Source organism: Citrus sinensis, chromosome 9, assembly GCF_022201045.2.
Source record: "Citrus sinensis cultivar Valencia sweet orange chromosome 9, DVS_A1.0, whole genome shotgun sequence".
NCBI classification, from domain to species: Eukaryota; Viridiplantae; Streptophyta; class Magnoliopsida; order Sapindales; family Rutaceae; genus Citrus; species Citrus sinensis.
In genome coordinates, this window is record NC_068564.1 from 18,023,248 (window position 1) to 18,078,607 (window position 55,360).

Here is a 55,360-nt window from a genome sequence, read left to right on the forward strand (position 1 = left end):
TCTTAAGATAGAAAAGAAAACATAATAATGTTTTAGGTTGAATAAAAATTATATTATAGAGTTTTCTTTTAATTATAGCTCATTTAAGATAGAAAATTTATTAACAATATTATAACTGATGAAACAAATATTATTAAATAAAAATAAGAAAAAGTATATATATAATATAGATTGGGGTGAGGTGAGGTGGGGTGGGGTGGGGTGGGGTGAGGTGGGGTGGGGTGGGGTGAGGAATACAAAACCAAACCCCACCCCATTAAAAATTTAGTGATTATTTTTCTCTCATTTCTCATCTTGTTCTCAAAAAATTACTTAAAATTCACCTCATTTGGGGTGGACCCTCGTGCAGCCCTAAACCCATAAATGATTTTACCTTCCCTAGTTTAAACTAAAATTATTACTAAGAGTACAGTTAGATCATAGATGTCCATTGTTGACTAAATTTAATTATTATTTTATGATAAAGGCAAGCCAATCAAAAAGAGAAAAAAGAGAAACAGGCCGAAACAACCTACACATGGGCCGGCCTTGTCCAAAGGTGAGCACTGCACTGGCAGCGAGGAGTAGTGATATTTGTCCCGTTAAATTTTCTCATCAATCCTAATAATTATTTTTAATCTAATATTCATTCTGTCCTTTTCTGAAATTACGGAAAAGGAACACAACTTTCATGAAATGACAAATTTCCAGAATTTACAACCACTGCTCTATCATTCACCTCACGCTCTGGACAAATTCATTCATTCCCCACCCCACGAATTTCTTCACCATCAACAGGACTCAAGTAAAGATGTGGTGTTTTATTATTATTATTATTATTATTATTACTGCCGTTTTGGCTTTTTACAAATTTTTTGAAACATTTTCGTAATATCTTCGATAAAAAATTATCATAAGAACGTAGATAATACAAGCTTATATTTGAACAAATTATGAATTTCATATACCTACACGCACGCATACATATATGAAGAATAATGTGGGATTAGATAGTGTGCATAGAGAGAGAAAATTTTTAAATCTTTTAGTGGGATTTATTTATAAAACAAGAATAATGTGGGATTCGATAGGGTACATAGAGAGAGAAAATTATTTTAAATCTTTTAGTGGGATTTATTGATAATTGGGGATTGGTAGGATTCGCCAGTAGTTAGTTACAGGGGATAACTTCTCTAATATAATTTTTGTTTCTCCACTTCTCTGCCGATTTTGTTCGTCCTTCCATAGTTTATTATCACATTGTCTAATAGATTATGCCAATTTGAAACCGACAGAGTGTGCTGAAATATTAATATTAATTATAATTTTCATTTGAAGTTTTGCACATGTTTGCTAATGGAGAGAGAAACAAAGTAAATAAAGAGAGAGAATAATTGCCTTCGGCAAAAGCACCAAAGTAGAAGTAATGTGGGGAACTGGGGATTAGATGGGGTACATTGAGAAAAAATTTATTTTTAAATTTTTAGTGGAATTTATTGATAAGAGAGGACTGGTGAGATAAATTTAGGGGTCAAATCTTCCTACTCACTAGCGAATTGTAGGGGATTACTTCTTCCTTTCTCTTCTAATTTTCATATTTTATTGTCACGAAAATTCTATAATGTCGTAATTAAAATTACGGTATCAATACAATGATAAATATAAATTTTATAAATTATAAATAAGACTAGTAAATAAAAAATAAAAAATAAATTAATATAGGAGTGAGAAATTGGTATTTTAAAATTGCAAACAAAACAAATACTGAGAGAAATAACATAAAACTTATAAATTAACATTAAACTTTAATTTAAAAAAGTAGTTTGCTTATTTAATTTATTTAATTAAAGAAACAATTACTCATTGATTGAAAACAAAAAAATTGTTTTGAAAACAATTAGAATAAGTTTTCTTAAATTGATTTAACCATAAATTATATATTCATTCTAGAACATTTATAATCTTTTTTTTTAATTTTCTATCATAATATTTGTTACTGTACAAGTTAATCAAGAAAAATTATTTTTTTTTATATGGATCAAACCAAAACAAAATAAAAAGACATTCTTATATTACTAGTTATAGATGAAATGTCGATAAAGTTGGATCTAACTCTTAGTTCTAATACATATTTCATATAGTTTCAAACCTTGTTTCTTACTTGTACAAAAAGATCAATTGGGATAGTTGTTGAGGAGATTTAGAGGGATGTAAAATCACAAATCTTACAAACAATTTTGAAAAATATGAAAAAGAAAAAGTTATTCAAAATTTGATTTTGAGAATAAGTTTTATACTAAGTAAAATTTCACATATATTTCACATATATCATCACATATATTACATAAACCCAAAATTATTATTATTCAATTTAGAAATAAAAATAGTAAATATATAAAGCAATCATTATTATAATGAGTTTTTGTTTTACATTTGTAAGTTTTTATTTTTTTCAATAATTCTTATAATATTTACTCGGTTTACATTTTATTTACAAGTCTTCTATTTCATTTACATAATTTATATATTATTTGATACTTAATGTTGATTTACAAGTTGTATATTACATCTATTTATGTTTTGTTTACCAATAGTACATCATTTTACTGCTTCTATGTTAATTTACTTGTTTTATCTTCTATTTACAGATCTTATGTTTTATTTACTTAATTTATATTTTATGATACACTTAATGTTGATTTACAAGTTTCATATTATATTGATAAGTTTTTGTTTTATTTACCTATCACATATCAATTTACTACTCTTATTTTAATTTACTTATTTTACCTTTCACTTACATGTCTTATATTCCTTTTACATCGTTTATGTTTTATTTTACACTTAATGTTGATTTGCAAGTTTTATATTATATTTATAAGTTTTTTTTATCTACCAATAATATATTAATTTACCGCTCTTATATTGATTTACTTGTTTTACTATCTATTTAGCGGTCTTATATTCCATTTGCACAATTTATGTTTTATTTTACACGTAATATTAATTTACAACTATTATGTTACATCTATAAGTTTTTTTTTTTTTACCAATTGTAAATACTTGATTTTTTTCCCATTTGGGTCAATACAAGTGCAATAGATGGAGGTATGTCTGCACACATAGTAATAAACAAAAAATGGTGAAATGGATCCAAGAAAAGGGGTTTCTGACGATCCCACTTCGATGCTTAAGTCAATGATAGGAGAATCTGAGTTGAATTACAAAGTTGGAATACTGATGAACTTACCTCTCTTTGAAGAATAATTGAGTATTTATAATATACCACATCTTTTGGTGAGTGTGTCCTTTTATTTTAGTGAATGTAGGAAGTTATTGACTTGTGGTAGACTTCGTCTTTTGTAGAAAGGAAGTGATGCGTGGTGGCTACAACTCCGTCTTCTTTACTTTAGGAGATCATAGGATGATGGAATAGCTGGCCTAATCCTAGGGGTGATAGGTTCTCATACCCATCTCCGCTCATATTTCCCCTTCAAATACACTTTAAGAAAAGAGTGGAGCATGTTTTTAGGAGTGGGATTACGATGTAATATGATGTTGCATACCAACTATCTCTTCAAAGATTGCTGGAGATGTTTTCTATTATATTTGGTGCACTTTTATCTCCCTGTACTTCAGTAGGATTACGATGTGGTTATTTGTACTCGATCTAATATGATGTTGTACTCAGTGTATTGTATCGTACTCTGTTTTGAAGAAAATTCGGCATGTATGAAAAAAATAAAATAAAATCAAACCAATTATGGTATTTCACAAAGTTGCAGTTCGTGCAGGTCCACAACATGTTAGTGAAATTTTATTTAAGTTGTATTAATTAAGAGGTATATTGTGCGTTCTGTTTTCATTCTTTCAAATTTTTAGCTATTCGAAGGGTTTTTAATTTAATAATCCGCCTTGCTAGTCGGGGTTCCTTTTTTTTTTTAATGGCATATTGTGTGTGGTTATATACTTTCATACAGACAAATTAGATGGATAACTAATTATAAACAACTAATAGCGAGAATAAATAAAAGCTATTGCAATGTTATATAATTATACCCAAAATAAAATAAAATAAAATTATAAAATTGGTATGAAATAATTATAATTTATGTGGATGTTCATCAAAGCATTCTTTTATCTCCTCACAAGCAACTTTTCATCTCTTATAACTCCCATTATCTCCTTAATTTAAGGGTTGTTGTCTCTCATAATTATGATGTATTATTTACTACTTTATGGTTGTATCACTATAAAAGGAGATTTTTACTCATTATTTGTATATACTTGGAAGTGTGAATAACACACAAGAGATTGAATAAAATTCCTCTCTACACACATTTTATCTCTTATTTGCTTTCTTTCTTTCTCTTGATATATGATTGTGCTCTTAATTAATAGATTTTATAACACGTTATCAGCACGAGTCTCTAGCCACAAGAGATCAATTTTCATCCTCTTTAAAATATGGTAATATCTCTTCTTTAATCTTACTCATAAAAGTATGAAGTAACAATCTTGATTTTGCCTAAGATGATATTTACATTCGCATATGTATTTTGATAATCTAGAATAATGCATCAATGAATTCATACTTTTATATCATCATTACTTATATTGTTATTATTTGACATTTCTTATTCTAATATTCAATTGCTATTATATATTTTCCATTCTTGAAATTCAAAAAGTTCATCCTGAAGTGTGAATACTATAATATACAATGAAAGAAAATTAAGAATGCATCCTTGGGGGATTACATTGCATATAATGAAAATTTTGTTTCAAAATAGGTTCCCGAAGAACTATTACAAAATTATGATGTCATTCATCACCATCTTGTTTATGAAGGATTGACTATATAAGTGTATATTTTACATGTCCCTAAAGGACTACACAAATATTACGAGTTCATGTTGTCATGCAAGGCTATATACGAATTTCCTTCTTAATATCTCATAGAAGGAGTTATAAAATGAAGAGATAAACATGACATAACTGTTTCTTTGAAACTATTTTGGAGGAAAAATATGACAATCAAAAGTGTTTGAGTAAATGCATTTATGGTATGAATAATTTCTTGACTTCATTGACTTGTTGCTTTATTTTCAATCATCTAAACTTTTAATGACAAATTTTTGAATACTTATTTTATAATTTCTAAGAACAATTTGATAGAATAAAATATAGGAATGAGTTATAAATAATATATATACGTATTTGATATTTTTAATTGATTTGTATGTTTTATTGAATTCTAGATAAATGATTCTTCTATTATTGTCTTGAATTACTAAAGTTTCATTAATATTTACATGTTTGAAATCATGAATAGTTATAAAATATTTTTGTGGAATAATTTAATCCCTAAAGGATTGTAAAAGGTTATGATTTTCTTTTATGATCTTCTCTTTGAAGGAGCTAAAAATTCATATATAAGCTTGACGATAATTTCAAAGGCTCAATTAATTCTCTCATTTGAAATTATATGGAGAGAATAATATAAAAGGAAACATATTATAGGGCACATGATTTTATAGCACAAATATGCTCTTGCAGTAGCAAATTAAGAGTACTAATATAAATTGATACTATGTTTTCTTTTGTTAAAAATAAAATATGAGCTTTTGATTAAAAGAAAATCATGACTAATTCAAATCCTTGGATTCCTACTCTTTTGAGAGTAGTAATGGATGTCATGATTATCAAATAACTATTCAAAATTATAATGGTCATAGGTCTTATTGTAAGAAATCAACATGTGAATATTGTATCACCAGAAGTGTTCTAAAATTGAATTAATATTGGAGATGGACCAGAAGTTCAATCCAAAATCTTCAATAATTTGACTTAGTAAAGTCTCTATGCAAGCTTAATAATTTTCGTGAAAATTCTCCTATGATTAAGGGGAGTAAAGTGATATACATTTGATAGACAATATAATTTGTTTCGCCTTTATCCAATTTTGATCTTTACATGAGTTAATTTATTTGAACTTGAAGTTCAACAAGATTATTGTGCAATGCACATTATTGATCAATTATTGAATGAATTTATTGACATGTGAAAGTGAAAAATCACAAACAAAATATAATTGTTGGTTGATATGATGTCCTTGAAGGATGAAATGGTGAGACAAATAAATATGTGAATGCCTGAAGCATGTAGTAGATCAATCGGTGCAAATGTTTAATTCTTGGGAAGTTGAAGTTAAATAATTCAGTGCTCTTGAAGAGACTATGTTTGCATGTATAGCAAAATATTTGATCTATATTAAATTATTGAACATATTGCCCTTAGAGGAGCATAATGTACCAACTACAAGATGAGTCTCAAATACCCTTGAAGAGGTAAATTGTGAGAAATAAAGAGAGATTCATATTGCCTTATAAAAAAACACGCGTGAAAATTAAGAAAGAGAGATCTTTAGCTCTTGCAGAGGCATATATGTTAGAAGTTTTGAAAGATCTCATTGGGCATACATATTGCAAAATAAAAAGGTATTTGATCAATAGTATGTTGGTACTTGGTGCAAGAGAAAAATTGAAATTGACAAAAAATTGCTGTCAGTAAAAGCTTAGTTATCATGATAAAATATTCAGGATCCTGAATCACAAAATTATGAAAGAATGTCAATTTATATGATTGGCGAAAATTTGGACATGTAGTCCATATGCCAGAAGATATATAATTAATTAGCAAGACATAAAGAATTTTGGACATATAGTCCATACGCCTGAAGTCGTAAACTTTATTGATAAAATATGAATATGAACTATAGTGTGTCAAAATCAAATTGAAGAATCTATGCATTTATCCCTGAAGGATAACTAAAAGTACTAAATGAAAAAGCTTGCAGTTTATATGTTCTTGATAAAGCTATAATTATAGTTGTGTATATTATAGCAATATAAACTTACAAAAGTACAATCACTTGAGTGAATTTATTATAAGTGGGATATGTCATTATCTACTTTGCTATGTAATTTAAAATTATATTTGCAATCTTTGCACAATGTGTTGATGATTTCATCATGAAAAGACTCTTGAAGAGGTTATGAACTTATTTCTTTTAAGAATACAATTCAAGATTAAAGATCTTGCAATGAAAGAATTCTCTCAATTTATGAATTGAAGTTTATGAAGTAGAATGCTGATATATAGAAATACTAGAAGTATTTCATATTCAAACTATTATACTTTAAAATATGTTGTGTATGTTTTGGTCTCGAAGAACCATATTTTACTCAAAATTGTGCTTATAAAGACATTAGAAAGTTGCATAATTGTAAATTAAATTATGCTTAGCATATACTTGAAAATTTCAAAATAGTGTGAAAAGTATATCACACTCTTTCCATGATATGGATGCAAAACCTTAGTTTTTTTTAAAAAGAAAATCAACAAGATTATGAAGATATATGCATAGCAATATTCTTCAAATTCAAAATGATTGTATCTATAATTTATTACATCTTTTCAAGCTTCGAAAGGATGGTGTTGATCCTGCAGATTATTTCACCAAAATATTGTTAATTATAACAAATTATTGTTGATCTTTGAAGCATCCATGTCATTTTGAGGGGGAGCATATTTATATGGAGGACTACATGCACTGTACTCTTTTTCTTTCACTAGACTTTTGTCTCATTGGGTTTTTCCTAGTAAGGTTTTAATGAGACAGTTTGCACCTCCATAAAATACAAATGAATAATGTACTATTTTTCCTTCGCTTGTTTTTTTTTAGGCATATTCTTTGTAAGATGAACTTTCAAGGGGAGTGTTATGAAATAATAATAATTTATGTGGATGTTCATCAAATCATTCTTTTATCTCCTCACATGCAACTTTTCATCTCTTATAACTCTCATTATCTCCTTAATTTAAGGGTTGTTGTCTCTCATAATTATGATGTGTTGTATCACTATAAAAGGAGATTTTTACTCCTTATTTGTATATACTTGGAAGTGTGAATAACACACAAGAGATTGAATAAAATTCCTCTCTACACACATTATATCTCTTATTTGCTTTCTTTCTTTCTCTTGCTATATGATTGTGCTCTTAATTAATAGATTTTATAACAAAAATTATATTCTTGTGAAGTGGCTGCCCACTCGTTTTAATATTGCAATGTTGGCAAATTTACATGGTATCCAAGAAAGAAAGTAAAAATAAATAAAAGAAAAGGAATCGTTGTCTTTAGTAAAGCAGCAAGAGGCAGAAGAAATGAATGTCCTTCGTGGAGAAGAAAATAGTTTGAAAGAATATTTACCAGCACCATCTTATGATCTTTTCCAGAAAGAAATAGTTTCAATTGACTCTTTCAAAAAATATGGGAGGCAAAGGTACATAGAGAGAATAAAGAAAAGCTACGATGCACTCATAAGTGTTGGAGCATATCAATGTTTATTCATTCTCTTATTTAGATTTCTATCATTTTCCTTCTTTATCATATTCTTCTAAAGTGAAAGTTATACATTAATAAAATATCATGAAAATAATATTTTTTTAATGACTTTATAATTTAGTATCGATATTTATAATAAAAAGTTCACATAAATTTTTTAAATTAGTTCCATAGAGATACAATTTGAACATCTAAACGTAAAGTTAGTTAGATTTACTTTCAAATATTTATGGAAAACAATCAACAAGAGGAAGATAAAATGTGGATTCATTACTAAAGTCTAAAGTTATACTACAAGTAGATTCATTATCAAGGCTAATGGCTTATTTAAATTGACAACGCCAAGTTAGACGAGATCAATATGGCTTCGCAAATTGAGGCGGTGAATGATTTGTTTGAAAATGCCATGAAAGGCCGATGGAATAAAGTTTCGGAGGTCTATGAGAACCCCATAATTCAAGTGGCCAAAATCACAAACTCAAAAGACTCAGCTTTTGCTTGGCTTAACGATAATCTTCACATCAATTGCTGCTATTTTGATCTATTGTGATTTAGATCCAACCTAACGAGATCAACCTCACCCCAAGAACACTTAACTCACTTAACTTGACCCAAAAACCTACCAAGAATCAGTCAATACATTAGGGATCAAGAATAAGAAGCAGATCAAGAACAAAACACACACAAATTAAAGTGGTTCAGCACCAACTTAATAATGCCTACTTCCACTAGAAACAAGCTCCGTGATTTCACTTTATTGATTCCAAGAGTTACAGAGAGCATTAACAATAATGGAGATTACAAGCCTATTCAGAACTCTCTCTCACATTCCCTTATCAATGTCCTCTCTCGATTTCAGTCTGTTACAAAACCCAGAACTCCAACCCTTTTATCAACTGATTCTGGATCTAACTTTCTCAGCGACTTTTCCCGCTAGTGTAACAGAATTATCCACCTTAGTCACGTGCTTGCAACGTGTCTCTAATAAGCAGGCTTGAAACGGCTTCTTACTTAGTCGTTTTAGGAGACTAAGCATTTCCTTCAGCTCACGTGTCAGACATGTGAGCTACTTATAACACATAACGACATTTTGGCTCATGTCGGTTTCATTCCAAACCCTTATCAGATGACATTTCGTGCTAACACAGAATCAACATATAACATGTCGGGAGTGAGTATTCAGTTCACATTTCACAATCTCCACCTTGAACTCAATACGTCAAGTTACTCCACAGTGCTTTCTTTCTCATGATTTGCAGCATCAGTTCCTGCAAATCCCTGCTAAATTCATGCATAGATTGAACTTATCAGAGGGTACTGCCTTGGTTAGCATGTCAGTTGGATTCTCCTCTGTATTTATCTTTAGAAGCTTTACAACTCCTCTGGAAACTTCAAGCCTTAGAAAATAGAGATTCACATCAATATGTTTAGTTTTCTCATGATGTGTCTGGTTTTTGCTGAGGTGAATTGCACTTTGACTATCATAATAAACTTCAATTGAGTCTTGTTCAGCTCCAAGTTCAGTAACCATTCCCTTCAGCCAAATGGCATCCTTGAGAGCTTCTGTAGCTGCTGTGTACTCAGCTTCTGTAGTTGACAAAGCCACTACATTTTGTAATGTAGCTTTCCAGTTGACTGTACATCCCCCCAAGGTGAACAAATATCCTGTCAGTGACCTTCTCTTACCGAGATCCCCAGCAAAGTTTGAGTCTACATAGCCTACCAAGATATTTCCTTCATTTCCAGATCCACCATATAACAGTCTATACTCTGCAGTGCCCTAAGATACCTCATTATCCATTTTACTGCCCTCCAGTGGTCAATCCCTGGGTTTGACATAAACCTACTCACCACACTTAAGGCATGTGAAATGTCTGGTCTGGTTAGCACTATTGCGTACATGAGACTCCCTACAGCATTTGAGTAAGGGACTTTTAACATTTCTTATTGTTCTGCAGTTGTTTGGGGACACATAGCTGTTGATAGCTTGAAGTGACTTGCTAATGGTGTTTGAACAGGTTTGGATTCATTCATACCAAACCTAACCAGCACTTTCTCAATGTAATCCATTTGAGTCAGAAACATTGTTCTAGCCTTCCTATTTCTGATGATTTCTACCCCAAGAATCTTCTTTGCAGGCCCAATATCCTTCATTTCAAATTCACTGCTCAATAATCCCTTTAACTGATCAATCTCTACCCTGCCATGACATGCAATCAACATATCATCAACATAGAGCAGTAGGTAAATTCTCCTTCTCTCACTTATCTCCATGTAATACACACAACAATCATAGATGCATCTGTTGTAGGCATGTTTCACCATGAAACTGTCGAACCTTAGGTACTATTGCCTAGGTGACTGTTTTAAGCCATAGAGAGACTTCTTAAGCAGACAAACATAATCCCTTTTGCCAGGTACTTCATACCCCTCAGGCTGCTCCATTACAATCTCCTCTTGTAATTCTCCATGCAGAAAAATTATTTTAACATCCATCTGTTTAAGATGCATGTCTTGCACAGCCACAAGTGCAAGGATGACTCTTATGGATGCATGCCTCACCACTAGGGAGAATACTTTAGTGAAGTCAATACCTTCCTTTTATGTGAAGCCTCTAGCCACTAATCTAGCCTTGAACCTCCTAGGTTCTGCTCCAGGTATCCCTTCCTTGATTTTATATATCCATTTGCAGCTTACAACCTTCTTATTTTCTGGCTTCTTAATTAACTTCCATGTTTCATTCTTCATAAGGGATTCAACTTCCTCATCCATTGCCCTTTTCCACTCCAGACTATTCTTGCTTGTGATTGCCTCTTGATAAGTCTTTGGTTCATCATCATTGATCTCATGAGCAGTTGATAAAGCATAAGCAATTAAGTCAGCAACTGCATACCTCTTTGGTGGTCTGATTGTTCTCTTTTTTCTGTCCCTTGCTAGTTGGTAAGTGTTACTACCACTCTCAGTTGATTCTGATTCTTCTTTAGCATAAGATCCATCATCACCCTTTCCTGATACTTCTGTTGTGAGTGTTTCAGTCTTCTTACCTTCAGCATGCTCCACTCTAAATTGAATTTTCTCATCTTCAGCTTCTGGCTTCTTTCTTTAATCTCAGAACTCCTTATTTTATTCAACATTTCTGCTTCATTAAAGGTTCATCCCTGCTAATTATGCATTTTGGTGGTTTGAAATCAGTACACCATAACCTATAGCCTTTGACCCCCTCAGGATAGCCCAGAAATCTGCACTTCAAAGCTCTTTCTTTCAACTTCCCCTGCTTCACATGTGCATATGCTTTACAACCGAAAATCCTAAGCTTAGAGTAATCAGCTACCCTTCCTAACCACAGTTCCATTGGTGTCTTACAGCCTATAGCTGTTGATGGACTTCTATTCACCAAATAGCAAGTTGTGTTTAAGGCTTCTGCCCAAAGAGCTTTTGGTAACTTTGAGTGGATCAGCATACATCTCACTTTCTCCATTAATGTTCTGTTCATTCTTTCAGCAAGACCATTTTGCTGAGGAGTGTATGTTACTGTTTTATGCCTCAAAACACCATTCTTTTCACAGTAATCCTCAAACACCTTGTTACAGTATTCCAGCCCATTATCTGTTCTTAATACTTTCTCCTTCAAATTTGTTTGGTTTTCAATCAAAACTTTCCACATTTCGAACCTTTCAAGGACTTCATCTTTAGATTTTAGAGCATAAACCCACACCATTCTAGAAAAATCATCTATAAAGGTTAAGAAAAATTTACAACCACCTAGAGAGGTTACCTGTGCAAGTCCCCACGGGTCTGAGTGTATATAACCTAGCTTTTCTTTGGTAGTGTGAACTGCAGATTCAAACTTTATCCTGAAAGCCTTCCCCAGTATACAGTCTTCACAGAATCCCAAAGAGTTTAGCTGATCTTTCCCAAACACCCCTTTCTTTTCTAGTTCTTTCAACCCCTTCTCACTCATATGTCCTAACCTCAAGTGCTAGAGCTTAAATTTATCCTCATCACTCTCAGTTATACTTGCCTCCCCAATGACTGTTTGTCCATTCATAACATACATGCCATTGTTTTTGTTACCCTTCATTATGACTATTACAGACCCTTTACCACTCTCAACACACCTTTCTCAGCCTTCACAATACATCTCATCTGATCTAACATCCCCACCAAAATTAAATTTCTTTTAAGGTCAAGGACATGTCTAACTTGTGTGATTTCCCTCACCACACCATCAAACATTTTTTAGGCTAACAATTCCTATACCAACTACTTTACATATAGAATTATTCTTATTAATACCATACCACCATCACATGACTCATATGATGTAAAATAGTTTCTATTTGGATACATATGAAAGGTGAAATACTAACTAGGCAGCCCAAGAGAGGGGGTGAATTAGGTTTTTAAAAATTAAGCTAAGCAAACCACACAACAATCTAATCTAATGCCTTAATAAATTCGAAAACAATAAATTCAATGAAAGCACAATAATAAATGAGTAAAGGAAGAGAAAGCAAACTCAAGAATTTTTACGTGGTTCGGCAATCCCCGTCTACATCCACGCCTCCAAGCACACCGGACTTGAGGATTTCACTATTCGAGCCTTTTCAAGGCTTCAAACGTTTACAATTGACTTCAAGGTGTCAATGAACCTTTACAACAAGAGATTATCTCTCCAATCTCTTCACCCCAAGTGTTTCTCACACTTGTACACTCACAATTTGATGAGAAATGAAAATTACAACAATGAAACTCTCTTTAAGAGTGGATATACAAATTGAAGAACAAAGATGATTTAATAAATGATGATTTATGAAATTGAAGCTCAATATATGTTGTGTGCACTTGTTTTTGCTTGCCAAGTTACCAAAAATGAATTGGATTTGAATTTATATAGTTTGAGCTCAAAAACTAGTCGTTATGCACATTTTGGTCATAACCAGCTTACCGTTTATGGAATCCGGTTAGCCATTTTTATGTTACCGTTAAGGCAACAATTTGAATTTCAGAATATCCGGCATGCCGCTTTTCATATCCGATTAGCCGCTTTTGAAATCCGGATTGCCGCTTGCGAAATCTGGATAGCCGTTTATGCTCCAGAAGCTTACTGCCCAAAATCCAGATTGCCGTTTACCATATCTGGTTAGCCGCTTGCTATAGTAACTGCTACAGTGAAATATTTTCTAAATTTACTGTTTGACCCTAAAACTTTATAAAACTATATTATGGCCCAAAACGTTATAAAAGCTTTTAAATAGGTCCAATTTCAGAATTTCTAAATAATGCTTTGTCAATCCCAAAAATTTTTAAAATTATGATTTGGCCCAAATTATATGAAATGTTTAAAATAAGTCCTTTTCCAAAATTTCAGGCAATACTTATTGATTTCAAAATTTTCAAAATTCTTTCAATTAAACCATAAACTTGAAAAAATAACTAATTTCATAAAATCATTTTTCCATTAAATATGAAACCTTTATAATGTAAAAATAATGATTTATTTAAAAAGAATAAAAAATAATTTGGGCTTAAAAGATTAATCATTCTTAATCTTTTTTGTTATTATCAAAATCAACATTATGGAAACATATATGTTAACAAAAGGTGCATCCTGAGTCAAGAACCCACTCACCTTGAATCTTTTCTTTGGAAGCTATGAGTACTTCAGCTGTTTCATAACTGCATTCATCTGTGGCAATTGCTGCATTCCTTACTTTATCCTTTAAATCTTTGATCTTGGACTTCATCTCAGGGCAATCCCTCTTGAAATGCCCTTCCTTGTGACAATGGAAGCATTTAAGCTGCTTCTGTTTTGACTTAGATCTTCCTTGTTTCTTTCCTTTGTCTTCCCTCTTCTCAGGTCTGCCTCTGGCCATTAAACCCTCACCAGACTCACTGTCAGCCTTCTCTTGTTTGTCTTTCAGTTTCTTTATACCAAAAGCTAATTTAACCTCTTCCAAAGAAAGTGTTTGTCTCCCATATAAAAGAGCATCAACAAAATGCTCATATGATTTAGGCAATGAGCTAATTAACAGAAGTGCTTTACTCTCATCACTTAAGCCTTCATCAATAGTCTCCAGAGCATCACAAACCTTGTTGAACTCATCAATATGCTCATCAAGTGATGACTCTTCAACCATCCTTAATGAGAACATTTTCGTTTTGATGTACAGCCTATTTGCAAGAGATTTTGTCATATACAGATTCTCTAATTTTGTCCATAGCCTTGCAACAGTTCTTTCTTTCGCAACCTCCCTTATCACAGAGTCCCTTAGACTGAGAATGATAGTACCCTGGCCTTCTTATCAATCTCAGTAGCTTGTTCAGGAGTTGTAGAAGAAGAGCCCTCCATTCCCTCTTTCTTGGAGGCTGGTTCAATGGCATTTCCCAAACCTTGAGTGATCAGCAAAGCCTCCATCTTGATCTTCCATATATTTAAATCATTCTGCCTAATAAACTTTTCCAGATCAATCTTGGTACCCATTTCTTGAATCTAAAGCCAGAGAGCAGTGGCTCTGATACCAATTTGTTGTGATTTAGACCCAACCTAACGAGATCAACCTCACCCCAAGAACACTTAACTCACTTAACTTGACCCAAGAACCTACCAAGAATCAGTCAATACACTAAGGATCAAGAATAAGAAGTAGATCAAGAACAAAACACACACGAATTAAAGTGGTTCAGCACCAACTTAATGATGCCTACTTCCACTAGAAACAAGCTCTGTGATTTCACTTTATTGATTCCAAGAGTTACAAAGAGCATTAACAATAATGGAGATTACAAGCCTATTCAGAACTCTCTCTCACATTCCCTTATCAATGTCCTCTCTCGATTTCAGTCTGTTACAAAACCCAGAACTCCAACCCTTTTATCAACTGATTTTGGATCTAACTTCCTCAGCGGCTTTTCCCGCTAGTGTAACAAAATTATCCACCTCAGTCACGTGCTTGCAGCGTGTCTCTAATAAGCAGTCTTGAAACGACTTCTTACTTAGTCGTTTTGGGAGACTAAGCATTTCCTTCAGCTCACGTGTCAGACATGTGAGCTACTTATAACACAGAACAACATTTTGGCTCTTTCCAAACCCTTATCAGATGACATTTCGTGCTAACACAGAATCAACATATAACATGTCAGGACTAAATATTCAGTTCACATTTCACATGATCTCATTATGTTCAGGGCGTTCCTTTATTTTAAAAGATGAGATGAGGTCTGCAACATATCCAATTTATGCAGCCACATGCTTGCCAATGACATTTTTTGCTCTTGCTCAGCTTCCTCTTTACTTCGATCTTATATGGGCCATCTTCAAAAAGGTTCATCAGCGTAGCCACAGAGTAATTTCTGATTAGTTAAAAGTTACTGACTTCAATTGGTCATTTGTAGATGTTTGGATTGAAGTGATCTATATCTCGGTATGTCATATATTAATTAATTTCTGGATCTGAAGATTGAATGTAAACGTTTCTATGTCATGGCATGTAAAGCTAGATGATATCAGTCCAATTGCTGGATTAATGTTAGCTGAAACACGTCATGAGGAAAAAACCTTGGACCCATCATGCCACGCTTGGCTCCTTAATGAGTATTTGTCCAAGTGCACATCGATGATACAAGGGAATATTGAAATTCAGTGCAAATCCTTGCTAATATTTTATGAGGCTGCGATGGATAGTTATTGAATAATATATGTATGGAATCAAATTTTAACCTGAGGTGACATTAACATTGAATCTTTAAAAATTTCTTATAATTAATTAGATCAGCATTGAATTTAAATTCCATTGCAATTAACTATGATCATGATAAGAACTAAAATACATCCGTGAGAGTTAAATCTGAAATACTTGACATGTTTGTATTAAAAGAATGAATTTAAATCTAAAATACAATATTAAAGATGTCTAAAAGATCGACCGAGTACCTGAGTACAACACACTAGGCACATGATACACCCATACAACACGACATGACACAGACACGTTTTTTTCATATTTCATGATCCATAAAAACATGCCACCTTTTGAGACAAGCGTGAAAAAAACTATAAAAAGTACGCTTTGAATTTGTGTGACTTAAGTTTAATTGAATTATACTGCAACATTTATGTTATTTAAATCAATAAATTTGAAAGAACAATATTAAATCTAATGATGTCACCTTCCATTTCAATTCAACTAAATTTTTATTATTAAATAACATTAAGTTATTTTAAATTATAAATTAATTTAAGTCATTAATCCAATTTGAATTGGATTTGTACTATTATTGTTTGGTATATTAAACCATCTAATATCCGAAGACCACATTGAGTCTTGACTAATCCAGATTTGATCTGAGTAGGACCACTAGTACGGCAAAGCTCTCTCAACAAATATTTTAACGTAGCTACACTTCTAAACCTCGAATTCAGGAATTTGGTTAAGATATAACTGTCTCATGTTAACTGATCTGCGCGCTTATTGGTGATTTGTGCTATTATTTAGTAGTATGCTATTTGCTAGGCTTCTACTTGAATTTATTTTTACCGTAATTAATAATTAATATTTGGTTCAATGGTTGAAGGCTTGAACTAAAATTATTGCAATTGAAAGTACAGCTCAAAATCTATCGTTGACTAAATTTAATTTTTATTTTATCATAAAGGCAAGCCAATCAAACGAAAAAGAAACAAAGAGAAACGGCTACCCATGGGCCGGGCATGCCCAAAGGTTAGTGCATAGCGCCAGCGAGAGAAGTGGTGATATTTGTAACCCAAATTTTCTTATCAATCTTAATTAGGGGTGGGCAAAATTGGGTTCGGATCGGGTTCAGATCAACCCGATCGGATTTCGGGTTGGTCGGGTTGGATAAAAATTTATCCGAACTCCACCCGAATTTATAACCCGATCCGATCCGATCCGAATTTAATTCGGATCAATCGGATCGGGTTAAAAAGTCGGGTGGAGTTCGGATCGGATCGGATGCGGGTTAATTCGGGTTCGGATTAAATTCGGGTTAATTCGGGTTATAATTAATTAATTTGGCAATTTGGCAATTGGGGATTAAACGTAACTTTAATTGAGTTACTCCATTAATTATCTTTAATTAGAGGGAAGAGAGTGAAAGGGAGGAAAAAGAAATTGTATGACTTTTAATAAAATAACTTATAAATTTAGAAATTATGTACATATGTTAAAATATTATTTGTTAGTGCCTTAGTGGTTTCATATTAGATTATGAAGACCCAAAACATCACGCTAGAATTTCTCCTGTCCAAAAGTTTTTCACAATAAAAAAATGAATTATTTTTTACAAATTTTAATCTTATCCTATGGTCATGTTTGTTCAAAATTCAAAGAAAACCTTAACGACTTGCTATGTGGCACAATAATAAGTCTTAATGTCTTATAGTAAAAGATAAAACCCATTAAATCTAATATTAAAATATAATAAATCACAAAAAAAAAACCCTGTAAAAAAAATCTACTTAATAGTTAGTATTACAAATTGATTCAAATAATTGTTAATTTAATTTTATGAAACTTTTTGAAATCGATATTTCCAATTTTCCACCATAATGTTTATCAGTTTATATATGATCAAGAATTCAAGATGCATATTCCATAAAAGAAAATCAAGAAATTAATGTAATTATTTAATTTATAATATCTAATTATCCATTGGCCAAAATAATATAATATTAATTCATATCCGTATCTTAAATTCTTAATTCTTATTATGCCCACATTATATGTACTTAACCACTTAATATTTACTTATTTGTTAATGGTTATCATGCAATTAATTAAATTGATTAATTATTTGTTGAAGTTGAAACTTAAAACTACTGCAATTAAATTGGTTAATTTTTTGTTGAAGTTGAAACTATTGTACAAATACACATATCATATGACATATATAATTATAATTTATATTGTAACATAATATTTAATTTTAATTTTTAATCTAACATTACTATTCATACAAAAAAATCAATTATTAATTAATAACAGAAAATTAATGCCAGATTATTTTCATTTTATTGATAATTATTTTGACCGTGAAGTTATTTAAATCCATCTAAATACTTTCAGCACCTACTTTTTCAAAATCAATTCTATTACCATAATACCCATTTAGTAATTTATTAAAAAGAATATGATAAAATCATTAAATAAAATATTTTAGTTACTATTTACACAAATCTCTGCCACGAGCCGACATGTTCATCTTTCCCTAACACTAACTTTTGCAACACTAAATGTAATTTATCATCATAGAGAAGCAAAATCCATTTATCAAAAAGAATTTAATCACGAAATTAGAACTCAAACCATAAAAATAAAAAGAAAATGCTTGCTAAAAAGTATTCTCTTTTGCGGGAAAAAAAAATTATTTACTGTGCTTCAAGATTTTTTTCCCTATTTTTCGCCAACCTCTCAACGAGTAAGATTGCAGTTTTTGTGGTTTCTATTATTTATATTTTTGTTCATGATGTTGTAACTGAATAAACACACTACACCACACCACATCTTTAGGCATTCCTTTATTTTGGTGAATGTAGGGAGTTATTAACTTGTAGTAGATTTTTTTTTAATGAGAATGAAGTGACGAGTGGTGGTTACAACTCCATCTCCTCTATTTTAAGAGATCATGGGGTTGTGGCTTAGCTAGCTTAATCTGACCCCTTGGGTGATAAGTTCTCATATCGCTCTCCGCCCTTATTTCCTCTTCAAGTACCTTTTGAGAAGAGAGTGGAGTATGGTTTTAGGATTGGGGGTTCTGCCCCTACTTTTGTGTGCTCGGTGGTTTTATAGTCAACTACTTTGATTGTGTTTCAACAGTTCTTTCTACTGTCAAGTGTTATCTCTATATTTTCGCCCTGTTGGCTCAGTGGTTTTGACCAACTCATAGCCTAGATCCAAAGTTCCTTGTTTCTTCCCTCAAGAGGTCTTTACTGTCCATCTGGTGATCCTTGTTCCCACCTTTGACTGATCCTTATTTACTTAATTTATGTTCTATTTTACACTTAATTATTGAATTATAAGTTTTACATTACATCTGTAAGTTCATGTTTTGTTTACTAATAGCACACTAATTTACTACTCGTATGTTAATTTATTTGTTTTATCTTCCATTTACAAGTTTTAAATTTCATTTACATAATTTATATTTGTTTTATATTTTATGTTGATGTATAAGTTTTATATTAAATTTACTTGTTTTATAATTTATTTACATAATTTATATTTAATTATAATATTAATGCTGTGATTTTAATGATGACATTATAGAATGAACGTTATTGTCACATTATCTAATAGATCATGCCAATTTGATGCCAATTTGAAAGCCACACAATGTTCTTGAAATATTATATTAACAACAATATTTTCGATTTGAAGTTTACCACACATCTCCCAATAGTTAACTATCACCTTTAAGATCTGAGAAACAAAGGAAAAAAAGAGGGAGTAATTGCCTTCGGTAAAAGCACCACAGTAGAAGTAACGAATCACTTCATGTTGAAGACCAGTTGAGGATAACTCAGCAGCAAATTTTGACCTTTCCCATAAAGAAATATCAATGATATAGCGTTAAAAAAACATTGGAGGCATAGACATCTAGAGTGCCAATGTAGAGAAAAGCATAAATGCATTCCTAAGATTACCTTTGTTCTGTGTTACATATTATTTTTTATACATTTTAACTAAATTGTCCTTCAGTTCTTAGGATCAATTGTTAATAGATTTTCTTCATTTAAAAAAAAAAAGGACACCGTAATTTTCAAAATTTACCTTTTTTTTCCTTCATTCATTAGGTCATTTTCTTATTCATTCTTCACAATCTATCATAGTGAAAGAGTTAGGGATGGTAAAATTTTCCATGAGTTTGGGGCCTCATGAGGCTTCACCCCAAATAGGATGAATTTTAAATAATTTTTGCGGAATGAGCTGGGGAATGGGAAAAAAATAATATCAAAATTCTTAATATAGTGAATGGGATTTGGTTTTGTACTCCACACCCCACCCCCACCCCAATACCCATTATATGTAAATATTTTTTCTAATTTTTATTTTATCAATTACAATGTTAGTTAATGAATTTTCTTTTTATTTTTACTTTATATAAATGAACTATAATTAAAAGAAACCCCTACAATATAATTTTAATTCAACCCTGAAATATTGTTATGTTTTCTTTTCTCTCTTAAGATGCTGCCCTCTTCAAACATTTTTCAACTTTAATATCATTTCAAGGTATTATTTTAAACATTTAGAGATTTTTTTAAATAATTTAAATTCTTTATAATATGATAATAATTTTATTTAATTCTTTAATTTTTAATTTATTGAAATCATGTATGTATATTTATTATAAAATAAATAAATGCAGTCACCCAACTAAATTTATTAAAGAATAAGGTGGAATAAAGACGAAATTTTTAATGGAGTAAGGAGTGAGGTAAGATTCTCCACCCCCAGCCCCACGCTATTGCCATCCCTTTTGAAAAAAAAGAAACGTTAACTCAGATGGGATATGATAATTAAGGAATTGTTGGTCATTACCAAAGTCTAAAGGAATGCATTGTACTTTTTCTAGCTGGCCAAACTTATTTAATGTTTGTTTTTCTTTGTCACTCTTACCCAAGTACATGAGATGCCCAATGGTGGGCTGGTGCTATAAACAATGAAGTTAAAAATTTGAGTCTTTAGTAATAAATTCTTTCCACTTTTCACTAAAAGGAATTGTGGAGAAGGAGGAGATCTTTCACTAGTATGGTAGTAGCTAGATCTCTGAACTAGTCTCAGCAGATTTTAATTTTTCTATAAATACATGTATCTAGAGTTGCTGGAGACTTCAGATTGTAACCATAAATATATGTTTTCTCCAAGCAAAATCTATAAATATAGAGTTTCAGTAAATTATCGTCATATGTGAATTTATGACCATTAATAACCGATCATGAAGAGCACAAATCGCTGTATTATAAATCTATGTAAATAAAGTTTTAGTATATGTCAAATTATAATACATTTGTAGATGGTAATCATTTAGAATATATATATATATATATATATATATTTTGTTGTGTTATGAAGTAAATTAGTTGATGAAACGACCAGCTGATGTCGCGTTTTGGAAAGCAGCACTCTTCTTCACTAGAACGACATGAATGAAGGTCGTTTTGGTTTAAGTGATGCACGAGAGATTCACGTGCTCGAATAGTTGCTTTCAAGATCGTTAGAGTTAGTTATTTCACATGCCAATCACGTGGTTTCTGGGTTCATTTCTGATTCGTTAACAAGCTGTTATAAACAACTGATTCTGGTAACAGCATAGAGGGTGTGTGAGAGAGCTATTGTGAGTTGAGAAGATTAACGAGAAAGCTTCTTGAAAGATGTTAGAGAAGCTCATTGTGCAGAAAAGAGGAAGCTGCACAAGCTAAGGAAAACCAGCAAGCTGGTGACGTCAGATGAATGTAAGCAGAATGACAGCTCAGCTGCCACCTCAGCTCAAGTAGTTAACAGTCTGGTGTCATTACTCTGTATATCGAGCTGTGGTTATGCATGTGTAGATTCTGCTGAATCAGTTAGTCATTAGCTTTAGTAATCCTTGAGCTTTGAGTATAAATAAGTTGTAATCATAACATTTCATTTTAAAAAAAATAAATACAAGAAATCTGAAAGTTCTCTGGAATTTTTCTGAGATATTTTCTCAGCAACCAAACAATATTTTCTCTTAATTTCTTTCATGGTATCAGAGCCAATATAGCTAGTTCCAGCAACACAACAACACTTTCAAATTCAACAAATGCAAATCAATCTTCACATATCTCATTCTCATTCAATAATCCAATAAAACTAGATCGGTCTAATTTCCTAATCTGGAGAAAACAAGTTCTTACATCAATCAGAGGAAATCGGCTTGAAGATTTCATATCTGAAAATCAGATCATACCAGAGCAACATATCATTCAAACAACAGCTGATGGATCAGTGCAGAAAGTAGATAATCCAGCATACATAAATTGGAGAGCTCAGGATCAAATACTACTTGGCTGGTTGTTATCATCAGTTAATGAAGGTATTCTCAGTTCTATTCTTAATTGTGACAATTCACGAGATCCTTAGAGATCTATTGAGAAACAATTTGGAGCTCAATCTGAAGCTAAAATAATGCAACTTCGTTATGAATTGAATGTACTTAGAACGGAATCCATGTCTGTTGAAGAATATTGCTTAAAAGTCAAAATATTAGCTGATAAACTTGTCTGTGCTGGTAGTCCTATGTCAGAAAGGGATTTGTTAATGCAAGTTCTAAATGGATTAGGAACTGGTTATCTAGATCTTGCATCTATTATCACAGCTAATAAGATGCCTTATGATGATGCTTATGCCTTACTGTTAACACATGAGGCACGATTAGAACAAAGTCAGACCAATCAGAATATTAAAGTCATGTTCAATGCTAACTATGGAGTGATGAATTCTAATTATTCTCAAGTCAGAGGGAATAATAGAAGACGAGGTTTTGGCTATGGAGGATATCGTGGACAAATTCATAATGGAAACAGAAATGCTGGAAGAGGAATGATGTTTAATACATATCCTAGAGGCTTTAATAACAGTGGTCATAATTTTGGAAGAGGCAACTCTATGCCAATGCAATTTCACAAAGTTTTACCACATCCTAAGCCTCATGGTCAAGGTTTTGTGTCAGTTGGAACTGAATCATATGATAATATTCCTGTTTGTTAGATATGTCATAAGTCAGGGCACACAGCTGATGCTTGTTGGCACAGATACATTGAGAATTATGTGCCACAGTCAAGGCATTTTGGCAGAGGAAGAGGACCTAAGTCAGCTTACATGACTACATTTGAACCACATGCTGAGTTTGCACTATATTTTGATGATTCTTATGCTATGAACTGCTCAAATTATCAATCTTACAATCTGGATCCAGTCACATATTCTTCTATGCCTCATTGTTCATCTGAAATGTCTTCTGCACCTGCAGCGGCTTATCTTGCAAATTTTGAAGGACCTGCTGATGAAGGGTGGTATCTTGATAATGGAGCAACTCATCACTTAACCAACAACATGGCTAATATGCAGGTCAGAGAGGAATTCAATGGTTCTGATTAGCTTATCATTGGAAATGGACAAGGTTTGCCCATAACTCATGTTAAACTTCATTTGCTGAACACAAACACCCACACATAGTACTGAAAGATATTCTTCTTGTCCCTTCAATTACCAAAAATTTATTGAGTATTTCTAAACTCACATCTGATAACCATTTGTCTGTTGAATTTCTTGGAAATATTTGTTATGTGAAGGATGCTCTGAATGGGGAAGTTCTATTGCAAGGTATTGCTGAAAAAGGATTATACAGGCTGTTATTCAAACCATACTCATCCTCTAAATCATCTTTTCTATCTCAGATCAGTTCAAATAAGCCAATGTCAATGCTGTCATGTTTTCATTTTAATTCTGTAACTGATGTTAATAATGCAGATTGTAGCCATTCAAAGTCTTGTTATTCATCTACTGCACTATCTTGTAAAACATCAGTGAATAAAATTACTTTGTTTCATAATAGATTTGGTCATCCCAATCAATATATCCTAAAGCATGTTCTCAAAAATATCAAGTCTGCAAATTTTTCTGATAATCAAATAAAACAAGCACCGCAATACATCTGTGAAGCTTGTCAAATGGGCAAAAGCCATAAGTTTCATTTCCCTTCATCCACAACCAAAACAACCAAGCTTTTAGAACTGATACATACAGATCTCTGGGGTCCCTCACCTGTCTACACTATAGATGGATATCACTATTATATCAGTTTTGTGGATGATTTTAGCAGGTTTACTTGGATCTACCCTCTAAAGCTTAAGTCTGAAGCTCTAAATGTCTTTAAGCTTTTCAAAACATAGGTTGAAAATCAGTTTCAAACCACCATTAAGCAATTACAATCTGATTGGGGGGGTGAGTACAGACCTTTCACTGAGTTCTTAAATAAGTGTGGTATCATTTTTAGACACTCCTGCCCATACACTCATCGTCAAAATGGATTGGTTGAGAGAAAACATAGGCATATTGTTGAAATGAGACTTACACTGCTAGCTCAATCTAAATTACCCTTTAAATTTTGGTGGGAAGCATTTCATACAGCTGTGTACATCATAAATAGATTGCCTTCTGTTGTTCTCAAACTTTTGTCTCCCTATAAGAAACTTTTCAAACACCAACCCAACTATGATATGCTTAAGTGTTTTGGTTGTACATGCTATCCTTACTTGAGGGATTATAACCAACACAAATTTGACTATCATTCTAGCAAATGTGTCTTTCTAGGATATAGTTCATCACACAAAGGATACAAGTGCTTACATCCTTCAGGTCATCTCTATATAGCAAGACATGTCATATTTGATGAACTCACTTTTCCTTACTCTACTGATTCCAGTTTTCATTGTTTCACTGAGTCGTCATCATCACCTCTTTCTTCTACTTCCTTTTCTCCTCAGCAAATACATCATCTTTCCACTTTGCCTGTTGTTCAATCATTTACTGAAAATAGCATTGGTTATTCCTTATCTGCAAACCCTAACAACAGCAACTCAACTCACTCAGAAAATCCTGCACAAACAACAAATGATCAAAATTCACAGCAAGTAAGTTCTCAAACTCATCTACCTGTTAATACACAACATTTCTTATCTGCCTCTGCTTCTGATAATACAACATCATTAACTCCATTTGTTGACTCACCCCAAATACAATCCAACATTCATCCTATGACCACCAGAAGCAAATCTAGCATTTTTAAACCAAAAGTGTATACAGCCATTCTCACTCACAAAGAACCAGATTCAGTGCAAGAAGCTTTGAGTGATTCCAGATGGGTGAAGGCTATGCAAGATGAGTATGATGCCTTAGTTCACAATGATACTTGGTCTCTGGTTCCTAAAGAGACTGATCAACAGATTGTGGATAATAAGTGGGTGTATAGGATTAAATATAACATTGATGGGAGTGTAGCCAAATACAAAGCTAGGCTTGTTGTCAAAGGTTTTCAGCAAATTGCAGGTGTAAACTACTTTGAAACTTTTAGTCCAGTTATTAAACCAGCAACTGTCAGAGTGGTATTAAGCTTAGCAGTGATGAACAAATGGAAGATTAGACAAGTTGATGTCAATAATGCATTTCTCAATGGGGATTTGACAGAAGAAGTTTATATGTCTTAGCCAGCAGGTTTTATTGACAACACAAAGCCTGGTTATATGTGTAAACTGCACAAGTCTCTTTATGGATTTAAACAAGCTCCTCGAGCTTGGTATGATAAACTTAAGAGCTGTTTGCTGCAGTGGGGATTCACTAATACTACTTCAGATACATCTCTGTTTTTGAAAATGAGTCATACTTCCATGATTCTTGTGTTGATATATGTGGATGATATCTTGGTTACAGGTCCTAGCAGTGCTGAATTAGAACATTTTATTGCAACACTAAGCTCAACTTTTGCTTTAAAAGATGTTGGCATTTTATCTTATTTTCTTGGGATAGAAGTCTTATATGATGAAGATTGCATATTTCTGTCTCAGAGGAAATACATCAGAGATTTGTTAACTAAGGTTGATATGATTGATTGTAAGGGCATTAATACTCCTTTAAACACTGGTTTGAAATTACAGAAGTCTGTTCAAGGATAGTTTGGCCATTATCTTGAAGATCCCACATACTATAGAAGCATTGTTGGAAGCATGCAGTATTTGGTTTTGACAAGACCTGAGATTGCTTTTGCAGTTAACAAACTCAGTCAATATGTATCTGCTCCTACACTACAGCATCTCATGGCATGTAAAAGGGTTTTAAGATATCTAAAGGCCACTCAGGACTATGGTTTAAAGTTCATCAAAGAAGGCAATATAGAGCTTACTGGATTTACCGATGCTGATTGGGCATGTGACTTAGATGACAGAAAATCAGTGAGTGCATATTGTATCTACTTGGGTAATAATCTTATATCATGGTCTTCTAAAAAGCAAGGGGTAATAGCTAAGTCAAGTGTCGAGAGTGAGTACAGGGCATTGGCATCAGCTAGTGCATAATTAACTTGGCTGCAGTCCTTGTTTGCTGAAATTGGAGTATGCTGCACAGCTAAACCTATTATTTGGTGTGATAACATTAGTGCAGCTGAATTGGCCAAGAACCCAGTTTACCATTCCAGAACAAAACACATTGAGATTGACATACACTTTATTCGAAACAAGGTTCTTAATAAGGAGCTCAGCATTCAATATATAGCAAGTGCAGATCAAGTTGCAGACATAATGACTAAACCTCTTTCCTTCATACAGTTTAATTACTTGAGGGCCAAACTCAATGTTCACTCTTGTCCTTTGAGTTTGAGGGGGGCTGTTAGAGAAGCTCATTGTGCAGAAAAGAGGAAGCTGCACAAGCTAAGGAAAACCAGCAAGCTAGTGACGTCAGATGAATGTAAGTAGAATGACAGCTCAGCTGCCACCTCAGCTCAAGTAGTTAACAGTCTGGTGTCATTACTCTGTATATCGAGCTGTGGTTATGCATGTGTAGATTCTACTGAATCAGTTAGTCATTAGCTTTAGTAATCCTTGAGCTTTGAGTATAAATAAGTTGTAATCATAACATTTCATTTTAAGAAAAATAAATACAAGAAATCTGAAAGTTCTCTGGAATTTTTCTGAGATATTTTCTCAGCAACCAAACAATATTTTCTCTTAATTTCTTTCAAAAGACTCTGTAATTAGCTTGATAAATTCTCTGTAGTTGTCTTTGAACAATCAATAAATTTGGTTCTGTTTCTCCCGTGGATGTAAGCTAGATTGAAGCTAGCTGAACCACGTTATTTCTCTTGTTCTTATTCTAAGTCCTTATAGTTCTAGTTCTTTATTTTTCTTCTAGTTCTTGGTGCATCTTGATTGTGTGATTTGTGATCTTGGGAACTGTTTCGAGTTGATTGTACAATAATCTGTCACTCAAAAAAAAAAAAAAAAAACACACACACACACACACATATATATATATATATATAATTATTTACAAAAAGAATATATTTATAGATGGTAAAGTTGACTTGCAATTAATTATTGTCATATAAAAAATTGTTGGATGTTTGTACTTTCTTAAATATTATTTTCGTATGCCAACGGCCATTAAAAAGTTATCTCAATTTTAACACATAAATAGATTGCAAGTGCTTTCCATTAATTTTGAAGATTGTTAATGTTCTTAGTACAAAAAATAAACATAAATATGACATAATACCATTAGAGATTAGGCTGGAAAATGTCTTGGTATATCCGAGGTAATTAATGCAATCAATCGGTGGTGAGAATATGACTTGGCAGAGCCTTATTAAAATTTTTGTATGGATAGCAAAGTACTTGAATTTACAACAAAAATACTAGTTTTGAAACCTCTTATTGTTTTCAATATTAAAGAAAAAAAGAAAAACGAAAGTGCAAAATATTCCAAGCCTATACTAGGAATTAAAGGATGACGTGAGTAATATTGACCATGCACTGAAGCTACGGAAAAATTGCATTTAATTAAAGATTCTATATATATGTTGCAAACCAAGTACAGTAAACTTGTGGAAAAAATCAATGGAGGTGAACAGCTTGTCCAAATTTGCCGTGAGAGGCCAATGGGATAACATTGTGCAGGCCTATGAGAACAATCCCATGTCTCGAGAGGCCAAACTAACAAATCTGGAGACACAGCTTTACACATTGCAGCAGCAGCTGGGCAAACCAATATTATATATCAGACTTGGTGGAAACCACGGGAGAAAATACATCAAACGTGTTCTGAGAATACGTTTTGTTCTGAGAATACAAAATGCTAAAGGCAACGCTGCTCTTCATGACTTCATCTGGCTGCAGCTCTTGGGAATGAAGCAATGTGCCACTGCACGGCCTCAAAAGATCGCGAACTCATCTCTGTTCGCAACAATGACAGTGAGACTCCACTCTTTTTGGCAGCCCTTCATGGCAATATGGATGCATTTCTTTGCCTCCGTTCTTTTAACCAAGCAAAAGATAACCGTCAGTGCAGAAAAAATAATGGGGAGACCATTCTTCATTCTGCCATATCTGGAGAATACTTTAGTATGTTACCTTACTTTGTAGTTTGTTTTTTTGATTTTCTTTTGGGAACATTAATAATTAATTTCCAATGTGTTCTTTTTTTCTTTCTCTAATTCTTACAGGTATAGCATTTCAGATAATGCGCGCCTACCCAGATCTTGTAAACTCTGTGAATGAGAATGGACTAACTCGACTTCATATTCTAGCTAGTAAGCCTACTGCATTCAAGAGGGGTAGCCGCCTTGGGCTCTTTGATCGTATCATCCACTACTGTGAGCATATTGATCTGATCAAAATCGCTTATCTCCTATATATACATAACTCTGCTTCAATGAATTAGTGTTTAATCTTCTAAATGGCGGATCAAAATGTCACTATCATTAAAGAAAGTTATGTTAATGTGTTTTATTAGGAGCATTAATAATATTCATATGCTTGACGTACTTGAAAATATTCATATGAGCATTAACCTGTCCAAATTTTACTTATAAGGTATACCTGTCAACGAGCTGAAGGTGGACAAACATGATCATGAAGCTTGCTCAACATATTCCAGGGCCAAGAATGATCACAATCACACAGAAAACTGTGATACACGCATCAAAATTCTTCAAGCTTAGAAAGAATTCAAGCAGGGTGCTAATTAGTGGGTTAATGTTATACATTACACGTTTTATTTATTTATTTTTTTTCAAACTGAAGTTTGTTACTAGTGCAACAGAGCAGCTTCTCAATTAATTTCCTTGTTTATTTATTTATTAATTCTTTAAGCTTTCAATTTTATTTTTTCAGATAAAACAAAGGGTGAGGCAAATGATGAAGAAAGTCCTGAATGTAATAGAAGCATAAGCTTCTCAAAGAATGATGACAAATGTGGTCAGTTTTTTCCACCAAACTATGCTGCATGTTTTCTGTTTTTCTGGCTGCTGATGAAGGCTTTGCCAATTGTTCTTGGACTAGGTTAGTATCCATATCCGTACATTTGCCACATTGCTCAGTTTAATTGTTCATTTTTTTTATATGGAATGATTTGCAGGGAATTGGAGGATAAAGATTATCACAGAGAAAAAAGAGACAGCACACATGGGCTTATCAAGTCATGAATGAACTGGTTCAGCGTACTTCACTGTACAAGTATCAAGACGGTGGTAAAAGTCCTCGAGATTCTACGCCAGATAGAGATGGAGATACTTTCTCAGTTCCAGAAACTCCACCTATCCGGAAAATCAGATATTTCGGAGCAGAAACATGAGCTTGGAATCTGCGATTGCAGTTCATAACAAGGATGGCAATCGAAGAGATCAGAAGGGAACAGGTAACACTCTACTTGTATTAACCTATTAGTATCAAAGAAATTAGGCTTTTGTACAAAACAAAAAATTATATTAATGTACTTGGAGAGAGCCTGTAAAATAGTTTAAGATTACCAGGCATTTAACAAGATCATTAGTCCGAAAATGATCACAGAAACTATATACAAACCAATACTACTTGCTACTATTAAGAATAGTGCTATATATCTCAATTTTTTTTTTACCGCAAATGATATAGCATTTATCAATTGGTTTATAAGATAATACAATTAATTTACTTAAATCTTATAAAAAATTATCAACCACTCAATAAATAATACAATTAATTTACTTGAATCTTATAAAAAAAATATCAACCACTCAATAAACGACACATCATTTGAGATGAAATTAGGATTAAAAAATTTTAAAATATCTATCATTCCTTATATAAAAAAAGGTTAACAAATTTCTTGAAACTTATCCAGCTGCAGTCCAAGGATTAAAATTTATGGAGAAAAAGGATCAACAATCAGGGAGAAATGAGACAGCAATATTGATTGCAGCAAAGATGGGGGTGGCAGAGATGGTGAAGAAAATTTTAGATACATTTCCAGTGGCCATGCAAGACATGGATTCAGAGAAGAAGAATTTAGTCCTCTTGGCTGTTGAGAACAGGCAAACCAGCATCTACAAGCTCCTGTTGGATTGGAAAATATTGCGATAAAGCATTTTTCGACATGTAGACATCAAAGGAAACAATGCATTGCATCTTGCAGCGAAATTTGGAGAGTATGGACCTTGGCGTATTCCAGGAGGTGCATTGCAAATGCAATGGGAAATCAATTGCTACAAGGTATATAGGTTCGATTGTTGATTCTAATTCATCACAGTTGCAGGCTTTTGTTCTACTCTTGTCCGTCATTGTTATATTTTAAGGACAGTGCAGTTTGTCAATGAATCAATGCCGCGATATTTCTTTCTTGGATGCAACAAAGGAGGCAAAACACCAAAGGAAATCTTCACAAAAGCACACAAAGAACTCGTCAAAAATGGCCAGGAATGGCTGCCAAGACTCAAGAATCTCCGAATCATGCTTAGTTGTGGTAGCACTCATAGTGCATTCGCAACTTCAGTTACTGTGCCAGGTGGCCTCAACCGACAAAGTTGTAAACCAATCCTGGAAATGAGCCTGCTTTCAAAATCTTTGCCATTTCATCATTTGTTGCTCTGTGCTTCTCTGTTACAGCCTTTTCATTTTTCCTCTCAATTCTCACTTCTAGATACCGAGAAAAAGATTTCCCCATGGCCTTGCCAAGAAAATTTCCCCTTGGTTTAACGTCTGCTATTTACATCAATTGCTGCTGTAATGATCTCGTTCTGTTCAGGGCATTTCTTTGTTTTAAGAGATGAGATGAGATCAACAGTGTATCCATTGTATGCAGCAACGTGCTTCCCAATGAATTTTTTTTCCCTTGCACACATTCCTCTTTACTTGGATCTTATTTAGGCCATCTTCAAAAGGGTTCCAAAGCGTAGGGAAAGTGTGATTCCTCAGTTAATGCCTATGTTTGCTTTTTTCCTTGTTTGGATTTGAAGCACTCATTTTTGGTGAAATGTTTTGATTTAATTCTGTTTCTGTTTTGTCAATGCAAGTACCAAGTTTGTGTGACGGCACACTAAAATAAATTCAATTTATAATAGAAAAAGCTATTACTAATAGAGATTCTTACAGTAAGGGAATTCTTTATTTTAATAAAGTAAGGGATAAACTAAATGATGAAAAAGACACTAATTTCAATACAAAATAAAATATATTATATTTTGAGTATGTTTTTTTTCTTATTTTATTAAAGTAAAACTTTTCTTATTCTAAAAGGGTCACTCTATGATGCTGTTATAAAAATTACAACATCAATAATGGTATAAATATTTATCATTAGATTTAATCAACAGTTAATAAAATTAAAAGTTAGTTAGGATAATATTTTAATTCCAATTATTAAAAATTTAAATTTACTAATTATCAAAATTGTTATAGATGTTTTGTAAAGATTAAATAATAAAAAGAAATAAATATAGTCTACTAATACTTTTATAATTTCTTTTAAAACATATGTATTTTAATATTAACACAACTCAATCTTAGTTTATATTTTTATTCTTATCTCATTTTCAAAAAACAACTAGGTTAATAAATATAACAACAGTTAATTCAACTTAATCTTCACCAATGAGTAATTCAAAAAAAAAAAGAGACAATGAATAAAACTAAGAATTCAAAATTATATTGTCCCAATTATAAATGAAAAAATGGGTCTGTATTAACGTGTGTTGTTATTGAATTCCGTATTTATTATTTACACATCTAAATTAATTTATATATTTGCATGTTTAATTTTTAATTTTGTTGGTGATTAGAAAAATTTATGGAATTATAAAAAATAAAATTATATTCATGAAGTTGAGTATTTTTTATTAATTATTAAGTAATTAGTTATTTATTCACTAAATTAAATTAATGGTGAAAATTAAAACATTTTAAGTCCAATGGTCTATAATGACTCATTAATACTGTAAAAATTTATATAATGTTATAGAGAAATCCAAATAATAAAACAAAGATGTTTTCTAAGACAAATATATGAACTTTTAAAATAAGAGTGGCCACTTCTTTTCAAAGAAGAAGGCTTTAGAATATTTTAATATAGGCAGGGATATTTTCACCCTATTATTTATGTGAACCCATGCACCATACTTTTAAAAAATATTTACAATAACTTCACATTATTTTTAATAAGTATGAATCAAGGAAAAAATTTATATAATTAATCAATTAAATCCTTCTTATAATTTTTTCTTACTTAGGTTTCTTTAACGATGTTTGACTATTAGAGTTACCTTAACATAAATTTTACTTGATTATTTTATGCTTGTGACATATTCCTAATAAATATATGTTATTTTACTTGATAGTTATGTATTTAATTTTGTGACCTGTAAACTAACTCTTTTAAATAAAATCTAATAATTTTCATAACCTTAGTTGTAAATGAAATTAATTTGACAATTTAATAATTTATATGAGTATTGTAGCATAAAAATATTATGTCTTAAGTTAAAGATTTATAGACATCATTTAGAAATAATGAATTTTGTGTAAATAAAAAATGGTGAAGTTACAATAAAATTTTAGTACTTTTTACCTCATAAGAGTAAAATTGTTAATTTACATTTAGGCTAAAGCAATAGTAGTCAACTATAATAAAAAAATCTAAGTCACAAAAAAGGATCAGGCTACGGTACCACAGTGGTACCGTGCCACATCCTTTGTCTTTTGTGACTCCAATGTTGTAAATTTTCTTATAATCCCCTTTTACTCATTTTTATTTAAATTTTAATTCACAAATATTAAGTTAATATCTATTGCATCCACATGAACATTTTAGTTAGCGCCTTATACTATTTATTATTTACAAATTCTTATTATATATTGCACTTATATCACAATACCCCCTCTGTGAACTAAAATGCCCATGCCGAACCCACAAACCCGACCCGGATGCTATTTCCATTTCCGGCCACTTCACCGGCCAAGGTTGGTACCGATCGGAAGATCGTGCGATGCCGGTCATGTCCATGCCAATCTTGTTGTCGAAAAGCGTTCGGAAAGCTGCCGATTGAAGCATTGAAAAGCCGCGGAACCGCCGCTCCAATTTGCCGCGATTTCTCCGGTTTCCGGTGACGTTATCACTTGAGTTTTGCTCCCCATGATTCCCTCTGTATTTTCCGACCAATCACAGCCACTGGGGGAGCCGATTTGCCGTTGATCAGTTATTGAAGGATTCACGACTTTGGGAGCTCGATCCGGCACCATCACCACGCGTGAGAGGTCACCACCACCACCGTTGGACTCAGCTCGACCAAAAGTGTCTAACTCGAGTTTCCCGTCGCCGTCAGTTGAAATCCGGTCACCATTGGTCGACATGGGTATTTCGGTAATGTTCACATGGATGCAGTTGAAATTAATTTAATATTTGTAAAGTAAAGTTTAAACAAAAAAGAGTGAAAGGGGTTATATGACAATTTACCACAAAAGACAAAAGGAAGTGGCACGGTGCCACTGTGGTACTGCAGGTTGATCCCACAAAAAATGAATTATGATATATTTAATTAATTGATTCTGTAAAATTCTTCTTTATCTAAAAATTTTTAAAATAATGTGAATTTTTTACAATTATTTTTTTAAAATGGGGTGGGTTTACAAAAATTTCGAATGAAAATAACACCGCCATTTTATTATAGGGAAAAGCCACCATCACCCCATGCATAGCCCTTGGTATCTGGAATGTACGCGGACATCTCTTCCGTTAGATTGGATGGGTTAAAAGATATTTTGGTAATTTTGCTTTGTGCTGTTGACTTATGATTTAGACTTGTCAATTAGTGTGACGCGTTGGATTTACTATTACCGATCAGCACCACTTGTCAAAAATTAAGTGGACAACAAAAAAAATAATCAAACAAAGCACACTCCTTTGGCTTTTGGATTTGCACTGAGATCACAAGATTCACTTTTAACTTTCCTCTTCTACCCACTTTAACAAAAACACAAAAACTTAACTATGCCTTTTGGTTTTGTATACGTAGCAAACTAAGTGAATGTGTGGTACCACATTTTCACCTGACCTAACACGAAACAATCTAAATACGACACGAACTCTATAGGCACCTCATAAAAAAGGGCTCTTGCCCACAAGATAAAACATTCTATTCCCAAACAAAAAAGAAAAGATTAGAGATCTTCTTTTCCCTTAAACTTTTTTAAGATGTTATTGACAAGATTCTCGATTTCTAATTTAAGCATCAAAGGGTCTTCCTGGTATCAACCTTGGCACCCCTACTGTATTTGTTTTCTTATCTTGTAGATTGAAACTATTGCAAAATCAAATGCGATGGCAACATGGATTGCTTTTCAAACATGGATGGCTTGAAATTCAAATTCGATGGCACAAATATTTTAACAAGTCGAAGCCATGCATGCATGATGATTTCGGTACCGATTTTAAAGACTTTGGCTGCCAATTCTTTGAAGACTTTTAATTGCATTAAATAATGAAGCTCCAGTATAAATAGAAAAGAAAATCTCATTTTTTGTGCATCCAAAAATTGTGAGATCTAAGATCATTGCAAATAAGCTCTTCAAGAGTGTAGAAAGAGATTTTCCTTAGGTGCTAAGGGGATCCATTTTGGTGTATTAGGTGCTAGGTTTTCAGAGTAGTTCTTAAATTTTGTAAATTGTCATTTGTTAATAAAATTATCTTCTAGTCTTTACCTGTGAACATAGGTTTTAAGTCGAACCACATAAATTATTATGCCTTATTTTCTTTGTATCACCACATTTATATATTTTCAGAAGTCGCAGTTACCATAATACTGGTAATTGTTCAACCCGTGCTTTCGCAACAAGTGGTATTATAGCATATGGTTCGTGCTTGGGGTATACGGCACTGTTCACGAATACAGTGGAGTCAACAATTCAAACTTGGGAGTATAAAGAGCCTACAGTGTAGTTGTGTGGATAAATGCATGTACAGAAAAATTTTGTCAATAAGACGATAAAAGTCTAAGGAGTTTGGATTTTAAATTGAGCCGTTGTGACCCTTTATTCTCTTGGAAACTTTTCTGGTGCATTATCTACACAAGTAGACGCGTAAACATTTTTGTTAGAGTTAAATAATTAAAAAAAAAAAGATGGGAGAGGCGTCATTGTCACTTTCCTCAACAAGGACTACTATGTCAAATGCGAAATTTAAAGTAAAGAAATTTTTCGGTACTAATAATTTTAGTATGTGGCAATGTGAGGTGTTGAATGTCTTATGTCAGTAAGAGTTGGACCTTGCCCTTGAAGAAAAGCTTGGAAAGATAGATGACAAGGAGTGGATAAATATCAATAAATAGGCATGTGGTACTATTCGTCTGTGTCTGGCTAAAGATAAAAAATACTTTGTCATGCGGGGGACTTTAGTGAAGAAATTCTAAAAGACGCTAAAGAAAAGTACATGAAGAAAAGTCTTGAAAATAAGTTTTGTATGAAGAAAAAAACTCTATTGATTCACGTATGCACCTAGCATGTCAATGAATGACCATGCGAACTTATTCAACAAGATATGGGCGGATTTGCTAAATTTGGATGAGAAATTTGAAGATGAATATGATTATCTCACCACCACTTTACTTTATGGGAAAGACAGTGTCATATATGCAGTGTATTGTATAACTCTGGAGAAAGAAAAACAAAAGGATCACAAAGATACAATTGCAGAAGTATTTTCTGTAAGAGGTCGTTCACAAAGTCGTAAACCTGAAAAAAAAAAAAGAGCATGTCTAAAGAGAGGCCTACTAAAGATGAATGTGCTTTATGTCGCAGGAAAAGGTATTGGAAAAAAAATTGTCCTAAATTACAAAAGGACAAGGTTATTTCTGGTGCATGTATAGCAAAGTATGATGAGGAGTCAAACTTTAGTTTAGTTGGCATAACGTTAATATGTCACTCATATAAGTGGATTTTAGATTTGAGTTATACTTATCTTATATGTTCTAACAAGGGCTGGTTTTCTACCTTCAAGGAGCTAAATAGTGGAGTTATTTTTATGGGCAGCGATAATGAGTGTAAAACCATGAGAATAGGTTCAATCTAATTGAAAAGTTATGACGGCTCAATGCAACTCTTGACAAATGTTCGTTACGTACCAAGTTTGAAAAAAAAATCTCATCTCATTACGAATCTTAGAATCCAAAGGACTTACAATCACTCTGAGAGATGGATTCTTAAAGGTAGTAACTAGTGCATTAACAATGATGAAAGGCACAAGAAAAAATAACTTGTACTATTTCTAAGGGAATACAGTTATTGGATCAGCATTAACCGTTTCTGGAAAAGATGCAAATTCTTGCAGACTTTGTTGAACCAAGGCTTATTAAAATGTACAAATTCTTGCAAATTAGAATTTTGTGAACATTGTGTTCTAGGCAAGCAGACAAAGGTAAAGTTTGGTTCACCAATTCACAATACAAAAAGGATTCTGCACTATGTTCACAATGATATATGAGAACCTACCAAAACAGTTTCTTTGAGAGGTATGCACTATTTTGTTACTTTTCTTTATGATTATTCAAGAAAAGTGTGGGTGTATTTGATGAAGAACAAAAATAAGTTTAGGTACATCTAAAATGGAAGAAGATGAGCGAGACTCAGACTGGTCAAAGGTCAAAAGATTTCATTCAGACAATAGTGGTGAGTACGAGAATTATTTGTTTATACAATATGTCGAGATGAGGGCATTGCACGACACTTCATTGTTCAAGATACACCACAGCAAAATGGGGTGGTAGAACACATGAATCAAATTATATTGGAGAAAGGTCGATGTATGTTGTCCAATACAGGATTGGGCAAGGAGTTTTGCGCTGAGGCAGTTACATATGTGTGCCATTTGATCAACCGTTTGCCATCAGCTGCAATTGATTATGATTCTTTACATGTTCTTGGTTCAACTGTTTATTATCATGTAAAAAATCTAAGTTAGACCTAAGAGAAGAAAATAGTGTTCATAGGTATAACTAGTAGAGTAAAAGGATATCGTCTCGAGTGTCCCATTACAAAGAAGATTATTTGCAGTAGTGATATAACTTTTGATAATTCAGCCATGTTGAAACGAAAAGATTCACAAAAGGATGACAAAACTAGTGGTATTTCGCAGCAAGTGAATTTTGAAAAGGTTAAAGATGATATATCTGGTGTTGAGGAGATGGATAGTAATTCTCTATCGACCGAGGATGAAGAAGAGGTTTTGACCCAGGAACCTTCACCACAATAAGATTTAATTGCATATAGCAGGCTATAAAAAAATATTCATAGACCTACACGCTTTATTGATATGAAAGGTTGTGCACTTCCAGTTGTAGATGATGATGTTCCTTCTACTTACAGAGAAGCAATAAGTAACATTGAAAGTGTACAATGGAAACTAGTAATAGATGAAGAAATATAGCCTCTTTATAAAATGGAACTTGGGAGTTAGTTACACTGCCTAAGGAAAAGAAGGCAATACGGTGCAAATGGATATATGCAAAAAACAAAGGATTTCCTAATAAGAATGAAATTCAATACAATGCTAGATTGATAACGAAGGGTTACGCTCAGAAGGAAGGAATAGACTACAATGAGATATTTTCTCCAGCTATGAAACATTTGTCTATTCGAATTTTGCTAACTAGTTGCATGATTTTCTCTTGAATTAGTTCAACTTGATGTGAAAACCACATTGTTATATGATGATTTGGAAAAGGAAATCTACATGACTCAGCTAGATGGATTAAAAGTTGCTTGAAAAGAAAATTAGGTTTACAAGTTGACAAAGTCGCTTCATGGATTGAAACAATCTCCAAGGCAGTGGTACAAGCGATTTGATCAGTTCATGAAAAAGTGCACAAGAAATAAATTTATATCATTATGTATATTTTTCCAAGCTACAAGAGGGATGCTTCACATATTTGATCTTGTATGTTGATGATATGTTAATAGCATCTAAGAGCAAAGATGAGATTGAGAAGTTGAAGATGCGACTCAATCAAGAGTTTGAGATGAAAGATCTAGGTGAAGTTAAAAAGATTATTCGCATAGAGATATGCAGAGATAAATCGCGTGGCATAGTCGGCTTATCTTATAAACAATATTTAAAGAAAGTACTACAATAATTTGGCATAATGAGCAGAAAAAACTGTGATTACCCTATTGGCTTCTCATTTCAAGCTTTCTATACAATTATCTCTTTCGACAAATGCAGAATGAGAATGCATGTTGCAAGTTCCTTATTCAAATGCAGTTGGTAGCTTGATGCATGCAATAGTGTGTACAAGGTCTGACATTTCACAAGCAGTTAGTATAGTGAGCAGGTATATGCATAATCCTAGTAAAGGACATTAGCAAGCTGTAAAATGGATTTGACAGTACATTCAAAAAACCGCAGATGTTGGTTTACTATTTAAGCAGGATAATACACTTGGTCAAAGTGTGATTGGATACTTTGATTCTGATTATGCTGGTGATTTGGACAAATGACGGTCAACCACCGGCTATGTATTTACTTTTGCCGGAGGGCCAATCAGTTGGAAGTCCACACTATAGTCTATAGTTGCACTGTCAACCACAAAAGCTGAGTACATGGCAATTAAAAAGGCTATTAAAGAGGCTATTCGGTTACAAGACTTACTTAAAAACTTGAGATTGGTCCAAGAACATGTTAACATGTATTACGATAGTCAAAATGCTATTTACTTAGTAAAGAACTAAGTTTATCGTGCACATACAAAGCATATCGATGAATGATTTCACTTTGTGTGGAAATTATTGATGAGGGAAAGATTCTTCTTTAGAAAATTAAGACTGCAGAAAATCCTACAAATATGTTGACTAAGGTGGTGATAGCGATCAAGTTTGAGCATTGTCTAAATTTGATCAATATCCTACAAGTTTAAAATTATTAAGAAACTAAAGATTGGAGGATAATTTAATATATGGAGAGTTTTGTAATCATTTTAGATTTGGACAAATCTTTGCCAATGTGGAGAATTGTTGTAAAGTTAAATTCGATGGCAACATGGATTGCTTTTCAAACATGGATGGCTTGAAATTCAAATTATGTGGCATAAATATTTTGACAAGTTGAAGCCATGCATGCGTGAAGATTTCAATGCCGATTTTTTAAGGACTTTGGTTGCCAATTCTTTGAAGACTTTTAAGTGCATTAAATAGTGAAGCTCCACTATAAATAGAGAAAAAAATCTTATTTGTTGTGCATCCAAAAATTGTGAGATCTAAAAGCATTGCAAGTGAGTTTTTCAAGAGTATCCATTTGGGTGTATTGGGTATTGGGTTTTGAGAGTAGTTGCCAAATTTTGTAAATTTTCATTTGTTAGTAAAATTATCTTCTAGCTTTTTGCCCGTGGATGTAGGTTTTAAGCCCAACCCGTAAATTATTTTATCATATTTTCTTTGTATCACCACATTTGCATTTCTCTAGAAGTCACAATCACCATAATATTGGTAATTGCTCAACCCGCTCTTCCACAACAGAAACATCTAAATACCAAAGTCACGCGGCGCTGCGATGATGAGTTTTCACAATCTGAACCTTTTAAATCTTGACCACATTGTTAAGCGAAATTTTGGTATCAATAGTTGGGGCCGCCTCTAGAGATCTTAGAACAAGTCATTTTACTATGACTCTTGAAATTCTCCCAGACAACCACTTAAAGGACTCAACGGCATTATTTTCCTTCATAATCCTGAAGACGTTGAGACAATCTGCCCTAGAGACAAGATGCATCGAGACCAAGCCAATCAAAATGAGCCAATTCCTCAACCTAAGGATACTTGTCACTAGCATGAATAGTTCGAGTGTGACCTTATTGATAAATGTCAAGGTCAAGAAGCTCTCTCTGGGATCATTTGGATTCTTTATTTTCAATAAAGAAGAGTTAGATGCTCTTTGTCGGATCATCATTAGTGCTAGTTTGTGTTAAGTTTATTGCTATGTTCTTTTTCATGCTCTTTTTGCGTTGGATATGTTTCTTTAAATCAACTTTTGGGCAATTGTGTATGGACAATTGCTTTTCAAATAGCTTTATTTGATTGGCCACCTAAGTTCAAATTTAGAGGAGGTAGGGGCTAAAAAAATTGATTTAGATAATTGGACTTTCCCCACCCCTTACCCTTTTTGTTGTTTTGGGGGAGGGTGGGGAAACATAAACCTCTAGGCTAGGGTGTGAGCTTTGAGCAAACTTGGATAGAGTTTTGTCAATTAGTAATTCATCAATTTCTTGGGATTAGATAAGATTAGATAACCTTTAGAGTTTGTAATAAATCTAGCAAAAATGATATTCACCCCACCGTTAAACACCACTTGAACTCTATCTAGACCAAGTTCTTACTTTTTTTTATAAAAAAAAAAATATTTTTTTTTATATGGGTGGAAAGAGCGGTTTAGCAATGGGGTGAGTATAATTAATCTAAATTAAATTTAAAAAACCCGAGAAAATATGGTAGCGGCAATGAAAGAAAAAATTAAAGTAGGTGTTTTAATATTATTAGACGAAATTTTCTATTTATATTGTTTTTTAGAAAGTAAATGGATGAGCAAACTCTAAATCTATTTTTTCACTTTTTGCCTCCCATAATTTTAATTCAGATGTTAATTAAATAAAATTGATTGATAATTTTAATTCAGATGTTAATTAAATAAAATTGATTGAAAACCTGACTATGTTATTAAATGTAAGAATCTCATTAAGTGCCCACCTTACTTCATTACGAGAACAATAATCTGCATCTTTCATGATACGGTCTAAAACAATGTCATAATTTATACGATCTCATTTAAATCTTTCTTTAAAGGCTAGTCTTTGAAAAAGAAAAGAAATATTAAATATTGTCTATGCATAGGGCTAAGTTGCCTATAGAAGAAATGAATCTCTTCACGTTGAAGAAATTAAATTATTATTGAAAGTGGAACGACACTACTGATTAATTAAGTGGCAATATTTGACTCTTTTCCATAAATAAATATTTTAAATTGCTTTAAAAGAAGACAAAAGGTTATATAGAGTGAATTTTTTAAGCAGAGAAGCAACAAAGCAATCGCCATGTTTTTAAAATGAAACTAGTCGCACGTTATGAAGAAAACAAATGTGCTAATAATATAAAATAATTAAAAGAAAGAAATTCGATGTCGTTACTAAAGTCTAAAGAAATGCTTGTGCTCCACTGCAAGTAGATTCATTTCCATTCCAAGGCCGACTAGAGAAAAATTTCAGAGTCTCATTGATTCCGAATATTTTTATTCTTTCGATTAAATATTGTACACCTGTAATGGCAACAATATACTGAAAACATGTGCATAATGAATGTATTGCACTGAGATACCTAAGGAACCCCAGATTGCAAAGTAGTGCCGTGCCGTTTGTCCAACTTTTTTGTGCCAAGCCAAGAATAATTGCATGCTCAGATTGATGACAAAGCTTTTTAAGTAAATTATTTATGAAAATGATGGTGAACTGATTTGACATTGCAGCGAAAGCAAACAAGAGGCCAGGAGATCGATTTTTCCTTTCCCCAGCCTTGAGGAGAAATTTTTTTGCTTGGAATTTTGCATGGATTTGCTTCGGATTTGGTTGGGGTGCGTAACTGTGTAGGGGATTACTATGTTCATTGTTTGACCCCTTCTAATTAATATTTTTATGCTATAACCCTCTCAAGTTTGATGGATTATATTATGGTCCCCCCATTTAAGCTTTTTTTTTTCTTTTTTTTTCATTTAAGTATTTAATTAAAAATCACGTTTCTGTGTGGATACTAGTACTATTGTCCAATATTTTATAAAAGACGGTATTTAATACTTTATGTAATGGGAAAAATGACAATAACATCTCTGTAATTTAATAAAATAATCACGAAGATGTACTTATTTTTAGAAATGATCACAGAGAGCCTTTCTGCAACATTCAAATCTTCTTTTTAAACAAACATTAGAAGTTTTGTCTTGACAATTTCTAGGAACAAAATGAGTTTGTGAGTATCAAAAAATTGTGTGACTATTTTTAAAATAAAGAACTCTCCGAAAGAAGAATGACCATTTTAACAAATCATGTGGTGTCAAATGTTCTTTTCTTTTTCTTTATGCAATCTCGAAAAAAGTAGGAACAAAAAACTAAAAAGGAAAAATAAAACCGATACAAAAACACATGATCTCCCAAGTTATAAAACTAGGAGAACGTGGATCACTGTTTTAGTTCTGTGGAACTAAAAAATTGAAGTGTTACTTTAAAAGGTTGTGCTGTCAGAAATGATATGATGCAAACCAAATCTTTGCTTGGCTGCTTGGTTAACAATATTATAATCCGTTTGCAGAAATCGATGCAGATGGAGATGGACAACTTGTTTGAATCTGCTATGAGAGGCCACTGGGATCACATTGTACAGGCTTATGAGAGTAATCCCATGTCTCAAGAGTCCAAAATCACAAAATCAGAAGATACAGCTCTGCATGTTGCTGCAGCATCAGGGCATAGCGACGTCGTATGCAGACTGGTGGAAACCATGGGAGAAAATGCATCAAACATTCTGAAAATACAAAATAATAGAGGCAACACTGCTCTTCATCTTGCTGCAGCACTTGGGAACGTAGAAATGTGCCGTTGCATGGCATCAAAAGACCCCAAACTTGTCGCTGCTAGAAACAAAGATAGCGAGACTCCTCTGTTCTTGGCAGCTCTTCATGGCAAGAAGGCTGCATTTCTTTGCCTCCACTTTCTCAGCCATGATAAAGACAGTTCTTTGGGCAGAAAAAGTAATGGGGACACTATTCTTCACGCTGCCATATCCGGAGATTACTTTAGTATGTAACCCATTTTCCATTATGCTATTGTTTTTTAAATTCTGGAAAAATTTTAAATGTTGATGATCTGTTAGTTTTACAGGCTTGGCATTTCATATTATACGCTGTTACCCTGATCTTGTAAACTGTGTGAATGAGAATGCACTATCTCCTCTGCATATCCTAGCCGGCAAGCCTAATGCATTCAGGAGCAGTAGCTGTCTTGGGCTGTTTGATCTTATGCTCTATGACTGTAAGGATGACACATTCATCATTTTAGCAGCTTTCAGGATGCAAGCACTATTCATTATTTTTGTCCTTAAAACTGTTTTATTTTACTTGCAAGGTGTGTCGGTTGATGAGTTGAGGGAAGAAAAATACGACTACTCAAAGAATTACGGAGCCGATAGCACTGCTAAATTTCCAGAAAACTATAGAACATGCATCAACTTCTTTAGATTCTTATGGACTTCTCTCCGAATACTTAGCGGATTACTCAGTATGTTAATTTGACAGATCTTACAATTTTTCTATCTAGCACTAGTACTATATTTTCTTAGTTTCATCATTTTGTTTTTTTTTTTGGCTCTTGTACACTATCTTTTCACTAGCTAAACCAAAGGATGAACTAGATGAAGAAGATCCTCAACAGAATGTCATTTCTCGAGGTAATTAAGCATCATTATGACGTTATCTTACATCATAGTATCTAATATTAATCAAGATGAGCTACATAATAATGATGTTATGATATAAAACATCAGAGAAGGAAGATAAAGAAGATCATTTCTGTCCTCCAAATTGCACCACATTTGTTCTGTTTTCCAAGCTGATGATGAAGGCCTTGCTAATTGTTCTGGGCATAGGTATGTATTCATTCATTTGTCTGCTTGCATAGGTTCGAAGGTTTTACGAGCTCATTTAAGACTTTCTTGTTTACATTCGTTGAGGTTCGTCCATATCTTAGAATCAAACAATTTTTACATGTTATGGCACTTAGGAATTTGGAGGATAAGCAGGATCAAAGAAAAGAAAGTGAGACACAAATGGGCTTATCTGGTGATGAAGGAACTAGTTCAATGTGCTTCTTTGTACAAGTATGACGATAATGGACAGAATCCTGAGAATTCTCGACTTGACAATAAACATGGAGAGCCTTTCTTAGTTCCAGGAGCCCGACCAGTTCCTGAAAATACAGAGACATCTCAGAAGAATATTGTGCTTTCAACTCCTGAGAAGAAAAACACTCAACAATCGAGAAGAAAAGAGACACCATTATTGATTGCAACAAAGACTGGAGTGTTGGAAATCGTGGAGAAAATTTTAGATGCATTTCCAGTGGCCATCCAAGACGAGGATGCTAATGGGAAAAATGTCGTCCTCTTGGCAGTTGAGCACAGGCAAACTCATATCTATGAACTCTTGTTGAAGAAAAAAATGATAATGGAGAATGCCTTCCGGAAACTGGATAACCAAGGGAACAGTGCATTGCACTATGCTGCTATGTTTGAAAACCATCGGCCTTCTTCACTAATTCCAGGAGCTGCACTGCAAATGCAATGGGAAATCAAGTGGTATAAGGTATGTTCAATTTGAGAAAAGCTCCAACAAACCTGCAGTTAGCATAATGTCGTTAAAATTCTCTGTTATTTTCTCCATACTGAATTGAATTTTTCCACCTACGCCATGCAGTACGTTAAGGAATCTATGCCACAAAATTTCTTTGTTCGATATAACAAGAATGGCCAAACTCCAAAGGAGCTCTTCACAGAAACACACAAAAGACTTGTTAAAGAGGGTAGTAAATGGCTCATCAAAACCTCTGAGGCTTGCTCTGTTGTTGCAGCACTCATAGCAACTGTTGCATTTGCAGCTTCAGCAACTGTACCAGGTGGTCTCAATGAAGATAATGGCAAACCAATTTTATTAGAAGAGATCGCATTTCGCATCTTTGCCATCTCTTCACTAATTTCTTTGTGCTTCTCAGTTACAGCCTTGATTGTTTGCCTAGCGATTCTCACCTCTCGATACCAAGAAAAAGATTTCGCCATGGCCTTGCCCAGAAAGCTTCTTATCGGCTTAACATCCCTACACGTATCTGTTGTTTCTGTATGGATCTCATTCTGTGCAGGGCATTACCTTGTTATTCGAGACATGTTGAGGTCAATGGCACTTCCAATGTATGCAGCAACATGCTTGCCCATGGCCTATTTCGCTCTCATACAACTTCCTCTATATGTTGATCTTATGTTGGCCATATTCAAAAAGGTTCCACAGCCTAGCTACAAGGTGTTTTCTCTCTAGCTCATCACCGATACACTAAGTAACGGTTGGTTTCTATTCTAAATTTGAATGTTCTAATTGCTTCCAGTTTATAGTTTGAGTAGAGATTTTACGCTGTCAACATGAAATTCAGTGGGATTCTAATAAAAGTTAATGAAATTTAGTGCAAGGGGGACACAAGTTAAAATGTGTTGTGAAACAGAAACGGTAACAAATTATATATGTGAACAAAAATGCAATCCCAGTCATGAAATGAAGCAGCTCCGATGATTGAAAAAATGGAAGAAAACTATACAGATACACCAAGCTACAGACAACAAAACTGAATGTTAATTTTCTCTTATTCCTTTGTTGAAATAAATTTCATACTTCAAAGTGAATGCATATTTCATAATTCCAACTATATTTCAATCCCTGAAAAGTTATTTCCGAGATTCTTGTAGAAAATGACAAAAATCAATGACGACACAACACAAGTAACCAAGAAGACAATAACATAGTCCATATTTATTACAGCTATAATCCAATATGTTAACCCAGAAGTACAGGAAGCCAGAAACAGAAAATAAAACAGTAGAGAATCAGTACTTGTGTGGGAATAACAGAGAAATTTTATCAACAAAAATTTGATTCCCAAGCAGTACCGATAAGGCTAACACATAGTCAAAAATCAGATTTCTACAACTCTTTACTTTCTCTTTTTTATCAAGAAGACAGACTTCTACACCTGTTAAAAGGAATTTAGCATACCTCCATTCCCTTCTCCAGGACAGATGCAGCTAGAAGCTTCCATAGAAGTCCACGATAAAGATATTAATTGCAAGCTTTCAGAGGCTTTGATCATGAGGCTTCAAAACTAAAGGGATCTGGTTGTCGATTTAGCCCTCTGTACAGTTAAGGTACATGCAAAACTCTAGCAGAAAAACGGTTTGACTGACCAAGCATCCAACTGAAAGGAACTTTAATTAAGGATTCTTTCACTAAAGATTCCTTAATGCACACTGAGCCACAGTTAGCTCCAGTTGAATAACCAAAATCAAATTGCGTTGTTCAAGAGGTTTTTTGTGTTACTAAAGAAATACTTCTTGATCGCCTTTTCTTTGAAACAGCCTGACAATATTAAGCTCTCACAATCAGTGAAAAAAGGACTTGCATGTTATAAGCAGGAGCACTGCTCCAAAAATAGTGAATACAATTAAAAAATAACCAATAAATTCTGTGAGGAGATCATATTTACGGCTCAGCAAACAAAACGTCAGATCGAATACAGGATCAGAAATAGGTTTCTTTTTTTCCCCGCCTTTTTTTCGCTTTATTTTACCCTTACAGTATCATTTGCTGACCATGGAACCAAATAAACCCATCACTCCCCCAACACAATATCAGACAAGAGTGACATTCCAAAATCTTTTGAATTGCAGGCCAAAATACATATTTACATACAACGAGGTTCCATTAATTCTTCACTTAAAAGGATTATTTAAATTTTAACTATCAATTGCATTCAATCCAATGGTAGATATAGTTGATGTGTTGACAACATTAAAAGCTATATTTTTTTAAGATCCACTCCATTGGTTTAATAAAATTAATGAATAAAAATTTAACTTTTTAAAAAAAAAACTTATGTTTACACATTACCAACTGTAGGGATTTATTGAAAGCTTATTATGCACGTATCCACTGTATGTGTATGACATTAAGTAATAGTACACAAGTAATTTCCACTAACGGAAGAATTTGATCATCAGGAAAACAAAAAAGTGATAATATCAGAAAATAATCAACTGGAGCTTAGTGAATGGAAGCTTTAACACAGACCTTGGTTGACAAAGGTGGCAAAGAGGCCTGCCGTGCTGCCTTTCCAGGTTCAGTTAATTGCCGAATCTCTCGAAGTTGGCTCGCTATGTCCTCCAAAAGCTGCAACTGGATCTTTTCCCTTCCCTTATGCCCTTTAGAGAAGTTGAGCTTCTCTCTTCCCTCTTGCACAATCTTAAGCCTTTCTCTAAGACAACCAACTTCATTGTCAATTTTCAACCTTTCATAATCAAAAGCCGACATAGAATTTCGCCGCAAATCAGTTAGCAAAGTTTTTCCTTGTGAGAAACTCCTTTGTCTACTAACTAAGTCTGAAATGCTTCTTTTCATGTCCACCTCCGTGTCTGACCTATCTATAACTGGACTGTCACATCTGGTAGGAATGTCCAAAGTAAGATTCTTTGATAGGTCTCCGTGATTGTTTCCACTATCTTCATTACATGTAGTAAGTTCATCACCAATGACATGAACATCATAAACACAGAGATCTCTTACAGGAACTGAGCTTTGTGAACCTTTTCCATGCTTCTCCACTTTATCATTGCTATATTTGACAATTATCTTCGTTTCGTCGCAAGCCTCCATAGCTTTTTTGAGTTCATCAGCTGGCTCCTGCTTTTCCGCTTCCAGCGTGATGATTTTCTCATGGACATTACGTACCTGAGTAGTTGAACAGTTTAACTGTGAACTTTCTGCTGGTATTTGCTCCTCCCTTGTTTGTTGTATTGGATTCTTTTCCATAGACTCCATGCCCTTCTCTTGTAAACTTGGATGTCTATGGATGTATCCTGGTTTTGAAGAGTCAACTTCATCTAATTCTGGGTTTAGTAATCCTTTTCCTGAAGTAACAGAATAGTTCTGTGACCCAATAGAAGTGACCTCATAATCCGGAAAATCGTTTTCACTTTTAACCTTTTGCTTCTCAACAACGGATTTGCTAATCTTCTGCAGCATCATCAGGGGATCCTCACAGGAATATGATGAAGAAGTTGCAGTTTGCTCCTGTGTAGTTGCTGTATCATCTGTCTCAGCATCAAAAAACATTTGCCTTAATGTTTCAACTTCCCTCTCCAGAAAATGTTTTTCCCTCTCTCTCCTTATTATGATCTCTTTGAGAATGTTCATTTCTTCAGCATCATATGCAGATTTTTCTTCTATCATCCTCTGGTATTGCCTAGCTTCCATTTCTATTGACGCCTTCTCCTCTTGTAACCGAAGAATCATTGCCATTGCCTCATCTGCAGCTGTTGCAGCAGCACTTCTTTCTTTCTCAAGTTCAAGATACAGAGCTGAACGAGCAGCATGTTCTTCTCCTAGTGCTTCTTCCAAACTTCTGATTGTACTTATATCATTTCCATCTAAACCTAGCTCCCCTGGCAGATCACAATTTAACACTTCAACAGATGATGCGTCCTTCTCAACAGTATTATTTTTGTCCACAGGTTCATTAGATTCAGAAGTCATAGTTACATCTTCTTTCGAAGCTCCTCTGCTATCTGAAAACAGCATAACCACCCACAACAAAGCAGCATCAGCACACGAAGAAACAATCAATTAAAATGCAAGCATGTAATGTATGCACAAAACCATTATGAAGCCATGCGAGGCTTATGACTGAAGAAAAAATGTCAAAACTTAAACGTTACCACCTCAAAGTGAAACATTCCTAAACACAAATTTCTGCCTGATTCAAAGGGTGCAACCATTCACTTATCAAAAGGTTTACCGAAGTTGATCTATTTACTAAGCATACCTCTTGCACTTCCCAAAAAAAAAAAATTGAGATTCTGAAAGTAATTGAAGGCTCATATCAAGCATGCTATTCTTCAACTCTGACATAGAAGATGTAGTAAAGCCTCAGCCAATAAGAGTTATATCACAAGAGATATTTGGGAATCATTCAGTCCAGTCGCATTGAGATACAGGATAGTAAGCCAAAAAAACTTCTTGCACTCTTTTATTTGCATATAAGGTTATTTATGCCCAGCGCAAACTCATCTCTACCACAGGAGGTTAATAGTTTCTTCAAAATAAGATGAGCTTGTGGTTCACTCTAGAACAATAAAAGTTCTATTCTTTTGTATCAAATCGATCATAACCGCTACCTACATTCCATATAATTGTGCACCACAAATAGGAACTAATAAAGAGACCCGCGATCCCGTAGAAAGACATCACGATCCCTTGTGTGAGAAAAATTATCTTCTGAGCCCACAACAAACATTTATATTCAATTATTCTCTCTTAATTTTGAATGAAAGGTAATTATTCTCACTACAAATGACACCACAGACACAGTGATGCATTATCAACCACGGCTACAATATCATGCAAAAAGAAAAATTATCAGAACTAAAGATAAAATACATTCATCAGCAATAAACACATACTGAAAACTCATCTTTTGGATCACATTATTTGCACTTACCTTCAATGGTTTCACTTCCTCGATGAACAGGAACAGAGCTGCCTTCACTAATTTCAGTTCCTATTTTACTGAAACTGCTAGGGGATGACAAAACAGATTGCCAATCTGATACTAACTGATCAAACGATGAAAATGACAGAGACTTTTCATTACGAAAAACACTTTTTCGATGTCGCCTGATACCATATCTTGGCCTGTGGCTCTTAACCACCTTCCCTTTAAAGTCAAACCTTCCTTCTTTCATCGAAGAATCTCTTCCAATTCTTTCTCGTGAAGACGAAGCACATGATGTTTCACCCTCTGAAGCAACATGGCCCTTATCAAACTCTCTCTCTTTCGATTGAGGATTCATGTTACTGGCCAATATTGAATCGAAAGGGAACTTAGTCTTAGCTAAAAATTGAATATTAGATATTTTCTCTGTGGGGCAATCAACAAGAAAACCTTGCCAGCAGTTGCCATAACTAATCTTATTGGGTTTACCAAAATGTCCATTGCACGGACAAGGCAAAGACAATCCGAACAAACCAAGAAACTTCGACGCAAAATAGGCAAGTGCTGATCCACATAAGAGGAAATAAGCTATAGCAAGATTGAGGAATGCACCCACTAGCTCACTAAATGTCCATACATCGATCGCTTGACACATCATTGTCTTTCCCATTTTAACAATCTTCCACTTAATCTTTACGCATATTGATCAAACCAATTATGAAATAATCGACCAAAATCCTCTTCTGGTAGCCAAGAAAACTGTGAGAAAATGAAAGGAAACATATTAAGTTACTATTTCACTCTATTCAGTTTGGTTGCTAAGAATATACAACAAAAATAACTCATAACATCAAAATTTAAGACTCGCCCATTAACTTACAGATGACATTACATATATAGGTAAATCAAAAATAAAAATTAAAAAAATAAAGAATTTACCGAGCTGTGAATGAGTCGACTCAATCAAAGCTGTCTCGATCTATGCTGTTAACGTTTGTTTGAATTAAAAACCGTGATGTAAATATCTGGGCAGTTATGTGTAGATGTTGGAGTTGATATTCCAAAGAGAACACAGATGCTGAAGAGTTTCTTAATTTGGATTTGATTCGATTTTGATTGTACTTGTTCGGTTAAAGTTTAAACTAGGGTTATTTTCACTCAGCCCTCATATGTTTTGACATTTGCCACCGCGAATCTAAATGTTTCAACAATTTTCATCCCACACCTATTTCCGTTAATTTGACCATTATTTTTTACGGAACTGTTTGAAATTTAAATAAATATCAGAAATGCCGCTTATTTTAAATTGGAGAAGAATTAAATGATATAAAATGTTAATTTAATAATTAATATTTATATTAAAAATTATTAATTAAAGGCAATTACATAATAATTTCATCAATTAACTTATCAAATAAATTTAATTTATCAGCATCAAATAATATTTAAAGCATGAACTTTTAAATTTATCCTTTGACCGTTAGAATAAATGGTCAAATTAACGGATTTACGTGCGGAGTGAAAATTATTGAAACATTTAGGAGTGCAGTAAAAAATATTGAAACATATGAGGACACGGTGGAATTAACCCTTTAAACTACTTCGGTTACATTTCCCGAGGGGAGATGTGGTGTCGTTTCATTCTCATTTATGATTTATTCACTGCACCATTCACCGTTAGATTTGAAAAATTAAAAAAATAAATTAAAATTTTACTTTACAGCCATTTAAATATCAAAATTTTACATTTCAATTATTCCTTTAAAAAAATATTACGATTCTCTCCTGATATGAGTTCTACTGAATTTTTAAAATTTTTTTGTCATGTGTCTTTTAATATTAGTATATGAATAAAATTTAATTTCTTTTATTTTTTTATTTATTAACAATCAATCAACAATTAAGTTATTTAATCAAAAGAAGATTTTTTAAAAAAAAAAAAAAACAGCGAGCCTTTAGAACCTACACCACTAGAGAATTGTCATACAATAACAACACCTATTCTTGCTTAGCCAATATCACCTGATTAAAACATCCTAAATCTCTAAAACCAAGTCCACTTAATTTTTTCGAGCGACTCAAACAATTCTACTGTAACAAGTGAATATTTCGTTGCTGACTCGTCGTTCCCCACCAAAATTTTGTAAATTTTCTCTGAAGTTCATTACAAAACCCCACTGGTAATCGGAAGACCCCCATTGTATAGGAAGGAATTGCTTGGGCAACCACTTTAATTAGCAGTTCTTTGCCCCCTTTAGAAAAACATTTTGTAGACCACTCACTCAACTTCTTCATTACACGATATTGAAACTCTTGAAAATACCTTTTTTTCTTCCATCCCACCGTTGCTGGCAACCCTAAGTATCTCTCATAAGCAGGTACAACAGTAAAATAAAAAATCTCAGTCACCGCTCGACGAACAGCAGCACATACATTTGGACAAAATAACATTGAGGATTTTACAAAATCAAAACACTACCCAAATGCAGCGGAATAGACATTAAAAATGTCTAGGAATATATAGCAGTAACTGGTTGTTGCATCCGAGTACTTTTAGGCATATCTCGCCGCCAACTTTACCTACTAATTCTTTAGTTGCATATTTGATTTTGGATGGAAATTACTAGAATGTCCCTAAGCTACGACAACATTTTTTAGACATGGATGTTCAATAGATCTTGAAGATTAAGCTATTGTATCAGCCTTGTGAGGATAGGGTGTTATGGCATTATGATAGGCAAGGAGAGTATTCTGTGAAGTCAGGCTATAATTTGGCTATGCAGAGTCAAGATTCAGAGTGTGTTGTGTCATCTGGGGAAGAGTCCTGTGTATGGCAAGCTGTTTGGAAGTTAAATGTTTCTCCCAAGATGAGAATTTTTCTTTGGCCAGCTCTTTTAAATATTTTGCCTACAATGGACAAATCAAAGTTAAAACGAGTTGTACATGTTTCAAGTTATCATGTTTGTGAATATGTGGAGGAATTAGTCATGCATGCTTTGGTAGAGTGTGATTGGGCCCAAAGAGGTGTGGAAATTAACTAAGCTTTTGGGAGTTAAGTGTGCACGAAATTAATTGTGATTTGTGGGGGCTATTTAAATATGCAAGTTATGTGCTTATAAATGAGGAATTGTCTTTATTTGTGCCGACTTTGTGGGGTATTTGGGAAGTGTTTGTACGAGAATGTTAAAATGGTGTCGTCACATGTTGTTGAACAAATTGAAGGCATGTTCCAATCCTTTGTTTTGTGTGAAATATATTAGTGGAGATTCTAAATAGTCTAATAAGGTTTTAGCTATTGGGAAGTGGGAGGTGCCTTCAGTGGGTTGGTATAAATTAACTGTGGATGTAGCTGTTGATAAGGTGAATGGTACGGTGGGTTATGGTGCTGTAATGCGTAATAGTGATGGTCATGTTATGGTTGTGGGGGCTTATCAGGGTATTTTTTCTGATGATGTGGATATTATAGAGGCTGAAGCATTTCGCTTTGGTGTATGACTCGCTAGTGAGATTCGGATTCGTTGGTGGTGGAGTCGGATTCATTGCCGGTTACTCAGTTTGTCAATAGCAAATGTCATACATGTACTGAGTTATTTTGGATTATTTTAGAGATACAAATGCTAACCTCAGCAGTAGAGAAGTTCAAAATTCGACATATCCCTGGATGTTGTAATCATGCTGCTGATGTATTAGCTAAATTTTCTCTTCAATGTTTAGAGTCTTTAGTTTGGTTTGAAGATTATCCTAGTTTTTTAGAATGTTATCTGTAAGTTGAACTCTAAAATAAAGTTCCTGCATTTATTTTAAAAAAATCAAAGTTTTAAATAATTTTATTGAATTATTGAATTACCACATAAAATTTATATAATGATTATTGATTTATATAATTTGGTTCTCATCGTGAATATATATCCAAAAAATAGAAACTATCATTGATTCGATAATTATTGATATTATCGAAATCTCATCGTAAATATATATTCCGAAAGAAGTTTGGTTCGATAATTATTGATTAATATAATTTTATTGAATTACCACATAAAATTTTTACATACACTCTAGATTTTTAATTCAGTTCACTCAAACATGAAAATAAAGTTTATTATGATATAATTTAGTTCGTAAAACACTCTTTAATTAAATAAATATTAGTTGAGTTTGTGGGTACCTCTTTAATTTAATGTCGTCTTTGAGTTTGAGGATTTGAGTTTACTTTAATGTGTGTAGGAACATTTTTCATTTTCAACCACTCGACCTTTAGTTGCTACTCTTGCAAATTTATCAGTTCACTTCTCTCTCAATTGAAAAAATATTTGATTGGAGACAATTTTCCCCTTTTGAAATACAATTGAGAGTGGAAATCCATTGAATATAAGTAAGGGGAGAAATTTAGGCTTCATAGATTAATATAGACTAGTCTCAATAATTATCGAATCATAGATATCTGCAGTCTTCTCATTGTAATACATTAGTAATAATTTTTTTTTTGGTATTTTTGGATGGCTTCAAGTTTGATAAATTGAATACCCGTGAGCTGGCAGGCATTGGGTTTGGCTTCAAATTTAGAATGATAAATTAGATTATATTTATATATTCAAAATTATATAAAAAAAAATTCTATAAAAAAACATTTTTCTCTATAAAGAATCACAAGTTTAATATTTCAAGAAAATATTTAGGAGATTCTATAATTTAAGTAGAATCTCAATAGATTTGTAATTGGCAGTTTAGGGATATTTTCCACGATATAGAATATTGTGATTTAAACTTTACATTTGAGCTAATGCGAAAGCTGCCTTGAAATTATTGGCAACTGGCAAGTGCCATGTTACACTATTATAGTGTTATTTACCACCATATTTTATTTTTGAAGTACAACTAGTTTGTATACCTTAGTGTCACAAGCTACTCACATTTATAATTTGGTACCAACGAAGGCTCAATTGCCGCGCATAGGTTCGCTTAGTAAAGGTCTGCCCAAAGGTAAGGTGTGCTAGCAGTAGGGTACGCTCAGCAACAAGGCTGCGATCAACGGTGGGTCATCTACTACAATTAGCGAGCCATGGTGCGCTTAGTAGCCGACAACCCAAGATCAAGCCCAAATCCGCAAGCTAAAGTGAACAAGCACAGCTTGATTCTAGAATTCTTTACAACTAACTAGCACTCGTAAATGTCTAGGCAATTTCACAATTTTGTATAAATAAACCTCTCTAGATATTTTGCGCAAGTTGCTTGGAAATATCTAGTCCTAAGCAAGACACTCTATAAATAGGGCTAGGCACCCACTGTTAGGGATGGCAATTTAAGGGCTTGGGCTAGACTTTTTCAAGTACAGACTCAAGCCCAAGTTATTGACAGTAGGCCTAAGCCCTGTAAAAGTATGTCCATACTTAAACAGGTCGGGCTTGGATCGGGCCTGGGCTTAGATAAATTTTTTAAAATAATTTTCTAATAGAGTTTTAAATTAGAAAAAAATAAAGGAACACTTAAATTAAAGATGATTAATTGATTATACAATATATAATAGATTAAATAATTAAATACACTAAATATAAAAATATTTAAAATATATAAAATTTAAATATAAAG

The 55,360-nt window shown here is 33.3% G+C and overlaps 3 protein-coding genes across 3 annotated transcripts; 2 read left to right on the plus strand and 1 right to left on the minus strand.

Annotated features, from left to right (window-relative positions):
- The first annotated feature begins 28,040 nt into the window (after nucleotides 1-28,040).
- Nucleotides 28,041-29,630, plus strand: LOC127899896 (uncharacterized). The gene is made up of 4 exons (XM_052434042.1): nucleotides 28,041-28,485; nucleotides 28,646-28,795; nucleotides 29,316-29,483; nucleotides 29,560-29,630. The coding sequence occupies exons 1-4, from the start codon at nucleotides 28,041-28,043 to the stop codon at nucleotides 29,628-29,630; spliced, it is 834 nt and encodes a 277-aa protein (XP_052290002.1).
- Nucleotides 29,631-42,622: 12,992 nt separating this feature from the next.
- On the plus strand, nucleotides 42,623-45,700 carry LOC102619681 (uncharacterized). Its single transcript, XM_006493754.4, has 7 exons — nucleotides 42,623-43,272; nucleotides 43,355-43,504; nucleotides 43,598-43,750; nucleotides 43,863-43,919; nucleotides 44,016-44,117; nucleotides 44,252-44,832; nucleotides 44,944-45,700. The coding sequence occupies exons 1-7, from the start codon at nucleotides 42,726-42,728 to the stop codon at nucleotides 45,553-45,555; spliced, it is 2,202 nt and encodes a 733-aa protein (XP_006493817.3). The 5' UTR covers nucleotides 42,623-42,725; the 3' UTR covers nucleotides 45,556-45,700.
- A 311-nt stretch (nucleotides 45,701-46,011) lies between these two features.
- Nucleotides 46,012-50,881, minus strand: LOC102619967 (uncharacterized). The gene is made up of 4 exons (XM_006493755.4): nucleotides 50,714-50,881; nucleotides 49,781-50,533; nucleotides 47,356-48,848; nucleotides 46,012-46,644 (listed from the first exon to the last, which is right to left on the minus strand). Exons 2-4 carry the CDS (start codon nucleotides 50,442-50,444, stop codon nucleotides 46,585-46,587), a joined length of 2,217 nt encoding a protein of 738 aa, XP_006493818.2. The 5' UTR covers nucleotides 50,445-50,533; nucleotides 50,714-50,881; the 3' UTR covers nucleotides 46,012-46,584.
- Nucleotides 50,882-55,360: the final 4,479 nt, after the last annotated feature.

Excerpts from the sequence above, each read along its gene's own strand:
- LOC127899896 (XM_052434042.1), top strand. The coding sequence starts at position 28,041 with ATGGAGGTGAACAGCTTGTCCAAATTTGCCGTGAGAGGCCAATGGGAT. Across the intron at positions 28,796-29,315 it reads TGATCGTATCATCCACTACT|ATAAAACAAAGGGTGAGGCA; the intron begins GTGAGCATATTG and ends TTATTTTTTCAG. Across the intron at positions 29,484-29,559 it reads GCCAATTGTTCTTGGACTAG|GGAATTGGAGGATAAAGATT; the intron begins GTTAGTATCCAT and ends AATGATTTGCAG.
- LOC102619681 (XM_006493754.4), top strand. The coding sequence starts at position 42,726 with ATGATGCAAACCAAATCTTTGCTTGGCTGCTTGGTTAACAATATTATA. Across the intron at positions 43,751-43,862 it reads AATACTTAGCGGATTACTCA|CTAAACCAAAGGATGAACTA; the intron begins GTATGTTAATTT and ends TCTTTTCACTAG. Across the intron at positions 43,920-44,015 it reads ACAGAATGTCATTTCTCGAG|AGAAGGAAGATAAAGAAGAT; the intron begins GTAATTAAGCAT and ends ATAAAACATCAG.
- LOC102619967 (XM_006493755.4), bottom strand. The coding sequence starts at position 50,444 with ATGGGAAAGACAATGATGTGTCAAGCGATCGATGTATGGACATTTAGT. Across the intron at positions 48,849-49,780 it reads AGGAAGTGAAACCATTGAAG|ATAGCAGAGGAGCTTCGAAA; the intron begins GTAAGTGCAAAT and ends TGCTGTTTTCAG. Across the intron at positions 46,645-47,355 it reads TGCCACCTTTGTCAACCAAG|GCTGTTTCAAAGAAAAGGCG; the intron begins GTCTGTGTTAAA and ends TAATATTGTCAG.